This window comes from Spinacia oleracea, chromosome 4 (genome assembly GCF_020520425.1).
Source record: "Spinacia oleracea cultivar Varoflay chromosome 4, BTI_SOV_V1, whole genome shotgun sequence".
Lineage (NCBI taxonomy): Eukaryota > Viridiplantae > Streptophyta > Magnoliopsida > Caryophyllales > Amaranthaceae > Spinacia > Spinacia oleracea.
In genome coordinates this window covers 142940780-143012868 of record NC_079490.1, presented here as the reverse complement: position 1 = coordinate 143012868, position 72089 = coordinate 142940780, and the positions used below count along the sequence as shown (strand labels likewise).

At 39.1% G+C, this 72089-nt stretch overlaps 1 protein-coding gene and 1 long non-coding RNA gene across 2 annotated transcripts; one reads left to right on the top strand and one right to left on the bottom strand.

Annotated features, from left to right (window-relative positions):
- Window positions 1-13576: 13576 nt before the first annotated feature.
- LOC110801908 (septum-promoting GTP-binding protein 1) lies at window positions 13577-17152 on the bottom strand. Its single transcript, XM_022007316.2, has 6 exons — window positions 16684-17152; window positions 16463-16583; window positions 16266-16362; window positions 16105-16144; window positions 14742-14825; window positions 13577-13993 (listed from the first exon to the last, which is right to left on the bottom strand). Exons 1-6 carry the CDS (start codon window positions 17023-17025, stop codon window positions 13829-13831), a joined length of 849 nt encoding a protein of 282 aa, XP_021863008.1. The 5' UTR covers window positions 17026-17152; the 3' UTR covers window positions 13577-13828.
- A 23126-nt stretch (window positions 17153-40278) lies between these two features.
- LOC110801909 (uncharacterized) lies at window positions 40279-46266 on the top strand. Its single transcript, XR_008919239.1, has 4 exons — window positions 40279-40599; window positions 40847-40926; window positions 43082-43468; window positions 44746-46266. It is a non-coding gene; the product is annotated as an uncharacterized lncRNA (long non-coding RNA).
- The last annotated feature ends 25823 nt before the right edge of the window (window positions 46267-72089 follow it).

Here is a 72089-nt window from a genome sequence, read left to right as displayed (position 1 = left end):
AACAAGCCCGTTCCTGTCGCCCCTCCTTGAACCACCATTGGCACTGTGCTATGTGGGGTTGTCACCCAATTATCAATCCCTAAAGTACGGAATAGATTGCCAGTAACTTCTCCTCTATCCTCCCTCACTTCTCTTCTATCTTCCCTTCTAACTGGGTTTGAGGATTCACCCACTTCGAAATTTATACCTCTAAAAACCAGAGTTGTCACTGGTGGCAAATTATCCACGTCTAAATTAAGAGAAGTCGCCGCCCTTCTTAAATCAAAGTAAGGTCCCCTTCTAAACGAACTCGAAACAGGCCCAGTAGACCCCCCCCACTACTAGAAGGCCCAATAGCCCCAGGGTTTCTAACATATGGATTCAAAACACTATTAGGGTTAGGGTTAGGGTTAGGGTTAGGGTTTGGATCCTCACCTTGATTCCCCCTACTTCGATCCCTTGCATCAGCATCTTCCCTCCTATGCACTGGACTCATTGGTCTTCTTTGCTGAACATACTGAGCATATGGTGTTAGGTTATGATACATATGACATTACATAGATCATGCGGAAACAACCATTAACCCAGGAAACATATTATTTACACATAATCATTTAGCATAGTTTAGATGCATACTCTTTGTTGCGTGCCTTCCCTAGCTGCGCCCGAACCGAACAAGAACAAGTCTTTTAGGACTCCAAGTGTCGTCCCTCCGTAGAAAGTCCACAGCACGTCCGGATCCGCCTTAAGATTGACCAACTAGAATCGCCCTTAAGGTACTCAGAAAATTCGGCACTTTTGGGGCAAGATGGGTGTTTGAATTTTCTCTCAAAAAACTCACTTTTGAATACTTTGAAACTTATGTATAAATTATGACCCCTAGGCCTTTATTTATAGAGTTATGGAAAAGGAATCGTAATCCTAGTAGGATGCGAATTAATTGGAATTAGAATTCTACATGAATTCTACTTAATCAATTTATCCAATAGGAATAGACATTTAATCATACACTGACTCTTGCAGATTCAGGAATCTCGCATGAGCTCAAACTCACACACACACGGCAGCCACAAGGGCTGCCCACGCATGCGAGCAGCAGCCCACGCAGCGCGGCCCACGCATGCGTGGCCTTGTGCGCGCTGGGCTGTGGCGTGCGTGCTTGCTGGGCGACGGCCTGGCTTCGTGCTGGGCCTTCGTCCGGCAGGCCTCGTCCGATGCTAATTCGTACGATACGCTTCCGATTAAAATTCCATTTCCGGAATCTATTTCCGATACGAACAATATTTAATATTTCCGATTCCGGAATTAATTTCCGTTTCGAACAAATATTTAATATTTCCGTTTCCGGAATTATTTTCCGATTCCGGCAATATTTCCGATTCTGACAATATTTCCGTTTCCGGCAATATTTCCGATTCTGGTAATATTTCCATTTCCAACAATATTTTCCGATACGTACCATGTTTCCGTTTCCGGCAACATCTACGACTTGGATAATATTCATATTTCCGATACGATCCATATTTCCGTTTCCGGCAATATCATCGTTTCCGGAGTATTCATTTCTTGCCTGTGACGATCTTAGCTCCCACTGAAACCAAGATCCGTCGGTTCCGAATATTCATAGATGGAGTATTTAATGCCATTAAATACTTGATCCGTTTACGTACTATTTGTGTGACCCTACGGGTTCAGTCAAGAGTAAGCTGTGGATTAATATCATTAATTCCACTTGAACTGAAGCGGCCTCTAGCTAGGCATTCAGCTCACTTGATCTCACTGAATTATTAACTTGTTAATTAATACTGAACCGCATTTATTAGACTTAACATAGAATGCATACTTGGACCAAGGGCATTATTTCCTTCAGTCTCCCACTTGTCCTTAGGGACAAGTGTGCATTTCCTAATTCCTTTGTCGCTCGATGCTTGCTCTTGAACATAAGGTAAGAGTTGTCATCCTTATTATGTCCAGAGGTGTTCCTCGGTTTCAGAGTTCAACTGATCAAATAAACAGATAATCATAGCCTATGATTCATCCGAGCACGGCCATGCATTTCACAGTTTCTAGCTCTCCGAGTGGCCTTGTACAACTTTTAAGCATCTCATCCCGATTTATGGGAGGACAATCCCAATCTTGCGATCTTGAGATTAGACTTCGTTTGATAGGTGATTACCTGAGCGTTGCCTTTATAGCCTCCTTTTACGGTGCGACGGTTGGTCAACGTCAAAGCAACCAGTTCTCAAACAAGTAATCTCAAATCACTCAGGTATTGAGGATTTAGTGTCTAATAATTTAATGAAATTTACTTATGACAGACTTTCATCTCTTACAGTAAAGTTTCATAGGTCTTGTCCGATACTAGTCTTCCCAAAGTAAGTATCTATGCAAATGATTATGACATTGCCATGTCCACATAGTTCAAGAAACAGAACTACTAGTCATCTTGCATTCTAATCGTCTAACGTTTTCTATGCGTCCAATTTTATAGAAAACTCCGACTAGGGACCATTTTCAACCTTTGACATTCAAGTTCACTTGATAGACATTTCTTAGTCACAGGACTGGTCCTGACAGTCTATCTTGAATATATCGTCAAGTTGAAGGGACTCATCATTTAATAAACCACAAATTAAATGGAAAAATGAATTCCTTTCATTTATTGTGAATGATTAACCAATAATGTTTTACAAAGATTTAAACTCTAAAACTTTAAAACATTAAACAGAGACATCAAAGCCATTCTCCAATATGCTTGATTCCCATAGCTGCAGTGTGCGAGTTGTGCTTCGCTTGCGGCAGAGGTTTAGTTAATGGATCTGATATGTTGTCATCAGTTCCAATTTTGCTTATCTCGACTTCTTTTCTTTCAACGAACTCTCGTAGAAGGTGAAATCTACGAAGTACATGCTTGACTCTCTGGTGGTGTCTAGGCTCTTTTGCCTGTGCAATAGCTCCGTTATTATCACAATACAGGGCTATTGGTCCTTTAATGGAGGGGACTACACCAAGTTCTCCTATGAACTTCCTTAGCCATATAGCTTCCTTTGCTGCTTCATGTGCAGCAATGTACTCCGCTTCAGTTGTAGAATCCGCAATGGTGCTTTGCTTAGCACTTTTCCAGCTTACTGCTCCTCCGTTGAGGCAGAAGACAAACCCAGACTGTGATCTGAAATCATCTTTGTCGGTTTGGAAACTTGCGTCCGTATAGCCTTTAACAATTAATTCATCATCTCCACCATAGACCAGGAAGTCATCTTTGTGCCTTTTCAGGTACTTCAGAATATTCTTGGCAGCAGTCCAATGCGCCTCTCCTGGGTCTGACTGGTATCTGCTCGTAGCACTGAGTGCGTACGCAACATCCGGGCGTGTACATATCATAGCATACATTATTGAACCAATCAATGATGCATATGGAATCCCATTCATTCGTCTACGCTCATCAAGTGTTTTTGGGCACTGAGTCTTGCTTAGAGTCATTCCATGAGACATGGGTAGGTAGCCTCGCTTGGAGTCCGCCATCTTGAACCTATCAAGCACCTTATTGATATAAGTGCTTTGACTAAGTCCAATCATCTTTTTAGATCTATCTTTGTAAATCTTGATGCCCAATATGTACTGTGCTTCTCCTAGATCCTTCATCGAAAAACATTTCCCAAGCCAAATCTTGACAGAGTTCAACATAGGAATGTCATTTCCGATAAGCAATATGTCGTCGACATATAATACTAGGAAAGCAATTTTGCTCCCACTGACCTTCTTGTATACACAAGATTCGTCTGCGTTCTTGATGAAACCAAAGTCACTGACTGCTTCATCAAAACGTATATTCCAGCTCCTGGATGCCTGCTTCAATCCGTAGATTGACTTCTTTAGCTTGCATACCTTTTTAGCATTCTTTGGATCCTCAAAACCTTCAGGCTGTGTCATAAACACAGTTTCTGTTAAAACGCCGTTTAAGAAAGCAGTTTTGACATCCATCTGCCATATTTCGTAATCGTAATATGCAGCGATTGCTAACATTATTCGAATAGACTTTAGCATTGCAACTGGTGAAAAGGTTTCATCGTAATCCACACCGTGGACTTGCCTGTAACCTTTTGCAACCAATCTAGCTTTGAAAACTTCAAGTTTCCCATCCTTGTCCTTTTTCAGTTTGAAAACCCATTTGCTTCCAATGGCTTGGTAGCCATCTGGCAAATCGACCAAATCCCATACTTGGTTTTCCGACATGGAGTCTAATTCAGATTGCATGGCTTCTTGCCATTGCTTGGAGCTAGGGCTCGTCATAGCTTGCTTGTAAGTCGCAGGTTCATCACTTTCAAGTAATAGAACGTCATAGCTCTCGTTCGTCAAAATACCTAAGTACCTTTCCGGTTGAGATCTATATCTTTGCGATCTACGCGGGGTAACATTTCTAGATTGACCATGATTCTCACCAGATTCTTCTAAAGATCTCTGAGTTTCATCCTGAATGTCATCTTGAGCATTCTCTAGAGTTTGTTGTTCGACTCGAATTTCTTCGAGGTCTACTTTTCTCCCACTTGTCATTTTGGAAATGTGATCTTTCTCCAAAAAGACACCATCTCGAGCAACAAACACTTTGTTCTCAGATGTATTGTAGAAGTAATACCCCTTTGTTTCCTTTGGATAGCCCACAAGGATACATTTGTCAGATTTTGGATGAAGTTTGTCTGAAATTAATCGTTTGACGTAAACTTCACATCCCCAAATCTTAAGAAAAGACACATTTGGAGGCTTTCCAAACCATAATTCGTATGGAGTCTTTTCGACAGCTTTAGACGGAGCTCTATTTATAGTGAGTGCAGCTGTATTTAGTGCATGTCCCCAAAATTCTAATGGAAGTTCGGCCTGACCCATCATTGACCTGACCATGTCTAGCAAGGTTCTGTTCCTCCGTTCTGACACACCGTTCCATTGTGGTGTTCCAGGAGGAGTCAATTCTGATAGAATTCCACATTCTTTCAGATGGTCATCAAATTCATAGCTCAGATATTCACCGCCTCTATCAGACCGCAGTGCCTTAATCTTCTTGCCTAATTGATTCTCTACTTCACTCTGAAATTCCTTGAATTTGTCAAAGGATTCAGACTTATGCTTCATTAGGTAGACATAACCATACCTACTGAAGTCATCAGTGAAAGTGATAAAGTAGCTGAAACCACCTCTAGCATTTGTACTCATTGGTCCACATACATCTGTATGGATTAAACCCAATAGTTCATTTGCTCTTTCTCCAACTTTAGAGAAAGGTTGCTTTGTCATTTTGCCAAGTAAACATGATTCGCATTTACCATAATCCTCTAAGTCAAATGGTTCTAGAATTCCTTCCCTTTGAAGTCTTTCTAAGCGTTTCAAGTTTATATGGCCTAATCGACAATGCCACAGATAGGTGAGATCTGAATCATCCTTTTTGGCCTTTTTGGTATTTATGTTATATACTTGTTTGTCGTGATCTAATAAATAAAGTCCATTGACTAATCTAGCAGATCCATAAAACATCTCTTTAAAATAAAACGAACAACTATTGTCTTTTATTATAAAGGAAAATCCCTTAGCATCTAAGCAAGAAACTGAAATGATGTTTTTAGTAAGACTTGGAACATGGAAACATTCTTCCAGTTCCAAAACTAGCCCGGAGGGCAACGACAAATAGTATGTTCCTACAGCTAATGCAGCAATCCGTGCTCCATTTCCCACTCGTAGGTCGACTTCACCCTTGCTTAACTTTCTACTTCTTCTTAGTCCCTGTGGATTGGAACATAAGTGTGAGCCACAACCTGTATCTAATACCCAAGAAGTTGAATTAGCAAGTATACAGTCTATAACGAAAATACCTGAAGATGGAACGACTGTTCCGTTCTTCTGATCTTCCTTTAGCTTTGGACATTCTCTTTTGTAATGGCCTATTCCATCACAATAAAGACAGCTTGATGTGGACTTGTCCTGCTTTGATTTAGCATTGCCCTTGGACTTTCCACCTTTCTTGAATGGTCTCTTTCTAGCCTTGAGTAAATCTTTGGCTTCACAGTCCAGTACTATTTCAGCCTTTCTGACAAGGTGAATAAATTCTGCAACTGTTTCTTCTCTTGGTTCACTTAGGTATTGTTGCTTGAAGCGACCAAACCCACTGTGTAGTGAATTGAGCAAGACAGAGACTGCCATCCTTTCGCTTATTGGTGTTCCTAGTAGACTTAGGCGATCAAAATATGAACACATAAGATCCACATGGAACCTCAGTGGGACGCCTACCCTCTGTTTAGTGCGAAGGAGCTGAACATGTGTTTCTTGGACCTCCATCCTATAACACCTGTTGGGAGAACTAACCTTTAGCCCAGACATTGATTCAATCAACTCATGGACGTTCAGGTCCCTGTCCTCCGTACTTCCACGACAGATATCCCTCAGATTCTTGATGAGCGTAAAAGGTTCATAAGCTACAAACCTTCTAGCCCAATCATCAGGGATATTGTTCAGCATGAGACTCATAACCTTTTTGAGATCCGCATCCCAGGCGTAAAATCTCTCAGGGGTCATGTCTCTGGCATAGTAGCTTGGCATGGGATGTGATAGTACATACTCAAGTCCATTGAGTTTGACTATTTCAACTAGCTTAGCTTCCCATTCAAGAAAATTTGTCAGGTTCAGCTTGACCATAAGCTCAGAACCCATGATGATGTTTTGATTGTTGTTTGCCATATTAAAACTACAATTGAAAAGAATAAACAAATAAATAACCATTCACAGTTTCTCTTAATAAACTTAAATTCTAGCATACATGCATAATTCAATGTTTATTAAGCATTTTATTCAAGTTATGTGTTCCGGCAGGTGTGAATAAAATGATTCCAAGATCCTAAAATCATTGAAGAACTAAGCACAGTTTGTCGACTTAATCCTAGAACATCTTAGGTAAGCAAAAGCCTTTTGCTAATAGTCTAGAAACTATTCTTGGTTGATAGGTACGTCTAAGAACTTATTAGGTAAACCTATCGAATTTGCCACGACATAAAAGGACTCCTTACTTATATCGTTGAGTTTCACCAAAACTAACATGTACTCACAATTATTTGTGTACCTTGCCCCTTTAGGACCAATAAGTAACACCTCGCTGAGCGAAAACTATTACTAGATTGATGTAAAGGATATCCAAGCAAGTGTATATTTTGGCATGGCACCTTTTAACTCAATTTTTAAGTTTGGAACTTAAGGCTCTTACTATGTTGGTTAGATTTTAAGTGAACTAAAATCCTTAATCATGCAACATAATCAAGCTTTTGATCTCATGCATTTTAAGACATATTTAAAGCAATAAATAACTTAAAACATGCATAAGATATTTGTGATCTAGTATGGCCCGACTTCATCTTGAAGCTTTGACTTCAAAGTCCGTCTTGAAAATCTCCGTGGGAGGCACCATTTTCTTCAAATAGGATAAGTTATAACTAATTACAACTATTTGATGGTACGCAGACCATATTTGAATTAAAAAACAACTTTGGTACTTTAGACCAATTACATTCAAATTAATGGTACGCAGACCATATTTTCTATCCTATTTGGGCCATACTAGTCACTTCATAACCTGCAAAACAGTACATATACAATATATACCATTCACCCATTCATTATCATGAATGGCCCACATAGCTGGTTAGTTAAACACATTATGCATCACGTAAACATTTGCAGCAATTAATCAAGGGCACCAATAATCTACCAATTATTCAGTCCTTATTAATTCTAATCGAGTTGTTTTAACCTTAAGGATTTGTAGACCTAATCAAGAGTTTATGACTAAAAGCACTCCCACTCAAACCAATAAATTCATATGCTTTACTAATTTTAAACATAAAATTGTATTTCTAGTCTAACCGGAAACATACAAATTTAATTAAAATTTAAAGCTCATATAAATTTATAATTGAATCCAAAAATTTAATTTAATTTCAGTCGCATTTAAATTAATTCATGATTTTAATTTTAGTAAAATAATTAGAATAAATGCCATTTATTATAATTATAATATTCAAAATTAAAATCCAAGAAATTAATTCAAATTATTAATTTTAAAATCAATTAAAAATTACGTGAACTGAAATTTTCAAATTAAACATTCAAAACGATCTAATCGTAACGCAAACACCCTACGCGTTGCACGCCCATGGGCTGTACGCACACAGCCATTGCTGGCCATGTGCGCGCAGCCCATGCGCTCGTTGCATAGCTGCTGCTGTCCCATACACAAGCCTCCGCACAGCGCCCACCGCACGCGAGCTATCGCTCGCAGCGCGCGCGCGTTACCGCGCTCGCTGGTGCGCGAGATCGCTCGCTGGTGCGCGCGAGCCATCGCTCGCTGGGGCGCTGCATCGCTCGCTGGCGCGCGAGATCGCGCGCTGGCGCGCGAGATCGCTCGCTGGTGCGCGCGAGCCATCGCTCGCTGGGGCGCTGCATCGCTCGCTGGCGCGCGAGATCGCGCGCTGGTGCGCGCGAGTGATGCTGGGCGCAGCGCTCGTGGCACGCGAGCTTGCGCTCGCTGCGCACGAGGCTGCGCGCTGTTGTGCGAGGCAGCGCGCGTTGTGGCGCAGCTCGCTTGCTGCCCACACGCGACTGCCTTGGCTCGCCCCTCGCCCATGCCCATACGTTCATTGCTCGTGGCACACGACACAAGGCAGGGCTGCTGCCTTGCGCTCGTGCACTACGCCCTTGCTCATTGCATTCGTGCCGCACGGGCGACGAGCTCCCTTGCTCGTCGTCGCATGCCCGCATTATACAACACCCCTTAAGGGTAACACGAAGCGTCCATTGCTTCGTGCGTGCAAGTTATTTGAACGAATCGCATAAAATTTAAAATTTATATTTAAAATTAATGACAAATTAATAAATATTATTAATTTCATAATTTTAGGGCGAAAAATCGAAAATTTATTATCCAATTGATTTCCGATTGATATGGATTCAAGTCTAGGTCATAAAAATTTAAAATTTATCGTAAATTTACAATTTTTATGGTGGTTTTTAATCATAGGTTTCTAATTAAATTACAATTAATTATGAAAATCAAATTAATTCTAAATTATTCTAATTTTCAACAAATTAATCATAATTACAAATTAGATTGCATAATTAACAAGACTAGGCATTCAAACTTGTTAAACATATGCAGTAGGTCAATCAAAAATTCAAGATTTATCAACAGGAATCGCAAATATTTAATTTAACATCTTAAATTTACGAAATTTTGCATTCGAAAAACTAAAACCTTCGAAAAGTCATAGTTAGGCTTCGAATTTGAGAATTCTGGGTTCGGCAGAAAAATACTATTTTTGTCAAAATTTTAGAATGCCTTTTACATGCGGAATTGACACAAAAATCACTCAATTCGGATGAGTAATGAAGAAACTGCCGAAAAACTGCGTACATATAATTAAATAAACGCAATTTGCAATTAATTAACAATTACGAAAATTAATCACCCCTTTTAATTCTTGCAAATTTGTAATATTTAACCATGTTCATGCAATTTAGATTATGAAAATAATAAGGGGCTCGTGATACCACTGTTATAGTTATGATACATATGACATTACATAGATCATGCGGAAACAACCATTAACCCAGGAAACATATTATTTACACATAATCATTTAGCATAGTTTAGATGCATACTCTTTGTTGCGTGCCTTCCCTAGCTGCGCCCGAACCGAACAAGAACAAGTCTTTTAGGACTCCAAGTGTCGTCCCTCCGTAGAAAGTCCACAGCACGTCCGGATCCGCCTTAAGATTGACCAACTAGAATCGCCCTTAAGGTACTCAGAAAATTCGGCACTTTTGGGGCAAGATGGGTGTTTGAATTTTCTCTCAAAAAACTCACTTTTGAATACTTTGAAACTTATGTATAAATTATGACCCCTAGGCCTTTATTTATAGAGTTATGGAAAAGGAATCGTAATCCTAGTAGGATGCGAATTAATTGGAATTAGAATTCTACATGAATTCTACTTAATCAATTTATCCAATAGGAATAGACATTTAATCATACACTGACTCTTGCAGATTCAGGAATCTCGCATGAGCTCAAACTCACACACACACGGCAGCCACAAGGGCTGCCCACGCATGCGAGCAGCAGCCCACGCAGCGCGGCCCACGCATGCGTGGCCTTGTGCGCGCTGGGCTGTGGCGTGCGTGCTTGCTGGGCGACGGCCTGGCTTCGTGCTGGGCCTTCGTCCGGCAGGCCTCGTCCGATGCTAATTCGTACGATACGCTTCCGATTAAAATTCCATTTCCGGAATCTATTTCCGATACGAACAATATTTAATATTTCCGATTCCGGAATTAATTTCCGTTTCGAACAAATATTTAATATTTCCGTTTCCGGAATTATTTTCCGATTCCGGCAATATTTCCGATTCTGACAATATTTCCGTTTCCGGCAATATTTCCGATTCTGGTAATATTTCCATTTCCAACAATATTTTCCGATACGTACCATGTTTCCGTTTCCGGCAACATCTACGACTTGGATAATATTCATATTTCCGATACGATCCATATTTCCGTTTCCGGCAATATCATCGTTTCCGGAGTATTCATTTCTTGCCTGTGACGATCTTAGCTCCCACTGAAACCAAGATCCGTCGGTTCCGAATATTCATAGATGGAGTATTTAATGCCATTAAATACTTGATCCGTTTACGTACTATTTGTGTGACCCTACGGGTTCAGTCAAGAGTAAGCTGTGGATTAATATCATTAATTCCACTTGAACTGAAGCAGCCTCTAGCTAGGCATTCAGCTCACTTGATCTCACTGAATTATTAACTTGTTAATTAATACTGAACCGCATTTATTAGACTTAACATAGAATGCATACTTGGACCAAGGGCATTATTTCCTTCATATGGATCATTGAAGAATCCAAATCGTCTACCAGGAGATTGAACTACCATGTTCTCCACATCCCTATCCCCTTGATTAGCTTCCCCACCTTCCTGCATGTCTTCATCTCCAAAATCCTCCGACCCAGTAAAATATCTTTCAGTATTCCCACCTGGAGAGTAAGTTGAACTATCCTCCGAATCATCCCCTCCCCTATTCTGGAAACCATCTCGAAATCTCTCCGACAATGGCACATCCTCTTGTTCTTCATATCTCATCAAATTCAGACTAGTGTTTCTATTTCTGAACAACCTTGAATGTTGTTGGTGTAGAAAGGATAATTCAATGGACCATGCAGTACCCTTAATCCCTCCTCATGAACCGCATCCAATCAACGCGGCAAATTTCTGACCGCCACTTCTGGTGCAGGCGCACATCTACTTGTTGAATGACCTGCACAACCACACGCTTTGCAAAACTTAAAGACACCTTCATACCCAAAATAGACCCAAATAACCTTTCCATCTTCCAACGGAACATAACATCCTGGCACTAGGGGAAGCGAGATGTCAATGAAAAGCCTTGCCCTCAGTTCCGAATGATGTGGAAGCCTATCCTCATTATGTTCCAACACATCAATCATTCCCACATGCGGGAATATTTGTCTCGCCCAACTAGCAGTCAAAGACGGTAAAGGAAGACCAAAAACTCTAACCCACAAGCGAGTAGTGTTAAATAGAATTTGTTGAGAAACAAAAGTGGAGTGGTACATTCTAAAATTGATGATGCGACCATCACAAATAGCTGTTTGTTGTCTAACCAGCCCTTCCAGATCTTGACGATTCCGACATTCAAAGAGAAAAAATTGTCCCGACCTGTGGACTCGAATCTCATCTCTTCTTATCCACCTTGAGCGAACTATATGCTGCACAAACACTTCAGAGGGAGGATTTAACCCTACAAATACCCCAATTGCACATGCATTGAAGTTAATTCCTGCTTGAGTACTGAAATTTGGTGGAGGAATTACCAGAGGGCCCATTCTGTAAGATGGATCTGGAAATGCATACCCATTCTGGGAAATACCCCCATTTGAGTGAAGATGATGATTGTTATTGTTTTGAGAATTGTTATTCCTCATTATGAAGACAGAAAAAAGATTGCAGAGGGGAAGAGATGAAGAAGAGTAGAGATTTAAGAGTGAAGAACTCAGAGAAATAAATTCCCAAATTTATAGGAAAAACCGATTGAAATTCACTTGAATTACTATGCATGAACACCACGTGGAAGAAGGGAAGAACAGAAGGTTTTGAAAAAACCTTGGGAATCAATCGAAAAAACTGGAGCTCAAGATAACTTGAGTGTAAACACAACTCAAATTCTATTGGGTGAAAAAGAAAAGAAAAGATTTGGAAAGATTTCCTAACTCAGAATTTGAAAAACAAATCTTAGAAAATGCTATGAAAAGCTAATCTCCTTTTGCATGAAATTTGGCCGTTTTAATGATATGGTTAACTAATTTTAGTTTAGTGAAAATTGAGTTACCTATCGTTTTTTATAAGATTTGGACAATGTTTGTAATTTTAAAATTATAACGTGAAAGAAAAGTAAATTTATGTCTTTTACTTGCTTATCGTGTTCTTATCACGTGTGTTTAATACTCCGTACTACGTACAAATCAATATATGTCTGCTTGGCTGCGGAAATAGATCTAATAATTGTAGAAAGTTTCACTATAAAATAATCACTTTATAGAGATGAAGAATTTTATCTCTAATTTGTCCAAATCCGCCTTAAAATAATGATTAAAAACGAACATATGTAGAATGTTCTTATAGAGGTCGTCTCAAAATCTTTGAGACAGATGCATTACAAATTTGAGACAGACATTCTCATCATTCTGATGCGAAAACTTAACTTTTTGGGTAGCTAGATTTCATTCTAATTTAATTAGTGGCAATAAGAAAAGTTAACTTTTATGTAGGAAATTTTAGAAGTTGATTAAAAACCGAACTTAACTTTTAAACGTTGGTTAAATTTTCAATGTTTTGAGTAAGGCTTATAAAATCGTGACATTGAGGGATTATATATCCTACTATATAAGAGTACATACTAATGAGTTGATGTCTTTTTTAGGATTATACATGTCTAGTAAGTCACTAATTAATTAGTGTAAGCATCCATTAGTATTAACTTGACCTCTTTTTCTTATTTATTGGCTCCTTTGTTTTTTCTTACTCAATCATGATATCTCTTCCATGAATAACAAATGATTTTTAACCTTCTCTTACTTCATTCTTTCCGGCTTCCTATTCCTATTCCATTTTCGATATTCTAGTAATTCGTAGAGAGCCCTAAAGTTTTTCTTTTTAGCCTTGAAAATGGCCTCCAATTAACCAAGACCTTTTTTTGCTACTTCCACAGACACTTCTCATCATCATTCTGTCCTTTCTCCTCCTCAAAGATGCTGTTATAGCATGCATCTTGGCAAAATTGTTGGCTGATTTTATGGCATTTTCGTAATAAACGAATAACCATATTTCTCCTTTTGAAAATGGAAATCAACACCAAAATAACGTCATTTAAATGACAAACCTTAGACTAATTCGACAGACTTCTTGCACAGATTTTTTTTGGTTTCTGTTGGCTCTACTAGTCGCTTCTAGAGTCCTAGTAGAGGTTCAAGACTTAAACCTGGTTCAATCTTGCTTGATTAGAGAAATTGACGGGGGAAATTAAATTGATGATATATACATTTACATGCAATTTGTAGATCAAAACATTAAAAATACTCATTTACGTGACTCTTTTTATCCCCTTTTTTGTGGCTTTCTTTTACCTCGTCCTCATTGTTCATGTATCTATGATTCTATGTTGAAGCTATGTACAGGAAGACCCCCGAACCGCACCGGGGCAGTGAACTTGGAAGAAGATACAAGAATTACACCTAAAAATCAATAATTGGCTCTCCAATAGTGAGATTCCTCTGTACAGTCCATGGCAAGTTAAAGAGCTTGGCCATGATGAACTTGAATATCTTGTTCACGTTTATGTTATGAGTTGCACTTGAGAAGAAAAGTGTTGCGTCCATTGCCTTTGCATATGCTCTCGCCTGCATTCAAAATTATTCCAATTTATACCATGATCAAAGGCTTAATTAACAAAGATAAAATGTACTCATCGCTATAGGTACTCAAAACACTAGTGAATAAACAAATCACACAAATTTACTTAGTTTCTTTTGCACGTGGACGAATTATCAACACACTACAAGTGTACAAGTGTACAACCTACATGCGCCAATCAGAAACAGGACAGCAGAAAATCTGAAAGCTATGAAATGTAAACTGGTAACAAAAAAAATGTTACTCCGTACTCCGTACTCCGTAACGTGTATTCCCCCCTTGGACCAGATTAAAGAAGACAGAAAATCGAAAAGATGCAAAGAAAATACACCCAGATTTCCCAGATCAGATTTAGCCAAAATACACACACAGGCTAGGCTGGTAAAGACATTTGCAGGGGTGTCACATAACACATTCATTAAAAAAAACACAGGAAATAGGACCATCAAGCAGCTAACTCCATTATTCATCAATCATCATTTAAAGTGCAATTAAGACTACATGAAGAAAGGCAAGTAAGTGATGTAACACCCCTCCCACCCCCCTGGCCCCAATTATTTTTATTGACCGGAAAAAAGAATTAGTCGAGCTTACTAAAGAAACTCCAACCCAAAACCATATGTTCGGATTAATACAACACAGTAGTAGTACACTAACCCCTAATAAGAAGGGTGATTTCTGATTTCTATTTAAGAGGTTTGTTTATTTCATAAGAGGAGTTGATTGGGTTGTTACCTGAGTCGCAATAGTCCACTGCAAATCTGGAGGAAGCCTAACAAAATCATCAAACTTGGTGCCTATCAGTATTGGAATTGCTGTCTGCAATTATTCATTCACGGACAACATATTAATTAAATCCACCAATCCATCTAGTATTATGTTCATTACCACCAAGTCCATCTTTTTTGGACTTAATTTAAACAAAAATGATAAAGGTCGCATAATTTCAAGTTCAAGTTCAATAATCTTAATTTAAATTCAAGTTCAATAATTTCATTTCAATTCTGATTAATTCAGTCTAAAAGAACAAAGCTTACTATAATTTCATCGCAAGAACCTTAAAGACGTCTAATGTGTTAGATTTTTATTCACCAATCCGGCAATCCCGACCATGAAATAGGAAGGGGAAAAAAAATTCCAAATTAAGGGGGAAAATAAGATCTTCATTAGTTAAGAAACCAAGACTAAATATAAACAACGAATTTTGTTTTACAAATACTTTCCCCACTTCCTTATTTGCAATTTATATATAGCTCATGTAGCTTATTCACACCAAAAACTATCCGAGACGAGTAGAATATCGTAAAACATGGAAAATGTTAAAGCGTAAAACTCATAAACTTAACAACCCCAAGTCATCCAAGATTCCAAGTTACTAATCAAATTTAGAAAAGAATGAAATTAAGTGTCATTTTCTTCAAATAGAACAAGTAAAATTGGTAGAAACGTGAGTCAACTTAAATGACTTTCAAATTAAGACCTTTCAACTAGTTTAATTATGAAAATAATCGAGGTAAATAATATGTTGGGGAAATTGACATTTCATTATGTAAACGTAATGATGAAGACTAATTTAGCTAACTACAGAGACCTTTCAAGTATTCCCTGTTTGTCTAAAATCTACCTACCAGAGAGAGAAAAAATAAAGTCACAATAGATCTTTTCTAGTCACGAATGGCCGCCATTACTATTTACTAAGCTTCATTATCATTCATGGAGTTCCACTAACTACGACATTACACCATCTAACTATAATTACGACTTACAAAAACAGTAATATGCCCATGTACATCCTCCAAGTCAACTTACTGTTTCTAAATCACCAACTTAATTGAATTGTCAAATGTTTGACAAATACTCCGTATAATACAACGTTTGGGCGGCGTATGGCATGTACGCATTACACATTTACACCACACCAAGTTGTACATCCAAGTGTACAATAAAATTTGCACGATGTAACAACCACACTATATGTACTTTAGATTCGAGGAATGGGGAAACCACCAAATTACTGTTTTCTGTTTTAATTTCTTTTCCTTTTTTGTGAAAATATAAAGTATAAAGAAAAAGGAAGTTCTGGTTTCAAATCTAGTACCTGATTCCACTTTCTTGCTTGATTATACCATCCAATCACACTGCAAAAACACATGATTTCAACTCTAATCAATTTAATTTTTCACTCTAATTAAGAATGCATTACTATAAGTTAATTAATCATAAACATTTTGCAAAATGGAAGTTGAAGGAGGAGCAAACCTATTCAAAGTACATCTGCTAGTAAGATCAAACATGAACAAGATTGCAACTGCATCTTTACAAGCTATTGGTACATGATCTAGGGAATCATGATCACCTAAAATTCCACATAAAAAAAGTCCACAATTAAAAACTCTGAACATCAAAATCGGGTTAGTGTAATTTGAACTAGCCAACTAAATCCAGAGGACGAATACCTGCAACATCCCAAATGCTAAAAGCAATGCGAGCTCCTTTAACAACTAATGTTTTATCCATCAAATTCAACCCTTTCATCTGCAAACTTCTCCTCTGTTGTTCATCTCCTACATATTTAATCTACCCACCAACCAAAATGAATCAAAAATTAAGTAATCAAGAAATGTAATTAGCAGTTAATTTAAGGATTAATGATGATAAAAAAGTGAGAGAAACTTACAACAAAGCTAGTTTTGCCAATTTGGCAATCACCCAACAAACTAATCTTGAGATTAACCAAATTAGAATCACTCTCATACCCACTTCGTAAACCAGTCACCTCAAACTCCTCGACTGTTTCCGGCGAATTGGGGTAGTTGAGACGGTGGTACTGAGCCGTAGCCGGTGATTTAAAGTTAGTATTACCACAAGAACAAACAAGAATCCTGTTCCAAATAAACCGGAAGAACCGGCGGATGACGGTGACTCGATCAAGAATTTCCGGCCATTTGATGTTAACACGAACAATTTTCCGGCAAAGTTGCGTCATCTTTCCGGTGGCTTCATTGATGCTCTGTCCCATAAAGTGTAATTGGAGAAGGAGAGAGAAAATAAAGAAAAAAAATATTACTTTATCATGTAGAGAAATTTGAATTTTAGAGGCAGAAGGTTTGTGTTTGTTTAGTCCAGATAGCCTGCCAACGTAGAGTTTGGGGGTGGGGGTATTTATGTCAACCACGAGAAAAGAGGTAACACTAGAAAAATATTTATTTTTAATGTTAGTTAGGAACTAACATTAATCATAGTTCCTAATATATATAAATCAAAAGGTCTTGCGCGCCAAAGGTGTACAATAAATTTATTGTACACCAAGATAACTTTTACCCATTTTTTTGTAACTTTAACTTAGTTTTGATTAACTTTAATATTAGTAAAAAAAAAAAGTTGATAGAAATGGTTAAATGATTAATTTTATACATTATTAGTGGTTTTAAAGAAATATGTTTTACTGAAATGAAAAAATTTATCACTAAAAAATAGATAACTTTTACATATATAAGCTTAACTTTTAAACATTTTGAGTTAACTTTTACTCCGGTGTACAATATTTATTGTACACCTTTTGTAAATAAGAATCTGTGTATACAAATATGCAGGAACTATGACTAATAAGTAATAACAATAATAATTAGAACAAGATTATATGTAATAACGTCGTGTCGTGACACCAATTACTGCCCTAAAATCGAATATGTTCCGTTAAGTACACGCGGACTTGTAGCAACTGATCCTCATGGATACACGACTTCAATTCTTCGGTGTACGATGAATAACTAGATTGAGAACACCCTAGAAATTCCCAGAACAATGGTGATTTTGTGTTTTCATTTCGGAGAAGAGGAAGAGATTATTTTCTGTGTCCCTTTTCTGGAAGGGAAGGTGGTGTTTTATAGCAAAAACGGTCAAGCCAGAAAAACGGAAACACAATCGATTAATCTTTGATTGATCCCGTAACTGAAGCAAAAATCGGGATAATATCTTTGACGGAAATCAAATTGTCAAAGAAATCAATTAACCGTTACGTAAATCTTGCAAAGATTACACGACCAAAACTAATAATGGTTAGGAAAAAGGAGCCACACCCACCCCGACACCCACGAACGCGCCGCGCCACCCGCCCTCGCTCGACCCGGCGCAGGCGCGTGTGGTTATTAGTCCCACCTCTCTAGTATTCTAACAAATCATTAAAGGGTAGTGCTATATTTAAAGAAGATAACATGCATGTGATTTTTTTTATCAATGTGGAAAAAATGAAATTTCCTTCTTTTGAAGCATAACTTTGGAGGAACAAACTCTAACATTCCCCCACATGATTCAAAAGAAGAACGACTTGATTATGAAATATGTTATGGGCAAGGGATACTTAGTTTTACAAGTATCAATGTCGTGTGGACTTGAATTGATAACTAGTGCATACTAGTATGTCATACAACTAAGGGTGTTCAAAAATACCCGACCTGCATTACCCGACCCGCTGACCCCGCGTAAATTATGCGGGTAATTTGCTAATTTTACTGAAATAAATGGGTCGGATACCCGATCTTGTAAATATTCCGGGTACCGGGTTGGGGCATGGGTAAAAACAAAAAAAATAAAATATTTTTTTATGCGTCAACTTTAGACTTTAGGAGTTTAGGAATTAATGGTTTCTCAAAAACTCTCCGCCATTCGCCTCTCATTCGGTGTCTCTCTCACTCTCACCCCCTCTGGCTCTCTCGCAATCTCGCTCACTCTCTCAGGCCGGCATACCAGCAGGTAGCAGCTAGCTGTCCATCGCCAGTCTACCGCTAGTACACCGTCGCATCAGTTCCCCGACCAGCAATCAAGATTCAAGGTAATGGTTTTTTTTTTGCAATCATATTTTTTCATGATGCTTAATCACGTTCTTAGAGGTGTGATAAAACAATGGAATATTATTATTCTTTATAATCACGTTTGTCATTTCAATTCGTTGATAATTGATTTAAATAAGATAATGTGTTCAAATTAGAAAGAACAACTGAACAACTATTAGGAATCACGACATTGTGGGGTCTCTGCAAAATTGGCAAGAACAACAACATACACATTTTTTTGTTACTAATTTAAATGATTATAATATAGACTATAGAGTTTATGAATTGGGCATTGGGGCTTATAATTGTTTATTGTTTTATAATTTGAGTTACTGATTGTACTACATGCTGGAATATAATTATTGATATTTTTTTGTTACATTGATCATGTGGTTTTTTATTTACCAGAAAAATGGAAGCTTATGTCAACAATATTGATTCCGACCACTTGGAGGTGGATTCTAGTCGAACTGTTGAAGAGGAGTCTGATGAACCTGAGATATTAGAGGAGCTTTCCAACAAAACAGAAGAGGAGAGGGGGAAAGAAATCATTGGATGTGAATGAGCATTATTAGAATGCTAGTTAACATTTGTTTTGTACTTTGTTTATTGGCTTAGTTTTCCTTGGAAATTCTACATTGTTTGTTGAGGCCTTGAGCCATTTAAGCGGCATGTGTAAGCTAATAAGCTTCCTATGCTACTGCTTTGTAAAAGTGTTGGAAAATGGAGTTATAATTGTGCTAGTGTAATTATGCAGCTGTTTGGAATTATGCTTTTTGTAAAGTTTTGGATATTTCTATTGGATGTTTTTAATTTTATATAATATAATGTAATATTTATAGGAGTTAGGGAAAGATAAGTATGATATTTTTTAATAATAAAATAAGTCGGGTACCAATGACCCAACCCGGGATAACCGGGTACCCGGGTCACGGGCCGACCAAACAACTACCCGCAATTTCGAATACCCGTTTAGCCGGGTACCCGGTAATGAACACCCATACATACAACTATATAAGGTGGATTAATCCTTGAACCTTGCATGGGGATTGTAGTAATACAACATCGCACCAAACTTTTCTCAAAACAAGTAGTGTTCTCGCGAACTTTAATAGTCAGTGCCCCACAAATTCCTGGTCTTTCATGAACTCTCTAGATGTCCTAAGCCAAGGAACCTCATAAGGGGTTGGGTGTAGCCCCCACATTCACATAGGTAAGTTCATCAAGTTTGTACTGTCATAAATCACCTCAATATGCTATGAACTTATTAAGAGGTTTGGCTCATCCTTACACATTTGACAATGAAACAAAATACTACATCACTTTATTAATAGGAATGGAAGTAGTATACAAAATGCGAGTTCTTTTGTGAATTAGTTTGACCCATTGAATTTAGATTTCTCAAAGATGGGTATCCATCACAATTCACTCCTCAATAGGCTCTAAACTCATTCCTCGCGCCGACTCATGCACATTTTTCTTACAAAGGCCTTTGGTGAGAGGATCTGCAATATTCATCTCTGACTTTACATACTCAGGTGATATCACATTATTTATGATCAGATCTCTTACAATTGCATGCCTCACGTGAATGTGCCTCCTTTTTCCATTATAGTATTGATTATTCCCTACCCCAATTGCAACTAGTGAGTAACAATGCATGGACACTGATGGAGCTGGCTTCCCCCCACAATGGAATATGAGCTAGCAGACTCCTTAGCCACTCGGCTTCTTGACTTGCTAATTCTAAAGCAATAAACTCATATTCCATTGTAGATTTAGCAATACAAGTTTGTTTAGACGATTTCCATAAAATAGCACCACTAGAAAGAGTGAAAACATAACCACTAGTAGAATGAATCTCATCATTATCTGACACCCAATTAGCATCGCAATATCCTTCTAAAACACAAGGTGTCCTACGATAGTGCAAACCAACTGATAGTGTGTTTCAAGTACCTCAATAGTCTTACTAAAGCATTCCAATGATCACGATTAGGACTATGAGTATACATACTCAATCTACTAACAGCATATGTGTGAGGGGGTCGAAAAAGCGCGAGGCTAATGCGTGACCTTGCCCCTCGTGGGTGTGACGATTATTTTTATTCAATCAAGTGTAATTGGATTTCCTGTGAGTGTACACCCAATTGACTAGTAATATAGGAGTCGCCATTCAGTTTTTAACAACAATGAGAAAAACTGACAAAACCCGGTTATCGTGACATAAAGGGAGTGCAATTATGTTTGACCACGACGGCCGTAGGTTCCCTTGTGATCCCTGGTGTGGGGATCTCTCAATATACACCCGCAAGGTAGAGATTGAGGGTTCGGGGGACTGTAACTACCGAGAGGAGTAATTCGCTCGTCGATAACTCCAGAGGCAGGATATCCTTACTAGCTCAGCATAAATAATTGAAGGGACATGCGTTAACTATTAAACTAATCTGAATTGATTTTAGAAATATGCAACATATAATACTAATTCGATCGTGATTATCTAATTTAAATAACATTAAGGGACCTAGCATGATAATCTGATTTCCCAAAAATATTATATTTGTTAGGCGTGATAGAACAATCATATTAGGTTAGTTTAACAGTTCATAAAAAAGGCGAGGAAAGCGGTTAAATCATCGAAAAGAGACACATTACGACGCACCCTTGAGAGGTGCGTCACGGTTCTCAGAAAACTAACCACTTTGATTTTGCTATTTCTCCTTTTTATTTAACGAATCTCGACTATGGGACAGGATACGTTCTGTTCGATTTATGGATCGATTGCGACAGAACGCGTGAACAGTTTCGCAGCGAGAGGCTTAGGCTAAGGGGTTTAGAGTCAATACTCAGAGTATATTATGTGTTGTTGTGTGTTTCTTCACGTCGAAACTAGGGGCCTATTTATAGGGAAGAGTTCGTGGAAAGATAGAATTGCAGAGTTCTAATCCGCAAAGAATTAGGAAAAGAGACGTACCCAGGTATTTTCAGCGCCCAGGCCTGGGCGCCGAAGATTTCGGCGCCCAGAGCCAGGCGTTGAAAATAGGATCTGGGCAGTTTTGTTTAGTCAGATTCGGATTCCTAAAATCCGTAGAGTTTGAGATTAATCCGAGTCTTTTAGCGCGTATCAATTTTGTGACGGAATGCGTCTGGGCCCGTTACGAACTCTAGGCTCGTTAGGATTTTAATTAATACGTAACTCTTATTTCCGAATCCTATTAGGAATAGGATTCTCGCGGTTTTCTATCTCATTTAGGATTTATGTTGGAATGCAACACCTAATTCTGACAGGTTTCTATCTTTTATGATTTGCCACTTTTAGCAACTACCTGCTACGGCAGTTACTATTTTTAGCAGGTTTCCATAAATAGCAGGTTTCGGGTGAAATGAAATGGGGAATCGAGATTCGTTTATTTTATAGGAGATGCGTTGTCAAGTGGAGTTTTTATGCTTTCATCATCGAACCTTTCCCTTGCGGGAATGGGGACAAAAGTAGGTGTCTACAGTTAGCCCCCACTTTGACTGAGTCTTGGAGTAAGACGATGTTCAAAGTATTAGACGGAGTGCGTCACACAAGCCATGGTGTATGTGACCTGTTTTGCGAGGGTCTCACGAGCCCCCGAGTGATAACATTTGACTTAAGGGTCATCACTTGAAGTGTCGACATATCCCTCACGTGTCATTGGGATTTGTCAACTGATAGTATAGAAACTTCCTCACTTTTTCATTGGAAGGATCTAAAGATGCGTAGAAATTCCCTCACTTTGTCATTGGGAGTAACTACAGATGTTTTCGAAATTAAAGCTGTAAAGTGTAATTGTGCCTGGCCAAGCCCAATCACGAGGTAAAACGTTTTTAAAGATTCTCATTTTTAGGGCTAGCTAAACGAGAAAACCCCCTTGTTTTTATAGGAAGTAAAACGAAGGAAAATCCAACAAACCAATCCTTTAATTTTTGGAAAAAGGGAAAACCAATAAAAGTTATCGCTGCAGCGAGTAAGGACCTGCGCTGTTAGTGACGCAGACCCCGCCCGCTGAAGGTGGGCGAGCCTGTCCTCTGAGGGTGGACCCCCCGTCCGATAGAAGTGGACGAATCTGTTTAATGTTTTTGAAAATAAGGACCTACGCGGTTTGTGACGTAGACCCCGCCGGCTGAAGATGGCGAGCCTGTCCGCTGAGGGGGACCCCCCGTCCGATGGAAGTGGACGAATCTGTTTGATGTTTTTGAAAATAAGGACCTATGCGGTTTGTGACGTAGACCCCGCCGGCTGAAGATGGCGAGCCTGTCCACTGAGGGTGGACCCCCCGTCCGATAGAAGTGGACGAATCTGTTTTGAAATTTTATTTTGTTTTTTTTGAAAATAAGGACCTACGTGGTTTGCGTCGTAGACCCCGCCGGCTGAAGATGGCGAGCCTATTTTAAATTTGAAGACTTTTATTCTTCGAAAAACTGAGGACCTGCGCGGCTAGTGACGCAGACCCCGCCCGCTGAGGGTGGGCGAGCCCATTTTGAATTTCTTATTTTGCCTATGTAGAAGAGCTTTTGGTGATTACAACCTGTTGGTGGGTCGTAATATTTCCTGATTAGATGTGTCCTATAAGTGGGTCCACATTGTGTATTTTTGTTTAACAATATTTTTTGAGATATCCAAACATGTTATGGTGCGTGGCGCAGTCTGGGAATGTGATTTTGATTGGCGCTCCCTGTTGGAGTCCACTTTTCGCGAGCCCCCAAGTGTTGGGGCTCGTCGGTTGTTTTTCGCGTCTTGTAATCATGTTTGGGGTCACGCTCGTATGTGCAAGCGACCTCCTATAGCAGTGTGCTATTTTTAGTGAAGCCGTGGAGTGCGACATTAGCTTTCAGGCGACATCCGGTTTTGGCTTGGCCCGGATTATCCCTTTGACAGACAGACATTTTCTATTTGGAAAACCAATGACTTGACGACACATATTTTTGGTGTTTCGAAGAATGACCATGATATTTAACTTGCTTTTTTTTTTGAAAAGTGTACATGAGCGTTTTCTGAGATGAGTCTAAGTTTCGACCAAGTTTCACTGTTATTATTATTTTTTGCTTATTTGGGAGCTAAAGGTGCTTTGGGCTTGATCTTACTTGTAATAGGACCTCGTGTTTTAGCAACACGGTCTTAAGTCCTTTCCTATTCCGTGTTTTTGTGAAATCTGGGCCTTGGGCTGTATTTTCAGCGCCCCAGCTCAGGCGTTAAAAATTCCGGCGCCCAGAGGTGGGCGCTGAAAGTTCTTTCCTGGTAATATTTGATTTTCGGATTTCTAAACACGTTTCCGAATGGGATCAGGATGTTTATTGGGTGCGTTCAGCTATATATAGGGGCTAGATACGTCCTTATTTTCCACCACTCTCAAATTCTTTCTCTCTTTTTGCTGTGCTCTAATTTATTTACTGCTTTTGCCATGTCGACCCCTACTTTCTCACTCCAACGGACTGTTAGGCGTTGGCTACGAGCCCTTACTCCCACAGAAAAAGCTTTGTTAAAAGAATACCACTTAGAGGCACTTTTAGGCTTACAACAAATTAATATTGATTATAATTTTCTGCATGCTGCCCTAAACTTTTGGGACTCCGATCATCATGTTTTTTCCTTTCGGGGCAATGAAATATGTCCTTTGCCTGATGAATTTGCTGCGATCCTTGGTTATCCTACTAATGCTACTCCTGTTACTCCTGGCACTATTGAAGAGGGTAAAACAACCATAAGGGCTTTCCTAGGGCTAGATGATAACATGTTTGCTGAACTTGTTGTAGACGATAAGGTTAACTTGGCAAAACTTGTAAAACATCATTTTAGGCCTAGTAAGAATATGACCGAACAAAAATTGAACATTCGAGCCCTTGTGTTTTGCTTGTTGAATCATTATTTGCTGTCGAATAATAATGGTGAGTTCGGTGACATAAGGCTGATCCCCTTGATTAGCCAGATGGAAAGTTGCTATTCTATTATGCCGTTGGTTGTTGCTGAGACTTTGCTGAGTGCGGATGAGCTGAAGAAGGATGCAAAATCCGAAATTTTTAAGGGAAGCCCCCTATTACTGCAGGTAATCTATTTTTTTCTTTGCGCACACATACGCCACTTTTATATATTTCTTTTTGCCTGGGGCTGAGTTTCAGCGCCCAGGGCTAGGCGCTGGAATATTCGGCGCCTGGTCCTGGGCGTTGAAACTGCGCCTCAGGAACCTTTTTTTTCTTTCTTTTCATTCTTTTGATTCGATCGTACCTGTTTTTGCAGATTTGGCTTGCGGAACGGCTTAGACTTTTGGAAGCTCCTGCCGATCCTAAACATTATCGCCCTATAGCTTTGGGTAACCGAAAATACTTGCACCAAGGCCAGGACGAGGCCGAATGGACCTCCTTTTTTACTTATGGCATTTGTTCTATTAAGTGGGTGGTACCATGGTGGGGTTTGACTATTATGACAGGGGGGTCTGATGTATCGGTTTATATTTCTTTGTTGGGGCTATCTTGTCCCATTTATATTTTCCCTTACCGAGTCATGCGTCAATATGGTTTAAGGCAGACTATCCCCTTTTCTGATACGGTACCACCTAAGGTAGCGACTTTTGCACAAGCACGGGTCTTAGCGTGGGCTAGGTATTATGATGGTCTCCCGCGTTGGGCTGTAGCTACAAATGGGTTTGTGGGTCCTTCTGAAAACTATAAGTTGTGGATGAGTTCTGATGACAAGGATGTGAGGACCGAGGCTCGTAATGGGGAGCCGGCTGAGCTTTTGATACCTCGTATTCGTGTTAAGTATGAGGGTCCTGATTCTGCCAGACCTCGTACCTATAGTTTTAAGACTGTGAAAGCTCGTCCTGATCGAAAGCGAAAGGAAGTTCTTCCCCGTTCCAGTTTCAGGCCTAAAAAGATGCCTAACATGAAAGGGCCTGCTGTTGTTAAAAGAAATGCAAGCTCTCGCAGAGATCGTCGCCGGAACAATGTATGGGTTAGGAAGGCTCAGCCGCCTGTAGAAACAGTGGCTAGTCCAGTTGACAATAGTAATCCTTCTCCCACCACTGTTTGTGCCCTTGAGGCTGAGCGGGCTATAACTGAGAATGTTTCTAAAGCTTTGGCATCTTTGGAAGTTAGTGTCCAGGAGCCAGTTCTTATGGAGATTGATATTGGGGCAGCGCAGAAGACTATGGGGGTGGATCCTGCGAACATTGCTCTCTTCAAGACTTTATTTGATGATCCATAAGAACTAGAGTAGTGTAGTTCTTTGCTAGGGTGTAGGTGCCCTCTATTTATTTCAGTTGTGTTTGTTTTTATTCCTAGCACTTTGTTTTCCTTCTTATTATATTTTAATAAAGGCGTATTTTTAGTCTCCATTCAATTTTGTTTATATGTCTAACACTTTTTACACAAAGAATATAATTTTTTTTATTATTGTTTGGACCGAATCCTTGGTAATTAAGGATTGCCTACGTATCTTGTCAGAATCAGGTCGCGCGTAGTTCTTAGCTTTAGAATAAGCTCTAGTATGCCGAATTTCGGTAGATATGTCCTGAAGTGGAAACATATTACTTAATCGGTCAAATGAGTGAAGTATTTTTCCATTTTCATCTGCCGTTTTCCATAGGTTGCGTAAAATTTGACCAATTTGTTGGTAAACCTATTTGGATACGTACTGTACCCCCCAAGTGTTCGTTATTTTTCCGTTGTGTGCGGAAAAAATGACGAGCACTTTTCGAAAAAAGGAAAACTTTTGGCAGGCAGAGAATTTCAACGCCCAGGCTGGGGCGTCAGAAACTTCGGCGCCCAGCCCTGGGCGCTGAAAATAACTTGGGCGGTCAATTTTGACGTTTTTGCTTCACATGTTCTTGCGTTTATTTCTATTTCGTTTTTTGTGCCTTGATATTTTGCTTCGTAGTTAAAGTTAATTTTGAGGCTGTTTTGGAGGTTTTTTGACTGTTAGCGTGAAACGCATTTTTGTCCAGATTAATTTTTTCTATTGGTGACGCAAAACAGTTTTGAAAATAGAGTTAGGGTGCGGAACTTATGAAGATCTTTGTGGAGGGTATGATGGAATCTATGTGAAACCGCTGTTGGTGGATTCTATGTTTTATGAATTTATTTTTTTGGTAACATTTGCATTTGTTTTAAATTTTTGATTTCTTTTTGATTTTGGGTTGCATGGCTTGGCTCTTATGATGACATTGGTTGGCTTTTTAGGTTTTGAGGATGGGATAGTGTGGTTTATTTTGTGGGTTTCGGGAACTGGTTCACATGGCATTATTTCAAAACCGAGTGGGCTTTGTTTGTTGGGCCTATAGTGGGCCGCCTCTTTATTATTATTTTTTTATTTTGCAAGTACATTTGGTGTTTATTTAGTGTTAGAATAAAATTTTTAGGAAAAAATATTACGCCTTTATTGATTTGGAAAGTAAGGAAAACATACTGAAATAAAACTGACCCATATTCTAAAGGGCCTTAGGACCATCTAAAGTCTCTATTATTCTTTTCTATCAATCTAAAGAACTACTAGGCGCTTTTTACTAATGGTGCTCTATGTGGCTCAAGCCTGGGGTTTAGTCTCATAAAACTTAGGTCCTTCACCGGTACTCATCTTGAATTCTATTCCTTTTGCGTTGACCCACTGATATGTCTTCACCCATCCGTTCCCGACCTCTTGTGGTGTTGATGCAGGAGAGATTAACCGGGTTGGATCGAAACCTTCATCTTGTAAAGCTAGGGTAGTCCTCACAGTCTCGTTCTCCATAGGCCTCGATTCGTTAAACAATGTCCATAGAGCCTGGTTATCCAATATTTCAGCTGTTTTAGTCTTGGTGAGGTGGGGTGCCTCATCCAAGGTGTGGAAGTCATGGAAAATTTCAAATCCGGGTTTTAGCAAGCCATCCTGAACGAAGGGTTCAGGGAAATCACAGCATGGGTTTTCTTCTCCTTCCCGAACAAACATCCCGTTAAGGGTCCTTTGATATGGGGGGAGGAGGGTGGTTTGTTTGGCTTTGTTAAGGCGTAGCCTAGATAGGCGGTCAGCAATATCTTCCTCCGTTGGTTCATAACCTAAGCCAAAGGGAGTAGATTTGTCGGGAAAAGGATGGAATGTGCATTTCTTCTTCCTTATGCCCAATGGGGTTCCTGGGAAATAACCTTGAGCCAACAGCATTCTAGGGATGACTCGGGATGCATGCGGGTCTAGGAATGCTGGATCATAATCTTCGATGAACTGGATTGTTTCTTCCATTTGAAACCCATAAAGGTCATCTGCAGTTTCGGCCGTTCCAACCATAGTACAACTAACGTCGAGAGGAGGGGCGCGGATCTCTAGTATTACCCCGTTATGGTTAAGTTTAACCATTTGGTGCAAGGTAGAAGCCACACCTCCTAAGTCATGGAGCCAAGGTCGCCCCAAGAGGAGGTTGAAAGTGGGCTTGATGTTGATTATTTGAAACTCCGTGGTGCGTGCCACAGGCCCGGTTTGTATGGTAAGGTTGATTTTTCCCAATACAGGCCTTCAGGAGTTATCATAAGCTCGTACCCCTTGCGAGGAGGTTTGGAAGTCATCGCTTCCTAGCCCCAAGCAATGGCCGGTTCGCAATGGGCAGACATTAACCGCCGAACCATTATCTACGAGCGCTAGGGGGATGTTTTGTCCTTTGCATCCAACCACAAGTAAAGGGCTTTATTGTGAGCACCCCCCTCTTTGGGTAAGTCTTTATCAGTGAAAACTATGGCCTTTTCTCCGGCATCTCTCGTGACATGGCTAACCAATGAGTCAGGTGTGATATCTGTGGGTACTGAGATGAGGTCAAGTGAGCGAATAAGCTTTTCGCGATGTTCCTTTGAAGTACACATAAGATCCCAGATGGTAATCTCAGCCTTGGTTCTTTTCAGTTGTTTCAGGAGAGGATTTTCAATGACTTCCGCGACGGTGGCGTGCCGCCCGTTCTCAGGAGTTTGCCTAACCGGGATGTCGTCCATAGGGGACGGGTGAATATCCGGTTGGTATATCCTTCCGGATCGGGTGAGGTTGTCGACCTCGGGCTCCTGAGGGGTGGTGTCAATGAGAGCATACCCGAGCCAAGTTTCAGTGAAGAGGTCCTGGCCCGAGACTTGAGATAGGTAAATATCTTCAGCATCATCGTTCCACACACCGCACACTTCCCCCTCGATTCGATCCATAGGTACCACAGCGAGTGGTGCACCTTGAGGTGTAATATACACCGTGGGGTCGAAATTCTCTGGTTGGTCGAGAGAGATGTGACAAGAGCCGAGTGGGCTCTTGTTGTTGTTGGGTTTGCCAACGTTAGGGAGAGGTATTACTTTATCCTCTATCATGTCCTGGATCGTATGTTTTAGATGCCAGCAGTTTTCAGTGTCATGCCCGTTTCCTTGATGGAATTTGCAGTAAGTACCTTCGACCCAATATTTGTTTTTGACAGGAGGGTCACGGGTGGGGCCTATAGGTCTCAACTTTCCTTGATTGGTTAGTCTTTCAAAGGCTTGTACCAAAGTTGACCCGAGTGGGGCAAACTTTCGGTCTCGGACCCATCTTATAGGGTATCTTCGGGCGGGAGCCTCTTCTACAGCATGGACTTCTTGGGCTTGGGGTGTGTTACCCCGATTATAGGTGTTGGTCTTATATGCAGGTTTGCTCTGTATGGTTTTGGCGAGGTCGTCCTCGATTTTTATTCCCACATCGTAAACCCTTTTGAAAGTGTCGAGTCCCAGGTACCTAAGGTGTTGTCTGTAAGCCGGGTCTAAGTTGTCAATGAATTTTTGGACCAATTCTGTTTCGGGAGGCCTATTGATTAGCTGGGCCGCCTGGTCCCTCCATCTAACAAAGTAGGTTGTGAAACCCTCATTTTTCTTTTGGAAGAGAACTTTCAACTCGCGCATGGTGACTTGGAAATCCATGTTCGACGAGTATTGCTTGATGAAGACATTGACAAAGTCTTCCCAAGTGGGGAAGAGCTTAGGGTCCTGGTGATAGTACCATTTGAGCGGCACAGGTTCCAAGGACAAAGGAAAGGCAGGTAGGTACATGGACTTGTCCACGCCTTTCAAGTTCATGGTGTTCACAAAGCTCAGTAGATGATCACGGGGGTTATCCGTGGCCTTGAACTTTGGTAAGTCAGATGAACTGAACTTTTCTGGTAATTTGCCAGAAAAAGGTTCAGGCTCGAGGGAGAAGTATTTGCTCCCCATGGTTTGTTGTAGGACCATTTTTTCAATCCTCTTCTCGTTTTCGAGGTCATTTTTGGCTTGCGCAGCCGCTAAGGCTTCATTTTCCATTTTCAGTTGGCCCATGAGTTGGGTCATTTGGACCATCTGGTCTCGCAAATCTTCGATGGACATGTTTGGAGGTGCGAATCGAGGTTGGGGAAGCGGAGATCCTTGAAATGAGGGACGACGGACGGAGCTTGGAGCTACTAAACCTGATGTTGGTGATGTATCTTCGAGACGCACTAGCCGTAGATTCCCTGATCGGCACCAAGTGGCAGGACCGGTCCTAGGCATAAGATAAGCTAAAGTTTAGGTTCCCAAAGTTTCAAGCATTACTTAGTCTAGACTTCGACTCTCTAAATTGGTTTTTCACTTTTTCGCTCTTTCTTCTGTCGGTACACTTTTTGGGGGTTTTTTTTTATTTTGGTCATTCTTTGGATTTTCGAAACACTTGCCTGTGTGACATTCATAGTTGTTAGCATGTTCGGTTTTGGTGCCGAGCATTGCCGTCGTAGGAGGCCTAACGACGACACAAAGAGTTATTAATTTTTCGCGAGTCGCCTTTTGAAATCGAGTGCTTTTCTTACGCCCTCGTAGCAATTCTTTTGATGAAAATTTTTTGTGCTACGTAATTTCTTTTTGCTTGGGCACCGAGGCTGCTGCGCCTGACCAGAAAGCCAAGCAGCAACTTCAGCGCCCAGCAGTGGGCGTGAGAAATTTTGGCGCCCAGCCAGGGGCGTTGAAAATGCATCCCTGGCTGGTTCTCGTTTTCTGTTTTCTGTTTATGCGACTTCGATTTGCGTGCTTGCCCAATAACGTCCTTTACGCGTAATAGCGGTTGTGGGATTCGTTACAGGCCATCCCGAGCGTCGCTTATTTTGTGGCGATCATTCGGGTTTGCGGAACACGTGTTTCGGTATAACTCTTTGGCAAATTAGTCTATGAATGTTTGGGCAATTTTAAGGTCATTGGTTTTCTAGGATAGTTTGTCACACAAAATCACATATTTCGCTACACATAACTACATTACAAACATGGATTTGAAAATTAAATATGCCACGTAGTTTATGATAGGCTTCTATGGGTAGTTTATTTGCGCCTGGCTTGGTACCGCTTCTATCGTAGATCCAACACATGCCCCGGTCGAGGTAGTGTCTTCAACAGACGAATTTCGCTCAAGAGGCCAACCCGCAAGTGCAAGCCAAGGGGGCATGCAGGCGAGAGGGACCTAATGAGCGAGCGATTGGGTTCGGGATAGGTGTACTACCTGCACAAGTACCGAGTGGGAAACATGCGCGGCGTATGCACCCCCCTATTGGCGAAAAAAGGTATCCTTAGTCCCATCTCCTGAGGGAGCCGAGATTCGTTATGATGTTCTGCCCGTTCACATTAATATGCTGATTTTCAGGTCGTCCCAACTTGATCGTTTCACCCTTCGGCTATTTTGATTACCTACAAGCACGAGTATTTCCTTCACTATCCCCAGTGGAGTCGCCACTGTGAGGGGGTCGAAAAAGCACGAGGCTAATGCGTGACCTTGCCCCTCGTGGGTGTGACGATTATTTTTATTCAATCAAGTGTAATTGGATTTCCTGTGAGTGTACACCCAATTGACTAGTAATATAGGAGTCGCCATTCAGTTTTTAACAACAATGAGAAAAACTGACAAAACCTGGTTATCGTGACATAAAGGGAGTGCAATTATGTTTGACCACGACGGCCGTAGGTTCCCTTGTGATCCCTAGTGTGGGGATCTCTCAATATACACCCGCAAGGTAGAGATTGAGGGTTCGGGGGACTGTAACTACCGAGAGGAGTAATTCGCTCGTCGATAACTCCAGAGGCAGGATATCCTTACTAGCTCAGCATAAATAATTGAAGGGACATGCGTTAACTATTAAACTACTCTGAATTGATTTTAGCAATATGCAACATATAATACTAATTCGATCGTGATTATCTGATTTAAATAACATTAAGGGACCTAGCATGATAATCCGATTTCCCAAAAATATTATATTTGTTAGGCGTGATAGAACAATCATATTAGGTTAGTTTAACAGTTCATGAAAAAGGCGAGGAAAGCGGTTAAATCATCGAAAAGGGACACATTACGACGCACCCTTGAGAGGTGCGTCACGGTTCTCAGAAAACTAACCACTTTGACTTTGCTATTTCTCCTTTTTATTTAACGAACCTCGACTATGGGACAGGATACGTTCTGTTCGATTTATGGATCGATTGCGACAGAACGCGTGAACAGTTTCGCAGCGAGAGGCTTAGGCTAAGGGGTTTAGAGTCAATACTCAGAGTATATTATGTGTTGTTGTGTGTTTCTTCACGTCGAAACTAGGGGCCTATTTATAGGGAAGAGTTCGTGGAAAGATAGAATTGCAGAGTTCTAATCCGCAAAGAATTAGGAAAAGAGACGTACCCAGGTATTTTCAGCGCCCAGGCCTGGGCGCCGAAGATTTCGGCGCCCAAAGCCAGGCGTTGAAAATAGGATCTGGGCAGTTTTGTTTAGTCAGATTCGGATTCCTAAAATCCGTAGAGTTTGAGATTAATCCGAGTCTTTTAGCGCGTATCAATTTTGTGACGGAATGCGTCTGGGCCCGTTACGAACTCTAGGCTCGTTAGAATTTTAATTAATACGTAACTCTTATTTCCGAATCCTATTAGGAATAGGATTCTCGCGGTTTTCTATCTCATTTAGGATTTATGTTGGAATGCAACACCTAATTCTGACAGGTTTCTATCTTTTATGATTTGCCACTTTTAGCACTACCTGCTACGGCAGTTACTATTTTTAGCAGGTTTCCATAAATAGCAGGTTTCGGGTGAAATGAAATGGGGAATCGAGATTCGTTTATTTTATAGGAGATGCGTTGTCAAGTGGAGTTTTTATGCTTTTTATCATCGAACCTTTCCCTTGCGGGAATGGGGACAAAAGTAGGTGTCTACAATATGCAATATCAAGTCTAGTACAATTCATTAAAAACATTACACTTCCAATGATCTTGGAATATTGTTCTTGAGAAACACTATCACCTTTATTTTTCTTCAAAGTAATATTAGAATCATATGGGATTTTCGCAGGTGTACAATCAAATTGATTAAATTTCTTTAAATTTTTTTCAACATAATGAGATTGGTTTAAAGACAACCCATATGAAGTTCTAATAATTTTTATGCCAAGAATAACATCTGCCTCTCCTAAATCCTTCATTTCAAAGTAAGAATTTCATAAGGTCTTGGTTGCATTAACAACATCTATATTGGTTCCAAAAATTAGCATATTATCCACATATAGACTTATGATAACACAACCAATCTTTCCAAGTTTAGAATACACACAAGCATCAGAATCATTAACACAAAAACCATCAGAAATACTAGTTTGATGAAACTTGTCATACCATCGCTTAGATGCTTGTTTTAGACCATATAGTGATATGTTGAGCTTACATACCTTTTTTTTCCTGTCCAGGAGCAATACATCCCTCTGGATTCTTCATGTACATTTCCTCTTTTAAATCACCATATATTCAAATTAGAAATTTTTACATCCATTTGACGCACAATAAGATCGTGAATAGATGAAAGTGCAATTAAAGCTTTAATGGTAGCAACCTTTGTCACAAGAGAATAGGTATTAAAGCAATATAGACCTTTATTTTGATGATGACCACCAACTACTAATCTAGATTTAAACTTGATCAAATTTCCATTAGTATCCTCTTTCTTTTTAAAATTCCACTTACTTCCTAAAGCTTTACAACCCTTAGGAAGATCAGTCAAAACCCAAGTACTGTTACTTATGATGGACTCTATCTCACTATTTATGGCCTCTAACCAAAAAGTAGAGTCAACAGACCTCATAGCTATAGGGGTTTACAGTTAAATACATAACATAATAGCGGAATAATCTCAAAGCCAGGAAGCACGTATAAAGTACATATCAAGCATTACTTACATTTGTAGAGTGTTTTCCCTTAGTTCAACGTATCACTAACACGAACAAGAACTCCAAATGTCGTTCCTCTACTTGGTTCACCGACACGTTCAGATCCGTCTTGTGATTTTTGGCTTAGATCTCCTTCAAGATATTTAAGCTTTTAGGATGATGACTCTAATGGAGGCACAAAGAGAATTAGGGTTCTCACTTACCTTAGGTTAGAATATTATGTTTGCATTAAGTTAGGAAAACATGTGGAATAGGATATTATAATATCCTACCACATGAGCAAAGCCAATCGGCCAAGTAAGGAGCCCGACCGGCCAGCAAGGCCCACGTCCACACTCATACACTCACGCGCACAGCACGCAGTGAGCTTGGGCCGACGCTGCTGCTGCTGCTTTGGCTTCCTCGTGCGCGCACAACCAAGGCAGCACATCCATGGGCCCTTGCTCCTTGTGGCTTTGCTCGTGGGCTTGCTTTCGTGTTTGCTTTATTTTATTATCATTCGATAATTTATTTATCGTTTCGTACTTGACGATCCATTGTCGTACGATAAGATTATTCGTTTTGCCTAGATTACGAATATACGCAATCACGATATGCGATTTTACGATCCAATGTTAAATCGTATAATTATGTTTTTTGAACTAATTTCCCGAAAAGTTATTAAATGAATTTTCGATTCATTTAATCTGGTGATTTGTTACATGCCAATGGTGTGACCTTATAGGTTCAGTCAAGAGTAAGTTGTGAGAATAATTAGGATTAGAACTCACTGATCGGAAGCATTGCTCTAGCCAGCTGTTTTGATCACTTGCTCACATTGAATTAATTGCTCGTAACTAATCTGAACCTCTGGTATTAGACTAATTCACATTGGGTGAAGGACATATTTCCTTCAATAGCCTCCCCATAGGTCCTAGGGTTTTCTTCTAAGATAAGTGCATCTATCTCATGCTCATTCAGAAAGTCATTCTCAATAAGAAATGCGGTAATGAAATTAGGAACAAAACTAGTCTCAGTTCTAACTCTCTTACTCCTTCTAGGTTCTACATAAGATGATGCAATGTCATGCATGATGACATCAAAAGAAGGACATGTAACAGGTAAACTAGCTTGCACATTCAACTTCATAGGAAAATTATGCTCAAAAAATTCAACATCCCTTGACTCATGAATTGGACCAAAACCAGATGCGTTCTTAAGAATGAGCCTATATGCAGCACTGTTAGAAGCATAATCAATAAAAATCCCATCAACAGTCTTAGGCCCAATCTTACTCCTTTGGAAGTCAAGAAGTCCTGTTTTTCCTAAAAACCCCCACACTTTGAGGTAACTCAAGTTTGGCTTGAAACCTCTACATAACTCAAAAGAGGTTTTATCTAGCTTTTTACGGGAAACACGATTAAGCACATAGCAAGAAGAAAGAATGGCCTCACCCTAAATGTTAGTAGGCATACCCGAACTAATAAGCATAGCATTCATCATATCCTCAAGGGTTCTATTTTTTCGTTTAATTGTTCCATTTTTGGAGTATAAGGAGTTCTAACCTCATGAATAATACCATTAATTTCACAAAATTTCTTAAGGGGATTGTCATCATACTCTCCACCTCTATCTGATCTCATCCTTTTAATTTTAAGCTCTAATTGATTTTCAACTTCTGCCTTATAGACAAGAAAATTTTTCTCAGTCTCATCTTTAGTACTCAACAAATAAACCTTAGTAAAGCGGGAAAAATCATCAACAAAAGTAATATAGTAGCTCTTTCCTCCTCTACTCATAGAATTCTTAAAGTCGCCTCAGTCACTATGAATTCACTCAATTAAAGAAGTAGTACGAGACACACTTTTGTTAAATGCTTTCTTAGGGCATGGGCAGACCTATGGTTCCCTCGTAGGGTCCATAGGGACCCCCATTATTTTTGAAAAAAATTAGAAAGTATATGTATTTTGGGAAAAAAATAAATAAATAATTGTATTTAAATAGGAAAAACAATAATGAGTAGGACAAAAAGATTGTTTGAAAACAATAAAGGAATTTACTTAGCCTTTATATAGCTGTATGCGTGATATATTCCTACTATCAAGGAGTTAATTGACTACAAGGATACTAGTTATCCTATAATTATGCTAATTGGACGTTACATTATTCTAGGTAATATAGACTAAATATAATAAAATAATATTATAAATATAATACAATATATTGCATATTTGATCAGGAAGATTCGTGTAATTAGGAACCTAATTTTGTAAATATATTATGTCATATATTATCCTTATTTAGTTTCCTTAATGGGCTAGATTTTGTAATTAACCTAGGGACTGAAGTATATATCTTGGCAGCCGTGTATATTGAAACAATGAATAAAACACAAAGGAAAACAACTTCTCAAACCCTCTTTATAATTTTAGTAGTATTTTCCTCTTTACTCTTAATTTTTCAATTAATCAATTGTTCAATATTAATTAATTTTGTATAAATTAAATATTGGGTGATTAATAATAGAATTGATTAACATTTTAGTGTTTAGATTATCGATCTTTGACAATCGATTAGTGTTTTAGTTGATTAGTCGATTAGCATATTCTCATGATTTTTATTTTGTCCGACTGTTCTAGGAGTTTTCTCTCATAGTCATATGGATCAATTTATACAAGAGAGTAATTGGTCTATTATTAGGAGTGTTTATGACTAAAATTTTTTTTGTTTCACTTATATATTACATTATCAATCATTTGATTCATTTCCGATATTTATAGGCCCTTGTTTGTATTGAACAACAAGGATCTCATATTGGTCTTAGAAGGATTAGAATTATGAGAATGAGCTTATGAAATTTATCTGTTACTTATTAGTGATGATAATATAATGAAGCGGTTTTGAGGAATGCAAAATCGTCGTGAATAATTGTACTTTTTTGTAATAATTATCATTTGTTTACTTGTATCTTATGATCGAATTATTATTTTGGATTTTGAAATGTGTAGGTGACTTTTAATTATTATTTTTTTGCAATGAAACTGTATAAAATTTTGGACCCCCATTTTATAATTCCTGAGTCCGCCCCTGTCTTAGGGTGTTTGGCCTCCACACTACTCCACACTTATCAAAGGAAGAATTGCTAAAGTCAGGAATTAAACTAAGTTTTTTAAGTCGTTTAATAGATGCAACATTCACATGACCTAGTCTAGAATTCCATAAAGAAACAGACTCAGCAATATAAAGAGAAGCAATATGAGTTTTATTATCAGAAACCACATCACGCATAAACAACCCCCCATTACAAAATTCCTTTTCCCACAAAATCCCCATTTCTGTTGAGTACAAGTTTATCACATTCAAAAGTTAATTTGATGCCATCTTTGTTCAATGGTGCACCATAAATGAGGTTTATGCGAATATCGGGTACATGCAAGACATTTTGCAAAGCAATGGTTTTTCTGGAGTTTAATTTTAGAAACACCTTTCCTTTGCCAAGAACAGTCACAGTGCTTGAGTTGCCCATGAAGACACATTCTCCTTCAGAAACTTTTTCGTACTCCTTGAACATCTCCTTGCTAGAACAAATGTGACGAGTTGTACCGGTATCAAGCACCCATTCTGTCACGTTGCTTACCAAGTTCACTTCCGACACCACAGCAACAATGACCTCATCTTCAACAAGGTTGGCTTGAGCTTTGTTCTCCTTTGCTTTGTTGTTCGGTCTATGCCCTTGTCTGAATCTTTTGCAATATGCCCAAACTTACCACAAGTAAAGCAGTTTCCCTTGAATAGGCTATTTCCCTTAAAGTAGTTGTTGGCTTGTCTGGTCCCATGAAGTTGATTAGAACCTTTGCCTTTCGAACATTTATTATAACCTGCATTTTTAGATTCAACAAGGTTAGCAGTAGAAGAGGAATGATCCTGAGATTTCCCATTGGTTTGGATGCGATTCTGCTCTTCTATCTTGATCCCAGAAACAAACTCTTGGAGGGTGAAATCCTTCTGTTTATGTTTCATAGAGTGAACATAATTCTACCAAGAAGGAGGTAGCTTTTCGAAAGACAATTAGCTTGAAAATGATCACAAATCTTCATTCCTTCAGTGATAGTATCAGCACATAGATTCTCATACACATGCACTTGATCTAAAACAGGCTTATCATCAGTCATATGAAAATTAAACCAACGAGAACAAGCATACTTCTTAGTCCCAAAATCATCAGTACTATACTTAGACTTCAAAGCATCCAAAATATCCTTTGCATTCTTTGGCTTACTATGAATCATGTAAAGGAAAGTAGTCATGCGATGCAACAGCATACCACGATATGTCTTATTATCCTTATTAAAATCCCTAATATAAGTCACAAGGGCTACATCAACAAAAAGATTATAATCTACCCCAATCTGGCCCAAGAAATATTCCATTTTATCAGATCACATCCTATAGTTTTTCCCATGAAAATGTTGCCTTTTTCATATATCGGGAATAAAACCATGGGAAAGCAGAGGTGAGGAAATGGGTACAGTAGTAGGGATATTATCAACCATAATTCACGAATAAAAATAAAATTCGACTTTAGAATTTAGGAACTATGACTAATAACAACAATAATTAGAACAAGCTTATTTGTAATAATGTCGTGGTGTGACACCAATCACTGCCCTAAAGTCCAATTTTCCCCATTAAGTACACGCGGACTTGTAGCAACCGACCCCCAAGGATGCACGACTCCAATCCTTCGGTGTACGACAAAGAAATAGATTGAGAACACCTTTAAGCAATGCCCAGAACAATGGTGGTTTTGTGTTTTCATTTCGGAGAAGAGGAAGAGATTATTTTCTGTGTCCCTTTTCTGGAAAGGAAGGTGGTGTTTTAAAAAAAAAATGGTCAAGCCACAAAAACGGAAACACAATAAATTAATCTTTGATTGATCCCATAACGGAAGAAAAATTGGGATAATATCTTTGACGGAAATCAATCGTCAAAGAAATCAATTAACCGTTACATAAATCTTGCAAGGATTACACGACCAAATATAATAACGGTTATGAAAAAGGAGCCCCACCCACACCCGTTAACGTGCAGCACCACTCGCCTTTCCTTAGCCCGGCCCGGTGCATGCGCTCGTGTGGTTACTGTCAACTCTCTAGTTTTCTAACAAATCATTAAAGGGTACTGGTATATTTAAAGAAGGTAACATGTGGGGTTTTTTCATCAATGTGGGACAAGGGAAATTTTCTTCTTTTGAAGCATAACTTTGTTTTGTTTTATTTTTTGACAAGGCTTGATTTTGCATAAATAAATGAAGTTTACACATTACAATAACTAACTTACATAACAAACTAAAATTAAACTACTTAGCATTACAAGGATAGCTAATTCTTCTCCGATGGCCCCCCGGTTGTTGACTTGACTTTGTTTACGTTGCCAAACTACTAGTAGCTTGCTAATGCCATTCTTGATCGTATCCTTGTAGAAACCCGAGATGCTGAAAAAATAAACCGAAGGCTCCCTTAAGAACCTGAAACACTTGATACCCAAAGAAAGAAGTAGAAGAGTAGTAATGACACGACCCGGTTGCAAGGGACTTGTGATTTGCTCACAAGCAGCATGAATCACTAAAAGTGACTCAAAAAGCATGCTATGAATCCCCATAAAATGGGGAGCAACGTTAAAATATAAGGTTTTGAAAGCGACAAACACAGTTATCGCTAACCTAAAATGAGAATTATTTTCAGTTAACCCCATAAACGACCTGACAACCATGACCAGAGTAAACTCAAACCCCCTCCCACACATATCCCCTTCCCTTGATATGGCACCCAAAACATAACCTCCAGCGTTGCTTACACCACATAAGGACAATCGTCCACCTAATGAACAAAATTATCCAAACCAGGAAATGCTATTAACACGCATTATCTCCATAAACTTATCAACTAATCCCAATATTCCTATCCGAGGCTTCAGAAATAGGAACTGCCACATAAGAGTCCTTGAAACTTAAACCAATCCTACAATAAACTCATATGGGGAAACAACCAAACTAAACACAGAGAAACAACACCAAGCTACTCAAAACAACACTACTACAAAATGCGTGATATCTCGACGGTTTAGCCTCGACGCTGTGGAACATTGTCAGCGTAAAATTTTGGTTCGTGTTATTTCTCGACGGTATTCTTCGTCTGAAAATTTCTCGACTTGTAAAACCGTCGAGAATGTCACATGTTTAGCACGTGGTCTTAAAAATGGAAGCGGGTTTCCCATTTTCCCTGATTCCATATTCGGGGGAAAGAAAAATCGCCTTGGTAAACCCTAACATGGGTTCAGTTCTCACTTCTCAGTTCTCACTAACCGCCTTCATCTCCTTCATCGCCATCATCGCCTTCATCTGCTGAGAAATGGAAATCGCCATTTCTCAACGGATTTGCAAGTTCGTTCATCTACAAATTCGTTTTCCTTTGCAGTTTGTATTATCCTCCCTCTATTTCTCTATCTATTTTCTTTCGGTTCTTCAATATTCTGGGTACAACTTTGTGTAATTGGGATTTACGTTTCTATTTGGCTGAATTGGCGGCTCAAGGAATATGGATAGGTAAGATTTCAATTATCAGTTTCGATATGTTTTATTCAAATTTCGTCTTTTGAATTTAGCTTTCTGTAATTTCCCTAAAACATTCTTTCGGTGGAATGTATGTTAATTTGTTGAAATTCATAGATAAATCCCTTGCTAAAATTTAACATTCCATCAATTTAACACCAGGTAAGCCACTGTTTTTGTGAAATCCCTCTCTATAGTCTTCAAATTACTGATTTATGGATTATTGGGTATTGTTAATTAGGTTTGCTTTGTTATTAAGGGACGATGGAAATGGATGTGTACCATTGGTGTGACATCCGATTCATTGTGTTAATCTCTGAGGTACAAGTCTATGTTTTTTATTGATTTCTACATCATTGAATTTGCAATTTTAATATTTTCATTTGAATGATGTCCATGTGCGGTTTTGATTGAAACAACAGAAATCAAGAACAAAATGAAAATGCTCATCTAAGTTGTCTTTTCAGATGCAATTATGGTATAGAATTAATTGAAATTCTCATGGTTTAATTGAGTTTTATTGATTTCACTTGTTGGGTTTAAATTTTATTAACTCTACATATAAGCATAATGTCAAATCCTATTGGTCGCGAAAAATGGTTTACAAGAAAGTTTTATAGTCTAAATTTTACAAATGATAGTCAAGAATGGGAAATTAGCAGTTCCCTTTTAAACCACTTGCCCATATGGTGTAAAGAAGATTTGTGAACAAGAGAGAAATGCACACGGTACTACAATGATATCAAGCTAAGAAAAATAAGTCATACATTTCATTGTGAGAAGAGAATAAACAAAAGTTATGTCTAGGAGCACAAAAACTTTAATCTGCACAATCTTTAATGTTCGCTAGTAAACTTTAAGTACAAAATTTAACTACTTTTTGATATCCAGCTGGAATATTCATTTGCAGTGTAATGGCTAGGCTGGTAAACTAGCATCGATTTCAGATTGAATGAGTATGACGTTGCAGAAATGTGATATGTTGTGTTCTATTTGCGTTTATTTTGTTACCTAATTCGTTTAGGCCTTGTTATCATCAACTATTTAGGTTGAGTGTTGAGTATTTTGACTACTTAATAGAAAGCAAAAAAGGTAAGGACACTAGGTTGTTAAAGTTTGAAGGTGTTCTCTTCTCAGAAAATTGCAAAAGCAACTGAGACTTTCCTAGGTTATTACATAAAAACCCCGGGTATCATCTAAATTATTAAATGTCTCACTCTTTAATTCCTATTTGATGCGAATATGTGACAACTCATCCACTATTTAGGATCAAGTGTCTGATGAAACCACCACACTCTGCATTTTTCACAAAATAACCTATTTTATATATATCACTATGGCTCCATACATTTGACCCTAAACCTGCCTAAGACGGAAACCTCACTAAAGGTATCAATATAATTGTAATGACCTCGGGCAAGATCATCGAACAAAACCCTGATATATGTCAAAATGATATTACTTGGATTATGTACACTATCAATCATCCCTTTTCTAAGACCCTATGTTGCGTGCCTGTGTGTAAATATTACAATGACTAAACTGATCTTAAAGCATTCTATATCTCAGGAGACTACGTCATGCATTAGTCCAACTACAGAATTGGTTGTTCAAATATCACACATAACTTTAGTTTCAAAAACTAAAGCTCTTGACAAGTAGACATTGCTTACAGTTTGTTCAAAATTCGGATTTCAATATATGAAATTAGGTTGCAGATAGGATGAGGAAAGCTATATCCAAATCTGATTCATGATATCGACTCGGTTAGATGGTTTCCTATTGACTTATTTGTTGGGATAATGGAGTTTTTGGATGGTTTCCTGAGTTTGTTAATGTTATGACATCAAATGATTTGTTGAGTTAATGGTTCAATACTTCAATTTACATGGTAGAGGTTTTGTCACTTTTAGTTGTCTGATTGACCCTAGAAAAACGCTAATCTATTTTAATATTTTTGAACATGAAGATTTTAATATTAATTGGACTATGTACACTATGAAATCTGGCAAATATATCACACCAACTAGAAAGGGAAATCAGAGAAGTGAAAGAAGTTGAATCAAGAAATCATAAAACTATTCGGAACTGACAACCTTGCTCACAACTGTATGAGAAGTATAAAACTCATGGTTAGTTGGGCTTTTAGTTATTATTGTGTTCAGTTCTTATTTTCCCAAACCTTTGGGCAATGCCGAGAATCATCTGAGTATTCTTTTGTGTAGCCTCATGAATCTATTAGTGCTATATGATGTCATGTGTACTTATAGCAGAGTAATCTAGAGTAAACATATTCAATAGTCTCTTTAGTACTCTGGTTTCTTTTGGGATTCTTCTCAAAACAAGCTTGTTTTCTAATTTTATCGAAGTGACATTTTTGGAAACAAGTAGTCTTTATTGGTTTAATATTCTTAAGATCTTCTTCTCTGTTTTTTGCAGACTGAAAAATGAGATGATAACCGTTTTCCATGTGCAGGATTTAAGATTCTAGCATTCTTGCTCAATCAATTTGGAGGCAAAGTACCTGGCTCAATTCCCCGAGATTAAGAATTTTGTGTGTACAAGATTCAAAGCTGAGTACCCCATTTTTTAGAGTGATACGTTAGTGAAATCACCAACTTAGTGAAATCACCAACTTAGAGAACCATACTTTCCTATTTACTAACACCATGACCGCTACTGCTACTAACTGCAACAACTGGACATGAATTGTCCAAATACAGACATAGTTTACAGTTCCTCAAGTTCAGTGCTGGGGGGTTTTTGGTGACTTGGTCAACTGGAATTATGAGAAGTTTTTGGTGGACAAAAAGGGCAAGGTTGTAGAGTGATACACACCTACAACATCTCTCTCGGGATTAAGGTATGATCTCGAATTCTTTCATTTCAGTTTCTGTTTAACTTTTTAAAACTGAACTTTACGAAATAGAACAGAATAGAACATGTCATTTGAGTAGTGTTCATGATTTCAGCATTTAACTACAATTCAACATTGATGCCATAGAATTAACATATTTTCCTATAAACTTAAATTGATGAGAAATCAGAAGGCATTGATCTGTGTGCCACACGATGAAGCAATTTCCTTTATTCAGATGTACACTTCTGACTGCCCTTTGCTAATTCTAAAAACTCAAAGAGAAGAAACTGAGAGAAGAATATAGAGAGTGAGGAATCAGTAATGATGCTGTTTGGTTTAAGGAATAGGATCTGAGACTAGACTGAGAGAAACAAATCCCAAGTTTAGCTACCTAATTAGAAGAAATTACAATGAACTGCTAACTCTGTGTATCGAGTGAGAAGAGATCATAGAAAAGCTAGCCTTCCCACTTTCCCAGGATAAGACACAATAGACAGTTATCCCACTGATATGATTCTGGAATCTTCTGCAATGAATGGCCGCTGTAGTCTCACTTATACTTGGAAACACTTCCCCAATTTATACATTCGCAAGAAAGTCTGCAAGCAAAACTGCAAAGAAATGCAACACTAAAAGATAAAATTAACTATCAAACTCACTCCTTTATCTATAATGCCTATTATCTATCTAGCACATTTTTCATTGCTTAAGATTCTTAAACATAATATATTTGATTATCTGGTATTTCTTACAGGTGTTAGATAGATAATTTATCTCCGTCTCAGACCAGATGGAGTTCTTTTTAGATGAAAATTCCCTAACCATAGTCTCTTCTTAAATTTTCATTTCCATGGAACGTTCTGTTTCTGAAGCTTGTCTCAACAGAAACTTTTAATTACAGTTTTGTTCAAATTATTTAGGTCTACTGGTCTAGACTCTAGAGTAGCAACTAACAATCTAGTACCACAGAACCAAGTCTTGGATTTCAGTAATAAATTAAATCCAGGACAATAGGATGTTAACTGAAAATGTTCCGGTTGTCCTCTTATTTTGCATACCATAAAATAACATCAAAGGGGGGAAGTTGCCTATATCTCCAAATCCTTAATCCACCAAAATATAAACGGAACCCTCTAACTTATGCAGAGTAATGAATTATATCAAGTTCATATTTTCGGTGCTTATTACAATTGGTATAATAACCAATCTGGACTTTCTTAATTTATTATTTTTACACCTTGGGAGAGACTGTTACTTACCTTAGTTAAATTCTTTTGAAGGTCTGTGATGCGGAAATACAATCTTGAGCAGGTACGTGTTTTTTTATTGTTTCAAGAAATCAAGAAATCTTGTGCGGAAATACAATCTTGAGTAGGTACGTGTCTTTTTATTGTTTTTCATCGAATTTTGATTTATATATGGTGATCCTAGTTTAATGATGTTACTCATGTTGCTACATAGTGGACATGATTAATTGTCAGACAAATTAACTTATCTTAAAAGTGCTGTATGGAAGCTTGATCTTAGGAGCAACCCCTTAATTGTTTAATCAGTTTGATAAACAGAAAAGCAATTACATTTTGCTGGTTGTAAATTGGCTCGATGAGAATGTCTGTTTGATTTTTAAGATACTTGGTTGTTGGTACTTCCAATAGGATGATTTTGAGTTATCAGTCAGATTCTAGTGTCCGAGTAGGGAGATTAGTGATGAGGTTTTCCTCCTAGCACAACCTGATCTTTTGTTAACTAAGAAAGCTAGAATTGATTAAGGAATGTGTCTTAACACTTATTTATCTCGAGGTTGCCTTAAAATATGCATGTATTCATTGTTACAGCAGTGCTTACATTTTATACAAGAACATGCTCATTTTTTCTGAATGCTCTTCTCTTTTAAGAATCCTACATATAGGTCCTTCCCGCTTAAGTTACTCGATGAGAGTCTTTGGTTTTGACCACCTTTAGACATGCTCTTTACAAACTCTACCAAATGCCTCCAATTATCTCCTTCAAACAACCTTTTGTTCATCCTTAAATATATATGTAAAAGCACTCAATTCACTTCGTGAGTGTGACTTGCTGGTTGCTAAAACCTGCCCAAACGCACTTGCATCATATCTCTCCAAAGCATTTTCTCCAGCAAGTTCGATCTCTTGTATTGTAATATCCTGCTGTTAGATACGTGATGGAAAAACGAGATCGCTACAGGAATATGGCTTTGGTACCGAACAAGCTTACAGTTGCATCAGGCTTGAGGGTCAGGTCAAAAGAAACTCCAATTTTGGCAAATCAGTTAATGTAAAAGGCTGATCACAAGTCATATACCATTATGGAATTCCTTTTAATACTGCACTTACTTATTTACCATTTTGGTTGCGTGTTTCTGTCTTGTTGGCCTGCGGCTGCACTGCCGTTTCTGCAGGTGTGCTGCACTACCGTTTCTGCAGGTGCTGCTTCTTGCTGTTGCAGGATGTGGGTTGTGCTCCTGATGTGTGCAGGCTGTTCTGCCGGGAGTCCAGGTGCTGCAGTCAGGTCTACAGGGAGTGTGGTGTACTGGTGTTCGATTGTTGCTGTGTGCAATCTTGTGTTGCGTACCCTTTTATTGCGTTTGTTGTATTTGGTTGTTAGGGAGTGGTCTGTACTCCTCTAACTTTTTCTGTTGTTTCGATGCTTTCGTTCATACCTTTTGGTATTAAATTTGTGTTTTGGAGATATATAGCTAACTAATTTGATAGTTTGGACATGTGTAAACTTAATTTGATGATATGATATGATTTGGAGCGAGCTAAGTACGTATTATTGCATATATATATATATATATATATATATATATATATATATATATATATATATATATATATAGATTAATATATATATATATATATATATATATATATATATATATATAGATTAATATATAATCTTGTCATTTATAATTTTAAAGGTGTTCGTGCTATATATATAGTTAATTGCTTCTGTTTGGTTTGGTTTTAATTAATTAGTTTCAGGTTGATTTTGCTTTGGGCAAAAATGAACGATTAAAAAAAAAATTAAATTAAATTCTCGACGCTTTATAGTGTCAAACACATGATTCGCGCAAAAATTGTTGGTAAGCCCGCAAAAAATATTACTACGCAGATGACCGTCGAGAAATATTTAGCTACATCAAACACCGTCGACATTCTCGACGCAGATTGGCGCCAAAAATATTCTGGAGACGACAAACATCGTCGAGATTCTCGACGCCACAAAGCGTCGAGAATTTCTCTACGGCCAAATTCTCGACGCTGACATGGGGCGTCGAGAAAAAATTTCTCGACGCTTTCCAGCGTCGAAAAATGGCCAAAAAAGCGTCGAAAAATAACGCGTTTTGTAGTAGTGCTAGTTGACCCAAAACAGACATACCAATGAGCTAACAACTAAGACAATGAACAAACTAAGCAGGGACATAACTATGGTCATCCCTAAACCCCAAAACCAATAAATTAAACTAATTAACTCAACAAATCAGAAGGTCGGAAAAAAGTGGAAGAGGTACACCACTTACAGCCACGCAATTTGACGGACATCCGTGACAAAGATCAGTGAAACCCTCAACTTGACTACTACAATACCAGTAGCAAAACCTTAACCCAACTTTCACTTTTTATCGTCAAGATCAGCGTTTTCTCGATACCACAAGACAACGGTGACTAGGTTGGCTCCAATTGATTCCCCTCCTCTCCTTTATCTTCAAGACCGAGGTTTTTCCCGATACCACGAGACGACGGTGACGAGAGTAGCTCCAATTTTGAGTGGCCGGAATCCCCTCCAAATCAGATCTGAACGCCAATAACCCCTAATATTCCCAAAATATAAACCCTAGCTCGTACTTTACCTTTACCGGCGATTTCCGACGGCAGCGTACGAGATAGATTCGAGATTAGAGAGCCCACGACTACTGAAAACCAGATCAAGATTTATCTCCACCCTCTAAGTTCTAAGAACTATCCCCCAAGAAAAGATAAGCTTGGTTGAAGACCTACCTACTTGAAAGAAATTCGGTTAGAGAGAAAACACTAAGAGGAATTGAAGATTCGGTTACACAAACCTTGTTTTCCTCTTCTTCTTCTTTGCTGGAGATAACCTTGCCAATCACTTCTACACTATGGCGGCGGCAAGACGGACACCTGCAGGGACAAGCTCGCCGTTAACTCGAGGTGAGCGGTGCTCAGGCCGCCGACGAGCAAAGGCGGCGGAGTTAGGGTTTGGGAGACTGAGTTTCCTTCTTATAGAGAAAAATGAAGAGTTAACTATAACAATGGTAATAAAATGAAGCATAACTTTGGAGGAACAAACTCCAAAAATATACTACCTCTGTTTCTGAAAGTTCTTTACGCTTTGGAAAATGTTTACAAAGAATGAAAACTTTGATCATAAATTCTCACTATTATATACATCAAAACATTACATGTAATATCTTGTTAGGTTGGTCTCAATATGTATTTTCAAAATATCACTTTTTTATAACTTTTTCACATATGAAAGTGGATATATATTAAAGTTAAATATTGTATTGGAGTCCGTTCAAATAATAACTGTAAAAAACTTTAAGAAACGGAGGTAGTACTACGTAGGAAGTACTTATATAGTTACATACTTACATTTGCAAATATGATTGCGGTTTGGACTTTGGAATATGGGGAATTTTACGGCTTTGTTCTTCTAAGTTAAATGGAGCTAAATTTATTGAGCTGAATTAAAGTGATTGTAGTTGAATTAAATTTAATTGAGTGGAATTGAAATAAAGTCCAAAAGAACAGGGCTTCAGTTTATCTCCCTCATTGTGTACCATAAATTTTATTGATATTTTTATGAGATGCTTATGTGAAAAATAGAAAATCAAAACCCCCTGAAGTAAGCGTTGTTTTGATACTTTTTTTTTTTGATAAGGTAAAAAAAATAGTACATTAGGAGCCCCTCCGAACGAGGGATACTCCTAAGTAATCACTATCTAGAATGGAAAGTAAATGGGGACTATTATACGAGTCAGTACACATAGTGTTGCTAATTAGGTGACCAACATTTTCTATCCAATCTGCTGCTCGATTGGCTTCTCGGTAGACATGCTTTACATCCCAATTGTCAAAGAAATTGAGAATGTCTTGTATATCTTGAATAACGAAGTGGAGCTTCCACGGGATTTTCCAAGTTCCTTTTACTGCGTTGATGACCATCAAGTTGTCTCCTTCAATGTTTAGATTCTTAATGTTAAGATTTTTTGCCTCTTGAAGTCCTTTGTAAAGCGCACAAGCTTCTGCCATGAAAGCTTGTGTAATGCCTAGATTGTAAGTATGCATGCTGATTGGGGCGCCGTTGCTGTCGCGAATAATGAAACCAACAGCTGATAAAGAAGTTTTGCAGGATCCGTCAAAGTTGAGCTTGAAGGTACCCTGAGAAGGGGGTACCAACGAACTAGAATAGGAGGATTGTGAGTGATAGTTGTGCGAGTGTGTGAAGTGAGAGGGGTACCCTTAAGTTGATGCAAGTCGATATTAGTTCAAAATTGCCATTCTTTGAAGGCCATACTGACCTTAAAGAAGACTCGGAAAGCATTAAAAGTACTATTGTTAAAACTACAGTCATTTCTCTCTTTACATAGTGCCCAAATGGTGAATATAAATTTACAAAGAGTTGTTTGGTAACGTTTCATATAGCAGATAGTATCATAAAAGTCGTGGTGAGGGTTAGAAAAATCTAACAATCTTTTAGTATGGTCAAGTGTCCAGACTTGTTTTGCATTTGGACGTTGAATAAATAGGTAATTAATGTTTTCAACATAAGTGTCACAGAGTGGGAAGACGTTGAAAGAGAGAATATTTCTTTTGAAAAGAGTATCTCTAGTAGGAATACTATTGTGATAAATCTTCCAGATAAAAATCTGAATATTTGGTGGGAGATCAAGCTTCCAAATCCAACGATACTCCCATTGGAGATGATTGTCCGGGATATCATGGGTAACCAGGTTGCTGATTTAACCGAGAATTCACCTGATGTCGTGGGTCCCCAGATTGGGGTGTCCCTTATTTTGAGAATAGGGATAGGAATTCCCTGGATTTTTTTAACCAAACTTTGGGGAATGACAGTTAGGAGTTTGGGTACGTCCCATTCTTTTGAATGAAGGATAAAATCAGAAACAACAAGATTTGAATCAACATGATTAATATTTTTGTTAAGAAAAGATAGGAGATCAGTTTGAATAGCCCAGTTATCGAGCCAGGCATTGATAGAATTTCCATTACCAATTTTCCTTCAGATTCCCTTCCTTAAGATCTCTCGTTGCTTTAAGATATCGCGCCAAATCTGAGATTGTTGTTGCGTTGGTTTGCAATCGAAAAAGGAAATGCTAGATAGATATTTCTTTCTAATAATTGAAGTCCAAAGGCTGTTGTTATTTTGGAGAATTTTCCAACCTAGTTTAGCTAGAAAAGCACCCTATTTAGAGGCATTGTACGACGCAAACCTAAACCACCTAGAGATTTGGGTTTACAAACAGTAGCCCGGGAAATAAGAGGAGTAGAATTTGTCTGGGAGGTTTGTTTCCAAAGAAATTTCTATGGATTGAATCTAGTTGTTGACAGGTATTTTGAGGTAATAGAAAAGAGGAGCAAACATAAGCTGGGAGAGCTTCTAAAACACTCTGTACCAGGATAGCTCTCCTGCTTTGGAGAGATAACTTGCATGCCAAGAGTTAATCTTTCTTTCTTTTTTTGCAGAATATTAGCAAAATCTTGTCTAGTAGGATTGTATGCAGAGAAATGGACTCCAAGATACCTTCCTAGAGACATGGACTTTGTCATAGAGAAGATATTTGTTAAATTGTCATTTCTATTATTAGAAACCAGTTTTGAACAAACAATCGCTGATTTGTGAAAATTAACAAGTTGGCCCGAAAGTTCACAAAACTCATTAATAGTACTTCTTAGGGTTTGACATGCAGAGTTTGTGGCTTTGCAGAAAAAGAAGGCTATCATCCGCAAAAAGGAGGCAGGGAATTTTTGGTGTGCCAGGGGCAACTTTGATTCCCACCCCATTTGCCGGATTGGTGGTTTTTAAGTTAAGCATAAAAATGAAGACCTCCATACATAGAATGAAAAGATAAGGTGAGAGAGGGTCCCCCTGACGTATTGGCCGTGACGTGGAGAAATGTTCTGTAGTAGCACCATTGATTTTCAATGAATCTCTATTCTATAAAGGAACAGCTGAGGGTAAATAAGTAAATACACTTTTTGTGTCCCCAATTAAAAATACCAAAACACCCTCCTTTTCGTTGTTATCGTGTTGAGAATCTCTCTTAAACTACCCTAACCCTGCTCCATCGTTTTCTCTCTCCTTCATCCCTCCCGTTTTCTCTCTCCTTCCTTCAGTTTTCTGATTTTCTCCTTCGTTCCTCTTCGATCTTCTTCCTCTAATCCTCTTCCACAAAATTAAGCCGCTGAATTCCTAACAATTTCTAATTGTCTCAAACCAGATTCTTTCGACTCTTCTACAAAGCTACAACCTGATTGTTCCACTTTGGAATCGAAAGGAATATCAACATTTGGTTCAACAGGCTGAATTGGGGCTGTTATTTGAAAGGGTTTTAAGGATTTTTTTGCGCGAGAAATGCGAGGTGAGTGATTGTCAATTCGTTATTTATTTTTAACTTCGTAGATTTTGTTAAAGATCTAGAATAAATTAGCGGATTTACCAGTATTTTTCTTCAATTTTTAGTTTGATTCGAGTTCAATTGGAGTATAAATCTGGCCATCTTCATCTTCATGAATTTAACAGAATTTAAATTGATTTGGATTCTTCCCCATCTTCATTATACGAGTCTCTTTCCTTCCACCGTCTCTTTCTTTCCTCTCCACTTTCCATCAACGAAATTGACCTATTATGTTTTTAAATCCTGAATTCAAGTCGGTTGATTCAGAATCAGATCAATCAAAATTTCAAATCTCTATTTTGGTAAATCCCCAATTCGATTCGTTAATTGATTATCGTTTTTAATATCATTAGTTCTCTTAATTTTGTTAAATTTATGAATTTGTCAAATTGACTATCGTTTTTAATATCATTAGTTCTCTTGATTGTTAAATTTAGAGTGACGTGGATTGTACACCGGTGACGGAGAACGGTGGTGAAATGCCGGCGACGGAGGAGCAGACATGCGCTTCGATGACGGGGATGTGAAAACTCCATTTTTGGTTACGCTGCTTCAAGAAATGTTTTTGTTAGAGGTTTGAAAATAAATTTGTAAAACACATTTATATTCCCATAATTAATCAGTTGCATCCTCTTTAATTCCTCTCCCTCCTCTCTTCTCTTACCTCCCATATCAGATCTGAAACTTCAAAGAAGAGCTCCTGTAATTTGATTATTTGCTTAATTTATATTTATACTTTTTTGTTTTCTTTTATCTGTCGTTCTCCCCAATTTATTAGCAATAATAAGGTTTCATTAATTTGCTTGATATTCTGCATTTTGTTAAGAAGTGGAGGACGGTTAATCGGTTATGGATTTTCTGGAGTCTTATCATTTTTTTTTTCTTTTTTCTTTCATTTTTTTTTCATTTCCCTTTATTTTTATTAGAGAATAGTAATCCCCTTTGAAACGAAAACGTCTAAAGCATAGTATACGAAAATGTCTAAATCAACATTAAATTTGCAATTATTTTTCCCAAAGGTATTCGGAGTATATTTGTAAATTAGGAAATCATCGTATATCTCTATTCGGAAGAGCGGAGGACGGAAATCTAGGCTATAATTAAGGACTAATTATTGACCAAAATATATGCCTGCCTAAACTATCAGATTGTGCTAGGCCAAAATTACGGAATAATTATTGACCAAAAGATATGCTAATCTAATTTATAAGATTACACAATATTCTAATTATATACATAATTTATCAAATTTAATTACAAAACGCCTAAAATCTAAATCAAATAGCAGTAAAGGGCCTTCATAAGTTCACAACTTAATTCAATTAAATAACGCCTAAAATGAAAGAGCTATAAAACCCCATCATTTCCCACAAACAATTAAGGACAAATTAGTACAAGAAGAACTCACTGGAAATCTCAGAATAATCGCCGTGGCTGATGGAGATCCAACGACTACTCTGCCCCTAAAGTTGAAAACCCAACAATTTACATTTAACTAGATATATAATACAGCACGCATGGCGTGCATATAAGACTAGTAGAAAACTGTGGTGACACATGCTTTAACCCATTGAATCCATTGGAGGGGTAAGCCAAAAGCTTCTAAAGTTGCCTAGAAAAAGTCCAATTTAACCCTATCATAGGATTTTTCCATATCAAGTTTGAGTGCACACCAACTAATTTTTGACTTAGATTTTTGGAACGTATTAAGTATTTCTTGCACAATAAGTAAGTTATCATGAACAGATCTTTCTGGGGTGAAAGCGTTTTGGAACGGGCTTATATGGTTTTGAAGAACCGGGCTTAGCCTAGTTACAATAAGTTTAGCAATAGATTTGTAAATGGTGTTACACAAACTAATGGGTCTGAAATGACTAGAATTTTCTGGGTTATCATTCTTGGGAATAAGGGCAATGATTGTATGATTGAGAAATCTCATAATTTTTCCATGATAGAAGAAACCTTGTAATGTTGAAGTAACTTCTTTCCCAACAATAGGCCAGTAAGATTGAAAGAACTTCGGGCCAAAACCATCTGCCTGGTGATTTATCAGGATTCATGTCGAAGAACGCATTCTTGATTTCCTCTTTTAAGAAGGGAAGAACAAGATTTTGTTGTTCCTGAGCGGAAAAAAAGGGGGAAGGAAGGAGAGGTCTATTGATCTTTGTGGGGGATATGGTGATTTAAATCATTGTTTGAACGAAGTTACAAGCATATTTGAGACAGTGCTTGGGTCAGATTCCCACAGGCCAACATCATTTTGTAGTCGAAATATTGTATTTCTTGCTATAATTGATTTCGTTTTAAGATGAAAGAAATTAGAGTTTCTATCACCTTGAGTGAGCCACTGTATTCTGAAGAATTTTTTCCAACTGCTTTTCCCAAAAAGTAAAAGCTTTTCCCGTTGCTTAATCATTCGTTGAATGTGATCTTTGTAAATTGGGTTGTAAGGCTGTTGAATTAGTTTGATTTCTAGCTCTTTAATTTCATCATTATTCACTTGGAGTTTGAAATTGTTATTACCATACTTTTTCCTTGACCATTCTCGAAGAGAGGTTTTAATCGCCGCTAACTTTTCTTTAACTTTGAAGAAGCGGGATCCTTGCTTTCTAGGGTTCCAGAGTTTGTTTACAATAGAGTGCGAATCCCCATCCAAAGTCCAAAGATTTTGAAATCTAAAGAGTTTGTTTTGATGGAGATTAAGAGATTTGGTTTCAAAGAATACTGGGGCATGGTCGGAGATGGAAAAAATTCCATATGAGATGATAGCTTGGGGTACAGGTTCGCGAATTGTTGGTCAACAATAGTGTTGTGGGATCTTTTACGGTGATGACGTGTCACGCGTTCCTTGGAGGTATCAAGTATGAGCTAGCACGAACTTCTGGCAACCTGCAAAACAAGAATATTCCCGTAGGAATATTCCCTCCGATGCTTAAGTAAGTATAAGCTAGAGAGAGAAGTAATTTGTATAGAGAAGGCAGAGCAAAGATAGTTTTAGGTTGGTGGGAAGGAGTTGATTGTCCCGTTTACCTAGGAATCTGCACTATTTATAGTGCTAGGGTTTCTTGGGAATTGGTCCTGCATTGATTGGATGTTTGTGTAAGATTAGGACACGTGTCCTGCTGAGGATTTGATTTGAACTTGGTGGGCCTTTAAAGCGTTTGGGTTTCTTGAAAGCCTCAGAAATGGGCTCCTCCTGAGCAGGTGGGTCTCAGGATCTTCTGATGGGCCTTTTAAGCCTTCTTTTTGGGCCTTCATGATACAGCCTAGGTGGCGTTTGTTTTAGGTCACATCATTTGCCCCTCAAAGAGGATGCCTCTCGCTCATGTGGGGTAGGCTGCTTGTCCTGAGGGAGTGCCACGTGTGGTGGATTTTTAGAGCTTGGTTTCTCCTTTAAAACCTTCAGAAATTCTCTCATTTTCCTTTTGTTACCTCAAAGCAATTTTTCTAGAGAGAGAAAGCGAATTTGGTTTGCCAAAGATCTGCCTGTGCTTGCGTTGAGTGTTCTTGGATTCTTGTTCAGTGTTCTTGAGGCTTTAGACGATTTGCCTAGACTTCTCATCAGATCGATCATTTTTGGTAAGTTCTTTATCAAAACTCTTGTTTTTCTGCATGCTTGTGGGTCTTCTTCTCTTGTCGTTTATAGTATCTTGGGGAGGCGTCCTGTTGGTTTTCGACGCTCTTTTCTTTCTTTTTGCTAAAGTCAGACGTCATGTTCCTTATGCAGGACGGCATGGCTCGAATTAGGCAAACGGCCAATGTAGGTGCATGGGCAGCACCACGAGAGAGGGACAACAGGGTTCCTTTTTCGAATCCGTCTCAGGGAGATAGGAGTGGAGTCAGCTCCTCTCGTCATTCAGGAGACGGGGCCGTAAGGGCGGCTCATTCTTCTAGGAGAAGGAAAAGCGTGGCTTGCCGTCCTCGCGTTCCGCGCGAGGATTTTGAAGATGACTCCTCTAGTTCTTCTGACGAGGAGTTTGCAAAAAATCTTCCTCCTATGGTCCGGGGGAGAGAAGATGTTGATTTGTTTCCTTTTGACATCTTTCCAGCATGAAATGGCTGAGGTATCTGAGGGAGCAAGGACATGATTTTGAGCGTTTTCTGCTTCTGCCCCCAGGCTTTAGTCTTAGGAGTCCTCGACCCCATAATTCTGTGGACCAACTCTCTTAAGGAGAGGTCGCTGTCTACACAACTGCTTTTAGATTGGGTCTTAGGTTTCCTTTGCATCCCTTTGTGATGGACGTCCTGGAGGGATATGATATTGGCCTTGCTCAGCTGAACCCAAACTCTTGGGAAAACATTTTTGGGTTTATTGCCAAGTGTGCTTTGAGCGGCATCACTCCTTCTTTTCCTGCTTTCCTCTGACTTGTAGTGATTGCCCCTTCCTCTCGCTCTCCCCAGGGATGGTTCACCCTTTACAGCCGTCGGGGATATAAGACGGTAGTGGGTAAGACCTCTAGCTAGGTTTGGTGGAGGAAGAAGTGGTCTGTTGTTCGAATGGAGGACTTCTCCCTTTCAAGGCGTCTTTCTATGTGGAACCATCGACCCCGCTATTTATCTAGGGATGACGCCTTCCCCCGCCTTTCATCAAGGGATTGGGGGCTCATAAAGCCCTTATTTCAGGCCGAGATGTATCGGCTGTCTTCAAAGAGCCATGCATGGGTGCCTAACGCTTGGCTTCCCCATGTGGGCCAGTTCACCAACATAGTTTTCTTTTCGGTCGTCGGTCTTTGTCCCTATTTGAGTAGAGGTAGTTTCCCATAGACTTTCATTCAACACCTTTGTTCTTTTTCTTCTACTAACTCCCTTGGTTCTGTAGATTCTGCCATGGATCGTTTATCCTCCGAGGACAAGGGCGTGGTGGACGTACCCACTTGGTTGTTTGAAGTGTATACTAAGGACATTCTCAAGGCCGTGGAGGCCAAGAAGAAGGACTCCTCCAATAAGTCCGACGATGGTGCCTCTGGTGATATTGCCAAGGTATATTTTTGCCTTTAATATGCTTTTGTATTCCTTTCGGATCTAGACTTGGTCCTTTTACTTGTTGCATTTTTCAGGAGCCCACTTCATCAGCTACGAAGAAGCGCCCTGCGTCTTCGACAGTGGCTCCCAAGCCAAAACGGCCCTTCTTTAAGAAGCTGAGTACTGCCGACACTGCAACGAAGCCGTCGCTGGCAAAACCATCTGCTCCTCTGACTGGGGGAGAGGTCCCCCTTTCCCAGGCGTCTATCCCTCTGCCTGAGCACAAGGAAGTCTCTCCCTAGGTGGACACCGAAGGAGATTTTGCGGCCCAGGCGGCTGCTGACGAGGTAGCGGCCGACCAGGCTGATGTTGCTGGAGCTACCACTTCGTCCAAGGAGAGCAAGGGTAAGGGCAAGGAGACTGACGTTCCTTCTGCTGGTGACGCCTCCATACCTCCTCCTGCTCCGTCGAGTGGTTAGTGTTTCTATACTTTTAATCTGTCATGACAACTTGGTATTGTATGGTATTTAATATCTTTGACATTGATTTAGTTGATATGTTCAAACGGATGCGGCGTGCTGAGGTGGCGAACATCCCCCCGTCAGACGGTTTTAGCTCAGAGGCAAAGGATAAGATCCTTTCGGACGTCTATGCGGCCATTCATGAGGAGTATGTGAGGTCGCTTCCCGGGATTGACTTGGGGTACTTTGGGTCCATTCAGTCCCTCGTACTCGATGTGAGATACTTATTCATGGTCTTCTTTTCTCTCTCTTTTTTTTTAAAAAACTCTATTTTGGTCTCGGCAGCTCTTCATCCGTTGTGCCGAGAGTAGGCACTACCGCTTTGATATGCATACAGAGATGCTCAAGCATAAGGACCAGATTGAGAATCATGTGAAGTATGCTGAGAGGACAGCCAGATTGATCAACGTGGACCGGACGAGAAGATTAAGTCCGAGACGGACGCTCTGAAAAAGGCTGAGGAGGACGCCCAGAATTATGAAAAGAAATTGCTAGAGCATGAGGAGAGGTTGGCCGTGCTGAGGAAGGAGTATTCCTCCATCTCGGAGCGGGTGACCAATTTCTCCTCCAAAGTGGACGCCTTGGAGGGTCAGCTTAAGGCTACGCAGGGCGAGATTGAAGCCGTGCGCAAAGAGGCGGCGAGCTCTTTCAAGTTAGGCGAAGAGTCCATTTTGGAGAATGCTCGAAGGGCGTGGGATCAGTCTATGGATGGGAAGGACTTTTCCTGGTTTAAACGTCGTATCTCCTACCAGATGGCCGCCTCGACGGCTAGACTCCTAGGCCTAGATCCCCCTGAATTTGTTAGCAAGGGGGAGGATGAGGACATGTAGGAAGAAGAAGTGAACTCCCCTGAAGGCCAAGACGTTCAGGACGAGAGTTCCACCGCCCTTCATCCTTGAGTAGCCTTTTTTGCAATTGGTTTGAATGGCGCCATGGGCGCTTGTAATAACTTTGGTGCCTTTTGGCATTTATTTGCTTAGGTTTGTTTGCGCCATGAGCGCATGTATAAACATTTTGTGCCTTCGAGCACTTGTTTTATTTTAATTCCATTTCAGTTTGTTACTGATTTCGTAGGAATTCATTTTATGGGTCCATTTGATGGACGGGAACCTCAGTGTTTTAGGTGATCAGCCTAATTTGAGGCGTTAATCTAGGCCACTTCTCAGGCCGTCAACCGATTAGTATTTTTTAGACGCCTTCCAAGGAGGAGGCGTCATGTTGAATGTCTGCTCTTGTTGAGTCTTACTTTGCGTTTTTGTTAGTACATGGTACTTTTAGGGTCGTCGTTTGTTTAGTAAATATTGACGCCACCGTTTGGAGTTTGTTTTTTTGTGGGGTTCTCCACCCCTTAGTGTTTTAAGGGGTTTTACTGAGACTTGTATTTGTTAGATAAGAAAACATTCATTTTACTAAGTTGCAAACTAAACTCACCGTGTCGTAGGCGGGCATTTACAGGCCGTTTTGTAGGCTCTAGTACAATAGTTAGGCCGTTTTGTAGGCTTAAGTTACATGATTTATCCTAATGACATTCTATTTTCAGCCACTTTCCTCTATCTTGACAGTTTTTGTTTTGGCTGGTTTACTCTCCTTGGCGGCTGGCAACTCGTCTTCGTGCTTTCTTTTGCCTCTGGCTTCGGCAGAATCTTGCTTCCATGCTGACGGGTTGAGGGTGGTGAGGTAACAGTCTCTAGCTTGTTGTTGGTCTCCATGTATGGTGCCTATCGCCCCATCATCGCACACAAACTTCAAAAGCATCAGATGGGTGACGACTACGGCTTTAATCTTGTTCAAGGTGGGTCGTCCCAGGATGACATTATATGCTGTTAAGTCCTTAACAATCAGGAAATTTACATCCATCTTCCGTCCATTTTTCCTGTCCCCAATTCGAACCGGCAGAGTGATGACGCCTACAGGGTGTATGATGCTCCCTCCGAAACCAATGATGGGATAGTGTATACTATCCATGGTTTTGGGATAATGTGCTAGGAGATTGAGGCATTCCAGGCTCATTATGTCGGACGAGCTTCCCGTATCTATTAGGATACGCTTTACCCTCATATTGGATATCTTGAATTCGACCACAAGAGGATGATCATGCGGAGTGGCTATTCGTCCACCATCCGACTCACATATCTCTATCCGTGGGAATGGATCCAAAGGTGACTTTGCTGACAGCATTACTTGCCCCAGGCGGCGAGCATAATCTTTCTGCCCCCTCATGGTGGGTCCTCCAGCGGCTGGTCCTCCAGATATGACGGCTACAAACCCCCCCTTCGATGTGCTGTCCCTCCGCAGGTGAGACAGGTGACTTGTTCTTTTTGTATTGGTTTTTCCCAAAGCCGTGAGCATTCTTTTGTAAATAGTTCTTGAGATGCCCTTTGGAGGCCATGCCGTCTAGAGCCCTTTTCAAGCTTCTACAGTTCTTTGTTTCATGTCCTATGTCTTCATGGAACTGGCAATACAACTTGGGGTCTCGACTCTCAGCAGGAGATTTCATGGGGAAAGGTTGTTCAAGGTCAAACCTGGTTCCGACGTCTTTCAGCATCGTGAGGAGATCTGTGTTATACTCAAAATATTCCCTTTCTTGTGGACGCTCTCTCTTGTGTCCAGGAGAGTTGGTATCATGTTCTTTTGAGAGGGCCCATGTGCCATTTACTCGTGGGACTTTCCGGTCCATTTTGTCTTTCTTTCCTGAGGAATCTGTTGTTTCTCCAATCCTTCCTTCCTTTGACGCGCTGCATATTTCGGTTGCATGGATAAATGCTTCGGCTTCGTCCAAAACCTCGGCCATAGTCCTCACGCTTTTCTTGACCAGGTCAAACTTGAAGGATACCTTCTTCAATCCTCTGATAAAATTATCGAAAGAGACGCCATCAGACAAATCTGGGATCTGTCCGGCCTCTAGGTTGAAACGCTTCACATAGCTTCTTAGTGATTCATCTTTCCCCTGTTGAATTCGTCCCAAATGCATACTCGTTTTCCTTTCTTCCTTGTGTGCCATGAATCTAGTGGAGAACAGAGTTTGCAGTTCGTTGAAAGAGGCAATTGACCCTGAGGGCAGTCGTTCAAACCACTTAGACGCCACTCCTTTGAGAGTGGCCGGGAAATATTTGCACCAAGTGGCTTCGTTGGTTCCTTGAACATACATGTGATGACGGTATGCGACTAAGTGCATATCAGGATCGGTGGTCCCGTCATAGGCTTCAATGGTAGGAGTTTTTACCTTGGGTTCTTTTGGGGCGTTCATGATATCCTCGGAGAAGGGGGTACTCATGTGCCTTAGCGTCAGATTATTAAACCCTTGCTGAATGTGATAAGTGTTAGGTTATGATACATATGACATTACATAGATCATGCGGAAACAACCATTAACCCAGGACAACATATTATTTACACATAATCATATAGCATAATTTAGATGCATACTCTTTGTTGCGTGCCCTCCCTAGCTGCGCCCGAACCGAACAAGAACAAGTCTTTAGGACTCCAAGTGTCGTCCCTCCGTAGATAGTCCACAGCACGTCCGGATCCGCCTTAAGATTGACCAACTAGAATCGCCCTTAAGGTACTAGAAAATTTCGGCACTTTTGAGCAAGATGTGTGTTTTAATTTTTTCTCTCAAAAAACTCACTTTTGAATACTTTGAAACTTGTGTATAAATTATGACCCCTAGGCCTTTATTTATAGAGTTATGGAAAAGGAATCGTAATCCTAGTAGGATGCGAATTAATTAGAATTAGAATCCTACATGAATTCTATTTAATTAATTTATCCAATTAGGAATAGACATTTAATCATACACTGACTCTTGCAGATTCAGGAATCATGCATGAGCACAAACTCACACACACACGGCAGCCACAAGGGCTGCCCATGCGTGCGAGCAGCAGCCCGCGCAGCACGGCCCACGCAGCACGGCCCACGCAGCCGTGGCCTCTTGGCGCGCGCTGGGCCTGCCTTGCGGTAGGCCTGGCCGCTGCCTTGGCTGGGCTTTGTGGCGCGCATGCTTGCTGGGCGATGGCCCCGGCTTCGTGCTGGGCCTTCGTCCGGCAAGCCTCGTCCGATGCTAATTCGTACGATACGCTTCCGATTAAATTTCCATTTCCGGAATCTATTTCCGATACGAACAATATTTAATATTTCCGATTCCGGAATTAATTTCCGTTTCGAACAAATATTTAATATTTCCGTTTCCGGAATTATTTTCCGATTCCGGCAATATTTCCGATTCTGACAATATTTCCGTTTCCGGCAATATTTCCGATTCTGGTAATATTTCCATTTCCAATAATATTTTCCGATACGTACCATGTTTCCGTTTCCGGCAACATCTACGACTTGGATAATATTCATATTTCCGATACGATCCATATTTCCGTTTCCGGCAATATCATCGTTTCCGGAGTATTCATTTCTTGCCTGTGACGATCTTAGCTCCCACTGAAACCAAGATCCGTCGGTTCCGAATATTCATAGATGGAGTATTTAATGCCATTAAATACTTGATCCGTTTACGTACTATTTGTGTGACCCTACGGGTTCAGTCAAGAGTAAGCTGTGGATTAATATCATTAATTCCACTTGAACTGAAGCGGCCTCTAGCTAGGCATTCAGCTCACTTGATCTCACTGAATTATTAACTTGTTAATTAATACTGAACCGCATTTATTAGACTTAACATAGAATGCATACTTGGACCAAGGGCATTATTTCCTTCAGTCTTCCACTTGTCCTTAGGGACAAGTGTGCATTTCCTAATTCCTTTGTCGCTCGATGCTTGCTCTTGAACATAAGGTAAGAGTTGTCATCCTTATTATGTCCAGAGGTGTTCCTCGGTTTCAGAGTTCAACTGATCAAATAAACAGATAATCATAGCCTATGATTCATCCGAGCACGGCCATGCATTTCACAGTTTCTAGCTCTCCGAGTGGCCTTGTACAACTTTTAAGCATCTCATCCCGATTTATGGGAGGACAATCCCAATCTTGCGATCTTGAGATTAGACTTCGTTTGATAGGTGATTACCTGAGCGTTGCCTTTATAGCCTCCTTTTACGGTGCGACGGTTGGTCAACGTCAAAGCAACCAGTTCTCAAACAAGTAATCTCAAATCACTCAGGTATTGAGGATTTAGTGTCTAATAATTTAATGAAATTTACTTATGACAGACTTTCATCTCTTACAGTAAAGTTTCATAGGTCTTGTCCGATACTAGTCTTCCCAAAGTAAGTATCTATGCAAATGATTATGACATTGCCATGTCCACATAGTTCAAGAAACAGAACTACTAGTCATCTTGCATTCTAGTCGTCTAACGTTTTCTATGCGTCCAATTTTATAGAAAACTCCGACTAGGGACCATTTTCAACCTTTGACATTCAAGTTCACTTGATAGACATTTCTTAGTCACAGGACTGGTCCTGACAGTCTATCTTGAATATATCGTCAAATTTGAAGGGACTCATCATTTAATACTAAACCGAGATTAAATGGAATATGAAAATACATTTCATATATGATAAATGTTCAACCCCAATGTTTTATAACCATGGGCCTCAAACCCATCTTCTAAAACAATTCATGGAATTCAAAGCTATGCTTGATTTCCAGTGCTACAACGTGAGTGTTGCTTCCCACTTGTTGCATAGGTTTAGTTATCATGCTTTGCCAATCTTAATATCCTTTTCATCGAATGTTCTTCGAGATATGATGATAAGATCTTTTCGAGTTTGTTTATTATGTGATCTAGTCTTTCTTACTTCGATTAGTGGTTCTACGCATTTTGCAATGAAGAACCATTAAGTTAGCAGACAGGTGATCTACCCAAGTTCAGTGAAGAACTTTAAACAACCCTGTTTTATTGCTTCTTAGGCAATAATTACTTTTACTTCAACTGTATAGGTTGCTAGTGATGCTTTGTTTGGATTTACCTATCCAGGCAGTTCATAGATATGTGGAAGATTCTCCAACTATATCTTGGAACATAGAAATTATTATTTTAATTTCCCACGCAACAACTCATGGTCTCCAATCCATGTTGCCATTTCAAAACACGATGCTCTATAGCTCGTCCTTATCAATGGTTAACTCCAAAGGGTCTTGCTTGATCCTTTGCCAGTGTTTATGCGTGTAGCATCAATATTTAGCGTATCTTTATTTCCTTGAATCAAGAACTATTCCTATGTACCTTTTCAAGTACCATAAGTATTCTTGGTCTCAATCTAGTTGATCTTCACTTAGATCAATAGAGATTGGTATATGTTCGTCATGGCTAAAGTCATACGATACGTTTTTGGCGATCCTCATATTATATCATACATGATAAATTCTTTTGCAGAATAATTCCCAATTGAATTCTATTCATGTAACTTTAGCTTATCTAGTTTCAGTAGATACTAAATTCAGCTAAATTCTTTGACATATAATATAGGTTAAGAATCTTATTTAGATCCTTTGATGTTTAACTTAGTAAATGCTTATACATAGTTCAAACAACCTTTACTTAGATTTATTCACATGGGTCGAATATCTCCAATGGAGACTTTCGTGTTTGATTTAGTAAATGCCATTACTTAATCCAAAACAATATCATAAGATCTTTGTAAATAGATCTTAATACCCAGTATGTACTAAGTTTCGCCATGGTCCATCATTGATGAATAATCTCAAATCTAAGTCATTAGCATTTGAATGTTATTTTACAATAGAGAGATATGTGTGTGATACACATAGGACCAATTAAGTTTTAAGTACTCCCACTAAACTTCTTATATATCTATAAGAATCATGTATATTTTATGAAACTAAAATACTTATTAGCTTCACTAAAATACAGTTCTAATTCCCAATTGCTTGCTTAAATCTGGACTTAGATTTCATAAGCTAGCTTTCCTTTTCAAGCATTTATTTGGATCCACAAATCCTATGACATACCATGTACATAGTTTATTCCAACATTTGATTGAGGAATACGTTTTGTCATCCAATTGCCATATGTACCAATATGCAATCATTGCTTGAATTATAGACTTGAGCATTACGATTATGCATGAGGTTTCAACACAATTTACACCATGAATTTGCTTGTAACCTTTAGCAACTAATCTAGCTTTGTGTGTGAACACAATTCCATGTTTGATGGTTTTTATCCTTAAAATAAACTTGCAACCAATAGGTGTGAAACTATTCTTGCAAATCAACAAAATTTCAATTTTGTCATCAAAACATTGAGTATGTTTTATGGCCTCTAACCATTTAAAACATTTGAGTCTATATATGGCCTCTAACCATTTTAGGGAATCTAGGTTTCGTCATAGCTTTCTTACAAGTCACAAACTCATTAATCTACATGATAATAGTTTGACTGCAAGTTGTAGGTTTCTTCACTATCTAATGGAAGAATCGCATAGCTTCAATGACCTGAACTCCATGTTTCTTCACTATCTAATAGAAGAATCTCATAGTTTCAGTGACTTGAATTCTATGCCTACTTGGGTATAGAACATCAAACAATAGAATATCAAATAGCCACTTGAAAGTCCTTTGAATATTCTGTTCTCCTTGAAGCACTTGTAAAGTCTTCTAAGAGATGTCTATTCTTTAAAGCCACTTCTAAAGTCTTAAAGAATAAGTTCGGATTTTCTGAAGCACTTCGAAAAGCCTCCGGAATGTCCGTTTTATGTTTGTTGTTCGCCTCGAAAACTTTCGAGGTCTATTTTCTCCCACTTGTCATTTTGGAAACGAATCTCCAAAAGGACATTATTTCGAGCAAACAAACATTATGTTCTCAAAAATTTGTGGTAGAAACAATACCCTTGTGTCTCATTTGAATAAATCACAATGAAACATATATCTATACTTGGGCCTTAGTTTGTTGAATAACAAACACTAAGCTCCCACTGAGTTTAGGAACTCTTTAGATATATTATGAAAAGATATTCTGAAATTACTTTTCAATAGCTTTGACGAAATTGGTTTAGTTTGGTGGTAGTTGAGCATTTTGTTTTAGAAATTATAGGAAAAGTCTTTATGATCCGTCATTGATCGAATCAAGTACTAATTGACTTCGATTATTCCAACTAAGATATGCCATATCTTATGGACCTAGATTGTGAAATTACAACACACAATCATTGATGATCATATTTGGTCTCAAGTAATCATCAACATGATCTAACCTAGATCTTTATGATTTCTTGCCAAATGGATTTTATACTTTTGAATCTTTGAACTAGCCAAACAGATTCAACTTATATCACATTTGAGTAAATAAACCTATATTCACTCAAATCCATGTGAAATAATAAAGTCATAAAACCTTTCTTTAGCTTTGAACTCTATCGTCTAGGCGTTCTAACAATAGTTCATATTCTTTGTTACTTTCAACAAGTAAGACTAGCTTGTCTTAAGTTGATCTAGAAATCAACCAACTTTCAAAAGTCCATCAAAATAGAGCTTTTGAATGTTAACTTGTTGATATGGTCTAAGCAACAATGCCAAAGATTAGTGGAACTCAAATCAAGAAGTTGATTTGAACCTAGTAAAGTTCTTTAAAGAGTTGTTTGTTTTAATCAAGCATATTGACTCAACCTGTAATTGACCATTTCATTCAAATAAACAAACAAACATTGCTTTTATTTTTCTTGAATGTGAGTCTTTCTGTGTTTGAAGCAGAAATTTAGGTATGCTGATTATGGAACAAAATAGCCATTTAGTTCCAGCCTTTGAAAGGACTTAAAACAAACTAGATGACCCTACAACTAATGTAGCATTGCCATGCTTCATTTCTCACTTGTAGGTCATTAGTGTATCCTAGCTTCCATTGTTTGAGTTTTTACCGAAGTAAGAACCTCAAGCGGTATATGATACCAAGGAAGTTTGATTGCTAGGTCACTTCTCTTTAAACATAAATTTATAGGTAGAAACGGAATCGTAAATTCCTTTCATTTGTTCCTTGTTTCCTATTTCTTGTACCCTTTCTTATAGTCTTAAGAATTGAATTCTTTAGTGTTGACTTTTATACTTGTTAGACATGTCCAATGTTACCCCAACAAGGTTCTTAACATTTAATTTATGTTGAATATTCTGTTTCAACTAGATGATCTTACCAGAAGCTTCTAAAGTTCTCTAAGCATCGATCTATTCGAATGTCTAGGAACTAGACTCATTCGAGAATTAAATGGAAAAGATATTAGGTTGTTAACCATTGGTAAAGCTGAGCGTTTAAGCTCAATGCTTTATGATCTCAAAACTACATTGTATTTTGAATTCACAAGCACCAATCGGTTTGCCATTCGACTTTGATACTCGAAAACAACCATAAAAGTCGATATAAGAAACGTACATTTTAAATTGCTCACTTTCTCTCATTTCCGTGAATCGTTCTTGGATTCACTACCAATCGAGGAAATTTACTGTTACCTTTCTAAAAGGATTTATTGCAGTGCAAGATATTTAATTATAAACAATAATTAAAACATACATTGAAGCATGCAAAGTCTAAACATTTATCATGAATAATAACTTGAAAATTAAAGCAATCATGCAATTTCAACAAGTTATTAGCATTTTATTTGATTTTATTGTTCCGGCAGGTGTGAATAAAATGATTCCAAGACCCTAAAACCATTGAAGAATTAAGCACAGTTTGTCGACTCAATTCTAAAACATTTTAGGTAAGCAAAAGCCTTTTGCTAATAGTCTAGAAACTACTCTTGGTTGATAGGTACGTCTAAGAACTTATTAGGTAAACCTATCGATTTTGCCACGACATAAAAGGACTCCTTACTTATATCGTTGAGTTTCACCAAAACTAACATGTACTCACAATTATTTGTGTACCTTGCCCCTTTAGGACCAATAAGTAACACCTCGCTGAGCGAAAACTATTACTAGATTGATGTAAAGGATATCCAAGCAAGTGTATATTTTGGCATGGCACCTTATAACTCAATTTTTAAGTTTGGAACTTAAGGCTCTTACTATGTTGGTTAGATTTTAAGTGAACTAAAATCCTTAATCATGCAACATAATCAAGCTTATGATCTCATGCATTTTAAGACATATTTAAAACAATAAATAACTTAAAACATGCATAAGATATTTGTGATCTAGTATGGCCCGACTTCATCTTGAAGCTTTGACTTCAAAGTCCGTCTTGAAAATCTCCGTGGGAGGCACCATTTTCTTCAAATAGGATAAGCTATAACTAATTACAACTATTTGATGGTTCGCAGACCATATTTGAATTGAAAAATAACTTTGGTACTTTAGACCAATTACATTCAAATTAATGGTACGCAGACCATATTTTCTATCCTATTTGGGCCATACTAGTCACTTCATAACCTGCAAAACAGTACATATACAATATATACCATTCACCCATTCATTATCATGAATGGCCCACATAGCTGGTTAGTAAAACACATTATGCATCACGTAAACATTTGCAGCAATTAATCAAGGGCACCAATAATCTACCAATTATTCAGTCCTTATTAATTCTAATCGAGTTGTTTTAACCTTAAGGATTTGTAGACCTAATCAAGAGTTTATGACTAAAAAGCGCTCCCACTCAAACCAATAAATTCATATGCTTTACTAATTTTAAACATAAAATTGTATTTCTAGTCTAACCGGAAACATACAAATTTAATTAAAATTTAAAGCTCATATAAATTTATAATTGAATCCAAAAATTTAATTTAATTTCAGTCGCATTTAAATTAATTCATGATTTTAATTTTAGTAAAATAATTAGAATAAATTCCATTTATTATAATTATAATATTCAAAATTAAAATCCAAGAAATTAATTCAAATTATTAATTTTAAAATTAATTAAAATTACGTGAACTGAAATTTTCAAATTAAACATTCAAAACGATCTAATCGTAACGCAAACACCCTACGCGTTGCACGCCCATGGGCCGCACGCACACAGCCATTGCTGGCCATGTGCGCGCAGCCCATGCGCTCGTCGCATAGCTGCTGCTGTCTCATCGCAAGCCTCCGCACAGCGCCCCATCGCACGCGAGCTATCGCTCGCAGTGCGCGCGCGAGATCGCTCGCTGGGCGCGCTGGCTCGCTCGCTGTGCGCGCGAGCCATCGCTCGCTGGGGCGCGACATCGCTCGCTGGGCGAGCGACATCGCGCGCTGCGCGCGCGAGCCATCGCTCGCTGGCGCGAGCCATCGCTCGCTGGTGCGCGACATCGCTCGCTGGGCGAGCGACATCGCGCGCTGCGCGCGCGAGCAGTGCTAGGTGCAGCGCTCGTGGCACGCGAGCTTGCGCTCGCTGCGCGCGAGGCTGCGCGCACTTGTGCGAGGCAGCGCGCGTTGTGGCGCAGCTCGCTTGCTGCCCACACGCGACTGCCTTGGCTCGCCCTTCGCCCATGCCCATTCGTTCATTGCTCGTGGCACACGACACAAGGCAGGGCTGCTGCCTTGTGCTCGTGCACTACGCCCTTGCTCATTGCATTCGTGCCGCACGGGCGACGAGCTCCCTTGCTCGTCGTCGCATGCCCGCATTATACAACACCCCTTAAGGGTAACATGAAGCGTCCATTGCTTCGTGCGTGCAAGTTATTTGAACGAATCGCATAAAAATTTAAAATTTATATTTAAAATTAATGACAAATTAATAAATATTATTAATTTCATAATTTTAGGGCGAAAAAATCGGAAATTTATTATCCAATTGATTTCCGATTGTTATGGATTCAGGTCTAGGTCATAAAAATTTAAAATTTATCGTAAATTTACAATTTTTATGGTGGTTTTTAATCATAGGTTTCTAATTAAATTATAATTAATTATGAAAATCAAATTAATTCTAAATTATTCTAATTTTCAACAAATTAATCATAATTACAAATTAGATTGCATAATTAACAAGACTAGGCATTCAAACTTGTTAAACATATGCAGTAGGTCAATCAAAAATTCAAGATTTATCAACAGGAATCGCAAATATTTAATTTAACATCTTAAATTTACGAAATTTTGCATTCGAAAAACTAAAACCTTCGAAAAGTCATAGTTAGGCTTCGAATTTGAGAATTCTGGGTTCGGCAGAAAAATACTATTTTTGTCAAAATTTTAGAATGCCTTTTACATGCGGAATTGACACAAAAATCACTCAATTCGGATGAGTAATGAAGAAACTGCCGAAAAACTGCGTACATATAATTAAATAAACGCAATTTGCAATTAATTAACAATTACGAAAATTAATCACCCCTTTTAATTCTTGCAAATTTGTAATATTTAACCATGTTCATGCAATTTAGATTATGAAAATAATAAGGGGCTCGTGATACCACTGTTAGGTTATGATACATATGACATTACATAGATCATGCGGAAACAACCATTAACCCAGGACAACATATTATTTACACATAATCATATAGCATAATTTAGATGCATACTCTTTGTTGCGTGCCCTCCCTAGCTGCGCCCGAACCGAACAAGAACAAGTCTTTAGGACTCCAAGTGTCGTCCCTCCGTAGATAGTCCACAGCACGTCCGGATCCGCCTTAAGATTGACCAACTAGAATCGCCCTTAAGGTACTAGAAAATTTCGGCACTTTGGAGCAAGATGTGTGTTTTAATTTTTTCTCTCAAAAAACTCACTTTTGAATACTTTGAAACTTGTGTATAAATTATGACCCCTAGGCCTTTATTTATAGAGTTATGGAAAAGGAATCGTAATCCTAGTAGGATGCGAATTAATTAGAATTAGAATCCTACATGAATTCTATTTAATTAATTTATCCAATTAGGAATAGACATTTAATCATACACTGACTCTTGCAGATTCAGGAATCATGCATGAGCACAAACTCACACACACACGGCAGCCACAAGGGCTGCCCATGCGTGCGAGCAGCAGCCCGCGCAGCACGGCCCACGCAGCCGTGGCCTCTTGGCGCGCGCTGGGCCTGCCTTGCGGTAGGCCTGGCCGCTGCCTTGGCTGGGCTTTGTGGCGCGCATGCTTGCTGGGCGATGGCCCCGGCTTCGTGCTGGGCCTTCGTCCGGCAAGCCTCGTCCGATGCTAATTCGTACGATACGCTTCCGATTAAATTTCCATTTCCGGAATCTATTTCCGATACGAACAATATTTAATATTTCCGATTCCGGAATTAATTTCCGTTTCGAACAAATATTTAATATTTCCGTTTCCGGAATTATTTTCCGATTCCGGCAATATTTCCGATTCTGACAATATTTCCGTTTCCGGCAATATTTCCGATTCTGGTAATATTTCCATTTCCAATAATATTTTCCGATACGTACCATGTTTCCGTTTCCGGCAACATCTACGACTTGGATAATATTCATATTTCCGATACGATCCATATTTCCGTTTCCGGCAATATCATCGTTTCCGGAGTATTCATTTCTTGCCTGTGACGATCTTAGCTCCCACTGAAACCAAGATCCGTCGGTTCCGAATATTCATAGATGGAGTATTTAATGCCATTAAATACTTGATCCGTTTACGTACTATTTGTGTGACCCTACGGGTTCAGTCAAGAGTAAGCTGTGGATTAATATCATTAATTCCACTTGAACTGAAGCGGCCTCTAGCTAGGCATTCAGCTCACTTGATCTCACTGAATTATTAACTTGTTAATTAATACTGAACCGCATTTATTAGACTTAACATAGAATGCATACTTGGACCAAGGGCATTATTTCCTTCAATAAGTTGGTTCACAACGGCTGGATAGCAGGCGAGGGCGCAAGCTTACCCTGTTGGGCGTCATCTGAGTCTGTCCTTGAGTAGAGGGGTAAAATGGTGGATCTTCCATCACAGGGGTGGACCCAGTGTCCGATAGTTCAGATTCAGCTTCATAATGCTCTTGATGCCTTGAGGCGGGCCGGAAGACGGCTGGTGGGTTTCCCCTAGACGGTGGTCGTATGACCTGGTCCCTTCGAAGTAAGGAAGTTGGGGGGTCGCGGCCAATCCCCGAGCGTTCAGGCACAGGGCTGACTCCCCGGCTAGCTTGTGGACGGGAGCCCTCTCCAGCCCTCCACACATTGGATCTAAGTGGCATTCTGTTTATCCGATTGACGCCTAGGCTGAGGGGTCTTTGTGGAGCCGTCCTCTCAGTGCCGTAAATTAGCATATTTTTCCGAATTTCATCTTGCAATGTGGTGCTCATCTGCTGTCGAAAGGTTTGATTCATTTGTTGTTGGAATCCTGCTAAGATTTCGCGTAGCGACCCTACCGAGACTGGCAAGTCTAAATTCTCATCTAGCACGGCGTCTCGGACGCTGGGGCTTAGATGGCCGCCTGGCGGAGACGCTTCTACCATTGGCTCTTCTTCTACGACCACCTCAGCTTCCTGCACCCGACGTGGTGTGCTTCCTGTATTTGCGATTCGATTGGCTTCTTCCATATGACGTTGACTCCTTTCGAGAGGTCGTCTCTCTTCTCCCTCACCAGCATACTCTCTGTCAGAGTGCAGTTCGGCCATGATACTATACCTCCCCACAGACGGCGCCAAATGTTGTGGGATCTTTTACGGTGATGACGTGTCACGCGTTCCTCGGAGGTATCAAGTATGAGCTGGCACGAACTTCTGGCAACCTGCAAAACAAGAATATTCCCGTAGGAATATTCCCTCCGATGCTTAAGTAAGTATAAGCTAGAGAGAGAATTAATTTGTAGAGAGAAGGCAGAGCAAAGATAGTTTTAGGTTGGTGGGAAGGAGTTGATTGTCCCGTTTACCTAGGGATCTGCACTATTTATAGTGCTAGGGTTTCTTGGGAATTGGTCTTGCATTGATTGGATGTTTGTGTAAGATCAGGACACGTGTCCTGCTGAGGATTTGATTTGAACTTGGTGGGCCTTTTAAGCGTTTGAGTTTCTTGAAAGCCTCAGAAATGGGCTCCTCCTGAGCAGGTGGGTCTCAGGATCTTCTGATGGGCCTTTTAGGCCTTCTTTTTGGGCCTTCATGGTACAGCCTAGGTGGCGTTTGTTTTAGGCCACATCAAATAGCTCTATCTAGACGCTGAAGTAGAAATCCATCTTTGTTTGACTTCCAAGAGAAATATTTTTGTATATAGCTTATATTTATTGCATTAAGGTGCAACATTAAATCAGGGAAACGTTGACATTGTCGTTGGGAGACTGGGTTGCCTCCAATTTTATCACCTGGAGAAAGAAGTTCATTAAAATCTCCAATAAGAAGCCATGGCATTGTTATATTATCATAAAAGGTTTTTAAAGACTCGATCCCCAAAATCATTCTTTTCACTTTCCTGAGCTGGACATTAAATCCTAGAGACAAGAGATGTAAGATTAGTTGGTTTATGATATACTGTTAGATGTGCACATCTATCAGTGAGGATAGAGTTTTTAATTTTAATGTTGTCATCGTTTCATAATAACCAGATATCTCTACAGTGATTTAAGGGGTCAATTATGAGTTTATGTTGAAATTTTA

Bases quoted from the DNA above. Each gene is read 5' to 3' on its own strand.
- LOC110801908 (XM_022007316.2), bottom strand. From the start codon at position 17,025: ATGGGACAGAGCATCAATGAAGCCACCGGAAAGATGACGCAACTTTGC. The intron at 16,363-16,462 runs GTATTCGTCCTC...GTGGAATTTTAG, and splicing joins TAGCATTTGGGATGTTGCAG to GTGATCATGATTCCCTAGAT. The intron at 13,994-14,741 runs GTAACAACCCAA...TTTTGAATGCAG, and splicing joins AGTGGACTATTGCGACTCAG to GCGAGAGCATATGCAAAGGC.